Source organism: Urocampus carinirostris, chromosome 16 (assembly GCF_059441175.1).
Source record: "Urocampus carinirostris isolate Australia breed hairy pipefish chromosome 16, RoL_Ucar_1.0, whole genome shotgun sequence".
NCBI classification, from domain to species: Eukaryota; Metazoa; Chordata; class Actinopteri; order Syngnathiformes; family Syngnathidae; genus Urocampus; species Urocampus carinirostris.
Window position 1 is genome coordinate 36,107,607 of NC_142364.1, and position 72,089 is coordinate 36,179,695.

General features: G+C 41.4%; 1 protein-coding gene and 1 pseudogene across 1 annotated transcript; both read right to left on the minus strand.

The window, feature by feature from the left end:
* Nucleotides 1-16,192: 16,192 nt before the first annotated feature.
* Nucleotides 16,193-54,376, minus strand: il6st (interleukin 6 cytokine family signal transduce). The gene is made up of 16 exons (XM_088355532.1): nt 54,191-54,376; nt 51,405-51,483; nt 46,817-47,119; nt 41,785-41,932; nt 40,826-40,986; nt 38,852-39,006; nt 38,605-38,758; nt 38,308-38,390; nt 35,098-35,356; nt 32,998-33,168; nt 32,693-32,794; nt 32,382-32,522; nt 29,667-29,810; nt 27,072-27,168; nt 24,372-24,453; nt 16,193-21,779 (listed from the first exon to the last, which is right to left on the minus strand). The coding sequence occupies exons 2-16, from the start codon at nt 51,475-51,477 to the stop codon at nt 21,183-21,185; spliced, it is 2,670 nt and encodes an 889-aa protein (XP_088211658.1). The 5' UTR covers nt 51,478-51,483; nt 54,191-54,376; the 3' UTR covers nt 16,193-21,182.
* On the minus strand, nt 47,420-51,364 carry LOC148351215 (uncharacterized; annotated as a pseudogene).
* Nucleotides 54,377-72,089: the final 17,713 nt, after the last annotated feature.

Here is a 72,089-nt window from a genome sequence, read left to right on the forward strand (position 1 = left end):
GAATAGTTAATGCTATTCTTTATTGGCGCACTCGTGACTGAGCTTTTTTCTCGCTTGAGAATCTTAGATCGCAAACTGAGCATCCAAAAGGCGTCCCAACGACATGGGTTTTATGTGTGGGATTAAAAGATATTTTTCCACAGAAATTTTTCACCACGAACTTCACAGGTAAAAGGCTTCCAGCCAGTTTGGATTTTTGTGTGTGTTTTAGTATTCTTTCTTGCTGGTGTTTTATTTACTGCAAATTGAGCAGGTATAAGGCTTCTTGTGTGTTTTCTCAAGGTCCCAGGGCGCAGTGAATTTTCTCCCACAAACAGCAGGCAAAATGTTTCTCACCAGTGTAGATTCTCATGCGTGATTTTAAGCTCGCACTCTCAGTGAATTGTTTACCACAAATTGAGCAGGCAAAAGGCTTCTCCCCAGTGTGGGTCCCTGAGTGCTTTTTCATAGCCCCGCCTTAGGTAAATCTTTGACCACAAATTGAGCAGGCATAACATTTCTTACCAGTGTGGGTCTTTTATGTGTTTTTTTTAACTGAACACCTTCAGCAAATTCTCTACCGCAAACTGAGCACGCTTCTCACCAGTATGGTGGTCTTCTTGTGTGCATTTTCTAGTGTGTCTTCTCTGGATTTTTTACCACAAACTAAATATGTAAAATATTTCTCGCCAGTCTGGATTCTCGTGTAGGATATTAAGCTATTAGTAATAGTGATTTTTGTCTACGAATTGAGCAAACAAAATTCTTCTCACCAGTGTGGGTTTTTGTGTTGTTTTTTTTTAAGTTCCCTCTTATATTAAATCTTCAACCACAAAATAAACAACCAAAAGGCTTTCCACCAGTGTGGATTCTTGTATGTGGTTTTAAGCTCCCACTCTCAGTGAATTTTCGACCACAAACTGAGCAGGCGAAAGGCTTCTCGCCAGTGCAGATTTTTTGTGTGAGATTATGCTCCCACTATTAGTGAATATTTGTCAGTAAACTAAACAGACAAAAATTTTCTCGTCAGTGTGAGTTCTTGTGTTTCTTTTAAGCTCCATCTTACACCGAATATTCTATGACAAACTGAGTAGGCAAATGGCTTCTCGCCAGTGTGTGTTCCTGTGTGTTATTTTGATTTCCTACTCGCAGTGAATTTTTTACCACACACTGAGCAGGCAAACGGCTTCTCGCCTGTGTGTTTTGTGTGATCTTCGGCAATTGAACGGACCCAGGCCATTAGCAACTCTGTGAAATGTTCCCCCTTTTTAACATGAATAGGTAACACATATTTCTTGTCCTCTTTAACATTAAAAAAAAATCCTCCTTCTCGTCCCTTTTCGTGTGAACAGGCTTCACATCCTCATACTCCTCCGTTTTAATGTGGTCAGGCTTCAAATCCTCCTTCTACGCAGTAGAGCATCAACATATGTATTTCAAATAACTTTTTTCATCGAAAGCGAAAAACAGGGAAAATCTGAATGTAAAAGTATCTTGTAGTGGCTGTCGGCAGCCCAAAATTATTTGTCATGGAAGTTTTGGAAAATGGGTCAGGAACCTATGGCTTTTTATATGGTGTTTTCCTGAGGCATTGTGGAGATCTATTTGATTAAGATCAAATAGAACTTGTGTAATTATTAATAAATTGTTACATTCAGAGCTGATTTGCGCACGTGAAAAGATGAGACTTTACTTATGCGCAAGGGTTTGGTCCAGTAAACATGGGACACAATTTTAACTGCAGTTTACAGTCAAAGTGTCACACAAACAAACCCTATTTTGGCTGCGGCACTAAAAAAATCCTTAAATGGAAGTTCATTAAGCAATCTTTGTTTATTTTTGAGCCTCTTTAACTTGAAACAAACCCAAGAGCTCTAGCAAAGCACCAAGAAATATTTGTTTGGGTGAGCGGTAGAAATGGGCGGAGCTATGCACACAGGTAAATACGTTGGTATCATTTTTTGCAGTATTTTGCAACACTCTTAGAAAAGAACTTTGCTCTCACCTTGTTTTGAGAGCATTATTTAGGACAAAAATTAGCCTTAATACTTCAAAAGGGATTATAAATGACCTTTTTTTTTCAATTTGGCATAGAACATGTAGTTTCTCTCCCCACGTAGATATTTTCCAAAATATTCCATGCGCCATGGATCTTGAGAAATTAATATTCAAAGTAGACAGTCTAAACTAAACGGTGCGTCCAATTGAAAAACAGACTGATTGTATTAATCAGTGAATGCACACCGCTCATTTCAGCTTGGAGTAATTGTAACTTTATTCTATTTTGTCCGAGTTGATCATTAAAGGGTATGCTTACCTGCCGTAGTGTACAGCATGTGTTTCTTTTTTGACTTAGCCTCATTTTAGGTATTTTATTGTGACTTTTCCTCTCATAATTTTGCCACTTGATTTGCAATTAATATAATATTGTTTGGATAGCATCCCGTGAGTGTGCGGGCTCCCGACAGCTTCCAGGTTACTGTTTTAAGCCAAGTTTTGGTATTTTTTCAGGGTTCCTACAACTTAAGGCAAGTTCAATCCAAGACCTTTTAAGACTTTTTAATGCCTTTTTCATGTTAAGAGAACATACATATCAGTCCCCATAGCACTACATAATGAGGTCAAAGAATATCTTCAGGACTTGCTGAACCGTGGTTAAATTGTCCAGTCAATATCCCCTTACGCATCACCAATGGTGTGTGTGAGGAAGAAAGCTGGGACATTGTGACTTATAAGGAGCTGGACAGAAAACCGATCCCTAATTGTCATCCAATCCCTCGAATCCAAGATATGCTAGACTCACTCACAGGCAGCTCTTGGTTCTCAGTCTTGGATCAGGGGAAGGCTACAACCAGGGGTACCAGAGTGAGGAAAGTTAACACCTTACTACCTTCATAACGCCCTGGGGCCTTTATCAGTGGACCAGAATCCCCTCTGGTTTGAGTTCAGCCTCCGCTGAGTTTCAGCGTAAAATGGACGAGTGCCTTGTGGGTCAGGGATATTATATGTCAACCATACCTTGATGATAATCCCGTTCAGTTCTAGCTTCAAAGACCATGTCAACCACATTAGATCTGTGTTTAAGAGATGCCAGAAACATGGAGTTAAGCTCAGTCCACATAAGTGTGAGGTGTAAGGTTAGATTCTTGGGACGGATGGTGTCTGGTGAAGGCTATACTAGGGCCCCGCTGAAGTTGCCCCAGTGCAGGCTTTAAAGGAGAGATTGCATCCGATCGTTTCTGACCTGAGACAAACAATGGGCTTCTTATCATACTACCGGCATTGTATACCAAACTTCTCGAGACTTGCAAGACCCCTGTACCAGCTACTCCCTCCACGCCGTACAAGACAACACCAGAAGAGCCAAAGGTGAGCAGAAAACATGGGACCAAAAGAAATAAAGGTAACCTCCTTCCTAACACCCCCATACCCTGGACATCTACCCACCAAGAGACACTGAACTTCTTCATTGATAAGCTGATCAAGCCCCCCATTCTTGGGTACCTCGACTTCACCCGGCCATTCACTTTGCATTGTGATGCATCCCAAAAGGGACTGGGTGTAGTGCTTTATCAGAGGCAGACAGGCAAAATAGTCATTATTGGATACGGCTCCAGAACACTTACCCAACCGGAAAAGAATTATCACATGCACTCTGGGAAGCTAGATTTCTTAGCACTGTAGTGGGCAATTTGTGAGCGCTTCCGAGACTATTTGTATTATGCTCCTCTTTTCACAGTATATACAGATAACAACCCCCTAACACATGTCCTCTCAACAGCTAAGCAATGCTACAGGTCATAGGTGGGTCGCTGAGTTGTCAGATTTTAACTTCTGAATAAAGTACCGCCCTGGCAAACCTAACGCTGATGCAGATGGCCTATTGTGTATGTCTGTAGCCATAAACAAGCTCATAGAGCAGTGCACAGAGGTTTACCAACGGGTTATCAGTGCAACTGTGCAGAGAGTGATATACAAAGGGATACACCTTCCATTCGAGACATGCCAATGTCTATAGAGGCTGTAACAGCAGTCAGAGACTCATCTACCCTGAGCAAACCTCTAACAACAGAGCAAATCAGAAGAGTCAACTGACGTAAGAGGTTTATTGAGACAGTGGCATAAGTTGTATATTGATGAGAAAGGTGTCCTCTACAGAAAAGTCAGCTTATCCTGCCAAAAAGAGTATCACCCCACTGTATTTCAAGAACTCCACCGTGAGATAGGATATCCCGGTGTTGACCGAACACACATCTTGAACAGAGACCGGTTTCACTGGGCCCGTATGCAGAGTGACATATACCACTTTTTCACCAAGGTCTGTGAGTGTCTAAAGACTAAACGGCCCCACAAAACAACAAGGGCCCCTCTCATGCCCATTGTATCAACACGCCCTTTCAAAATAGTGTCTGTTGATTTCCTCCACTTCTTAGAGACATGCAAACAAGGGGTACCAGTATACCCTAGTAGTAATGGATCATTACACACGCTTTGCACAGGCCTATGCCACCAAGAACAAAAGTGCACGGTGGTTGACAAGTTGTTTAATGATTTTGCTCTGCATTGGGGTTTTGCTCAACGCATTCATCATGACATGGGTGGCGAGTTTCAGAACCGACTGAAGGACCAGCTGCAGAGGTGTAGTGGTGTGAGAGGCTCTCATACTACCTGCTATCATCCACAAGGCAACGGACAGGTAGAGCGTTTTAACGGGAGACTACTGTCACTACTCCGAACCCTCACAGCTACAGAAAAAGCAGATTGGAAAAATTCATTGGCCAAGATGGTTCATGCATACAACTGCACACGCAGCGAGGCCACCGGATTCTCACCCTATTAGCTCCTTTGTGGCCGCACACCCTTCCTGCCAATAGACCTGCTTTTCAACATACCACCCACAGAGGGACAAGAGAGCTATGCAACTTACATTGAAGATTGGCAAACCAGAAAGAGGCAAGCATATGCGATTGCCTCCAGTACAGTGGCCAAGGAAGCTGCTCGGGGTAAAGCTGGTTATGACAAAAGAGTTCATGGGGCTGCCATTGAACCTGGTGGACGGGTGCTCATTCTGCTAATCTGTTAGAAACAGTGGGCAAGCTACGATCCTATTGGGAGGACCAAGTCCATGTGGTGGTGAAAAGAAGAGGCAGTGACAGTCCTGTTTATGAGGTGCTACCGGAGGGAGGTGGTGATTGTCGAGTGCTGCACAGAAATCTCCTACTTCCATGTGACAGCTAACCCCGAAGTCACTCTGAAAGAGATGCAGAACAGAAAAGAGCAGGCTCCACACAGCTGATAAAAAGAGGACAGAAGACTGTTAAACAATTGGAATGGTCTGACAGTGACAGCAGTGATGAGGGTGAGTTGTGCTTCTTACCTCTGCTTCTCTCTTGTTAGGTGAGGAGGGAGAAGACATAACATTATTTTCTACCAATAGTCATCCTGCCACTCCACCTGTCAACAATATTCCTGTGGTATGGAATTCGGGCCGCATCTGCCGTCATGCAAGGCACAAGACCCGGGACCGGCAGTATAATCCTGTGGAGGTTACCACTAAGGTTGCCATTAAGGTTCAAAACTCGCGAAAGGTTTCAGCTCAGTCCACAGTGCTGAAGCTTGGCCTTCTGAATATTAGATCACAAGCCTCCAAGGCTTTACTTGTCAATGACCTTATTAATGAACACAATCTTAACCTGATTGGCCTTTGTGAGACCTGGTTAAAACCAAATGAATTTGTAGTGTTAAATGAGGCTTCTAACTTTGTGAGTTCGCACTTGGCACGACCATGCAAAAAAAGTGGCGGTGTTGCTCTTATATCGGAAGATAAGTAGAAATTTACTCCGAATATCCCTACTAGTTTTAAAATGTTTGAAGCACTTGTTATGAGGTCCTTAATGTCAACACCAATTTATTTAGTTGCTGTGCATCGCCCACCTGGACCATACTCAAATTTTTTGGAAGAATTTTCGGAACTGTTAACAGACTTAGTAACTTATGCGTACAATGTTGTAACTATTGGTGATTTTAATGTTCACATAAACTCCTTATCAAATTCTCTTGCAATTGCATTTAAGTCACTGATTGATACATTTGGTTTCAATCAAATAGTCAATGTGCCCACTCATATAGATGGGAAAACTCTAGATCTCGTCCTGACCCGTGGCGTAGTAGCCTCAAATGTTACAGTGTTACCGTATCCTAATGCCATCTCTGATCACTATCTTGTTAAATGTGAGGTGCTGTTTAATGTTCACTGTGATAAGGAAAATTTAGGCTTTAGCAGTCGCAATATCCGCCCTAAAACGGTATCAGCCTTAAAAGAATTATTACCTACGGTAACTGTAGCCTTCCCTTCGTACACTCACTTACAAACAACTTCAATACTGCTTTGGTCAATGTTCTTGATTCTGTGGCGCCCCTAAGGCATAAATTCCGACCCAAGAAGAATACACCGTGGTTTACTGAAGAAACTAGGTTACTCAAACAAAGTTGCAGAAAAATTGAACGAAAATGGCGCACTACTAAGCTGGAGGTTTTCCGACTGGCCTGGTGTGACAGTTTGCTGAAATATAAAGTATCTCTTGCCTCAGCGAAAGATTCAATTTTCTCCAAGATTAGTGTTAAACATAAGAATAATCCGGAATTATTGTTTGACACAGTGGCGAAACTTACCAGACAACAACTTAACTTCATTTATTCTGCTAACGACATTATGGAATTTTTTAATAAAAAGATTCAACTAATCAGGAATGAAATTTTAAAAGAACGCTCTGTATCCTCCTCCTATATCAAAGATGTGGAGGTGTTAGGTATGGACCGTGTCGACGGTTGTCCCTTGATAATCTAACACAGATGGTCAGTAGGGCCAAACAAACTACGTGCCTGCTTGATCCGTTTCCAGCTTCACTGGTGAAGGATCTGTTTGGGATCTTAGGACCATCAGTTTTAAATATTATTAATGTATCGCTATCCTCGGGTATTGTTCCTGTAGCCTTCAAGTCTGCCGTCATTAAACCCACGCTTAAGCGACCTAACCTTGACCCAGAAAGCCTAGGTAATTATAGGCCAGTGTTAAATCTGCCATTTTTTGCAAAATTACTTGAAAAGGTCATTGCACAGCAGCTAAATGACTTCATGTCAGAATAACCTCTTTGAAACTGTCCAGTCAGCATTTAGGGCAAATCACTCCACTGAGACAGCCCTGGCTAAAGTAACCAATGATCTAATTTTAACAATAGATTCCGGTGCCTCATCAATGTTACTGCTGCTGGATCTCAGCGCTGCTTTTGATACTGTCGACCACAACATATTATTGGTTCGTCTGTAACGCATTGGTATCTCAGGAACTGTACTCTCGTGGTTTGGTCCTACCTGTCAGACAGGATGCAATGTGTTAACTGTCCCCTGTGGTGTTCCACAAGGCTCTGTACTTGGCCCCCTTCTTTTTAGTATTTATATGATCCCGCTTGGTGACATTATCCGCAAGTATAATATTAGTTTCCATTGACACTCAACTGTATGTGCCACTGGGAATAACTGGACATTTAAGTTGTAGAAATCTGGAGGCTTGCCTTACTGAGATTCAAAGATGGATGTCACTTAATTTTTTACGCCTTAACCCAGAAAAAACTGAAATGTTGATTATTGGTCCAGCTCACTGTCGTCAGTTGTTTTCAAACACTACCTTGAACCTAGACAAATGTAATATCACCCATAGTGACTCGGTCAAAAATCTAGGTGTTATTTGATCCTAATCTGTCGTTTCAGTCACACGTGAAAGATATTACTAGAATAACTTTCTACCACCTCCGTAAAATTGCGAAGATTGGTTCGATGCTGTCCCAATCAGATGCAGAGGTTTTAATTCATGCGTTTATTACTTCTCGGCTTGATTACTGTAATGTATTGCTTTCTGGTCTCCCGATGTCTAACATTAAAAGTTTGCAGCTGGTTCAGAATGCGGCAGCTAGACTTTTGACTAAGACCAAAAAGTTTGAGCATATTGGCCAACTTACACTGGCTCCCAGTCCACTTAAGGTTAATGAAATGAAATGCATTTAAGGTTCTCTTATTAACATATAAATGTTTGCATGGGCTTGCACCCTCTTATCTCTCCGATTTGATTTCCCCCTATGTTCCTGCACGGAGTCTGCACTCGGAAAATTCAGATTCAGATTCAGATTCAGATCTACTTTATTGTCATTCTAGTACACGTGTATACAGAACGAAATGTCGGTGTTATGGAATGCCCTGCCTCTGGAGATAAGATCTGAAACCTCAACGGAAGTTTTTAAATCAAGGCTTAAGACACACTCCTATTCCAAAGCATATGATTGATGCCCACCTCATATTCTGTTTTGTCCTGTCTTTTTCCGACGCCTGCCTGGCTGATATGAAGGAGAAGGATGTTGCGTCTGACCTGCAGCATGTCAACCCCTGCATTTACCAGCTGGCAGAGATGGGAGGCAGCGTCGTGGCCGTCATAGACTTTCTGGACTGGTTTGCAGGCTGGGGGCGTCGTTGATGTCATGCACTTTCCGGACATTTTCAACATCTTACCTAATGTTTACTATTATGTGTACAGTGATGCTATTTGTAATTCACCCTGGTCAATCCTGGAAGGGGGATTACCACATGTGAGGTCCTTTCTCAAGGTTTCTCTTTTCTCCTCACACTGAGGTTTTTGAGTTGTTCCTTGCCCGCATGCTGGTTTAAGATCAGGTAATTGTGTGATTTTGTAATTGTAATCCTGTGCAGTCCTTTGAGACATTTTTGTGATTAAGGGCTATATAAATAAATTTGACTTGACTTGACTTGAGTTGGTGTGCCATTTCCCTACCCAACCGCAACAGAGCCAAAGGACTGTAAATCTAACCCCTGAGGTAGAGCCTTTTGTGTCAGAGATTGAATATCTACATGAGGAAACTGCACCACAGGACATAGGACAGGACATTGTTGACCACATGCCCACAGAGGACGGAGATGACAACACTTCAGAGCTGGGAGATGACCACACGCCAGCAGAGGAAAGCAATAACAGAGCCATCATTAGAGTATCCAACGTCAGAGAAAGATGAGCCTACACCACCAGTCGTGAGTGCCTACCCGCAGAGGAAGTGACGTTGCACACGGATGCTAACCTATGAGACCCTGAGTGAGCCATCAATGGTCGAGGTTGGAGTTGATGACCTGTTAAGTACGCCTTCAGCCTGCAAGAGAATGTGGAGACCTTGGGCCATGTTGGATCATGAGGTAAAATAGACAATCAGACAGACATTTGAAAAAATCGGTCTACCGTATTTTCCCGCTATAAGGCGCACCCCGAAAAATAGTTTTTGGTCTTATATTTGACAATCATAAGACGTACCGGATTATAAGGCGCTACAATGGGAACGTCGACAAAACAGTCAGATAGTTCAGTCAAACTTATTACCCCCTTAACATTCCCAAAGCTTGCAAAGAAGCAAATACGTGTCGTAGAAACGTGCGGATGCGGTGTCCGTACGATGTCACTCAAATGCATCGTTCCAAATATCATTCGGAAGGTTAAAGTCTTGGGGTTAAAGGAAAGCCAACCATTCCTTAGTTTCTATTTTCTTTTTCGCTCACAACTTTAGTGCATATGACAATAAACACTTGGAATTGAGTTTAATTTAATAATAGACACTCCATTCCATCCATTATCTGCATCGCTTATCACAGAAACATCGAGTTCAGTCTGAAACAAGATACAGGGAAAATATATAGCTGGAGTAGCTCACCGAAGTCGTTGTGTTCAATAATAATGTGCAACCATGGTCCTCTTATATCCGTGAGTGTAGTAAATCCAGGAGAGTAAAATATTTACAAATACAGTACAGAATAGTAAATTACTGTTTTCTCTATGCCGTCAACCCAACTTGCTATTCACATACATCTTTTTCGGCCAATTGCACGCTTTGTTTTGCCCCTTTAGCCTATGCCAGCCTGCAAATGATAAAAAGGATCCGCCCCCTTTACCTCCGAATAACTTTAACCAATAGTTATTGATTTAACTGATGATTGACACATCTTTTTCGGCCAATTGCAGGCTTTGTTTTGCGCCTTTAGCCTATGTGAGCCTTTAAATGATAAAAAGGATCTGCCCCCTTTATCTCTGAATAACTTTAGCCAATAGTGATCGATTCAAATGATGATTGACACATTGGGTAGCCAATGAAACGCCGGTAAATAAATCCCAGCATACACCGCGGACTACTTTGCGTTCGGGGGAAAATCTAGTCGGCGGCTGCTGCATTAATTGCAAGACTTGATCCATGAACAATTCCATGAATTGCAAGACTTGATCCATGAACAAGGCGCACTGTATTATAAGGCGCATGGTCAGCTTTTGAAAAAAATAAAGGCTTTTAGGTGCGCCTTATAGTGCAGAAAATACGGTAATCGTCTGCACCGGGGCTACACTGTGGGGGTACCGGCAGCAACGGCCTGGGTTGTGGAAAGTAGAAGTAAGAAGGGAGAGGACCCACAAGAGGACTGGAGGATGCTGATTGCAGGGTGGGATGAGCTATGCCCTTGCACAATAGTTTTGCCCTTTACACTTTGGTTAACTACTATTAAAAAATAATAACTCTGAAATTGTTTAATTGATGTTGAAAATGTCAGAAAAAAGTGTTAAAATGTCATATCGTCATGTCATATTGTCAGATATAAAAAAATTGTGAATATGCTTGATGGCTGTTGAGATTGTCATATTTGTTTTGCTGCTGTTGGTGTCGGTGGATTTGTTCAGAACAAAAACAATCAACTTTGGCCTGGACGGATCTATTGACACTAACAAAGATGTTATACAACGAAATTGTGAATACGCTTGATTGCTATTAAGATTTTCGAGAAGTTTTGTTCAAACCTCACATTGTGTTTGCTGTTAAACGTCATATTGAAATATAATATTGTGAATGTGCTTGATTGATGTTGAGATTGACAAGATTGTTTTCTGTTATTAGTGTCAATAAATTTGTTCAAACCATTAATTGCTGTTAAAAATGTTGAAAAAATTGTTAAAATGTCATATTGTCAGATATAACGAAATTGTGAATATGCTTAATTGCTGCTAAAATTGTCGAGAAAAATTGTTCAAACCTCACATTGTTTATTTGCTGTTAATAGTGTCAATAAAATTGTTCAAACCAAAAAACTTTCAAAAACACTGAGTACTGAGAATACAAGGTAAAGATGTTACCTAAGAAACCTATTGGATGGATCCTGTAAACTGACAACAATGGTAACAGACTAATGGAATTAAGTGGCCGAAAATGGAGTTCTGTCACACTGGGATAAGTAACTTTAAAGATAACTGGTTTATTGAAATTTGCAAAGTCTGCATGATGTAGGTGATCTAGTCAGGAGGTACAACATGATTTATGAATATTACTGTCGGAAGTACAGAATGTTAATTTACATGTCATATTACAGTCTAGAGCACTGGTGTCAAACAGGCGGCCCGCGGGCCGGATCAGACCCGCTTAGGGATTAAATCCGGCCCGCGAGACAACACTCAGAGAAGCGCAAGAGAAAAACAAGCTGCTGGTTGAAATATGTCAACTTGATGTTGCCAAGCCAGATGCCTCTCACAAAGACACTCTACTTGTATTTATTTCTCTCTCTCTCTCTCTCTCTCTCTCTCTCTCTCTTCCACCCCTTTTCTCCCACTCTGTCTCCGTCTCTTTCACTCTGTGTGTCTCTCTTTTTCCTCTTCCTTTGTTGCTCTTTGTCTCTTTCTCTCTCTGGGTCTTTCTAACTTCTTTTGCTCTAACTTCCTTATTTCCTTTTCTCTTTCTCTCTTCCTACCCTTCGCGCTTTCTTTTCTTTCCTTCTGTCTTTCCATTTCTCTTTGGATTTCTATCTTCCTCTCCCTTTCTTTTCCCCCTCTCTCATGACTTTTTATCTTTTGTTTCTCACGCTATCTCCACCTCTCTTTTTCTTTCTTTGTCCCGCCCACTCTCTTTTTCTTTCTCTTTTTCCCACTAGTCCGGCCCCTGACAGAATGTTTGTTCTATCGTGTGGCCCCTGAGTTAAAATGAGTTTGACACCCCTGGTCTAGAGCAACACCATGTGGGATCTTAGAGGGAGAAGTCAATGTGTGTAATTAAGTTGCCTTTTTAACAAAATGTCTGGAGACATTTAGGTTTGAGGGAGAGAGTGTGGCGCAGCAAGGGTTGCTTACTAGTTAAAATGTTATATTTTGGGATTTATGTTGTGTAATCTGTATTTGAATATTGGCGGAAGTTTATTATCATTTTTTCAGGGTATTGAGTTTTGTATAGCAGGAAGGGTAAGAGTAGTACCAATATATCACCGCTAGATGGCAAAGTCTCACAGGGTGCTTGGACCAAATCTCAGGGGACCTCACGTGAATTAGTGAGACTTGCTCAATAAATTATCCTTAATGTCAACAATTACATGGTGTTGTGTGAGATCATCATTATCATCTATTTTGCAGATGAGGTGGGACTTCAACCAAAAAAACAAAAATATATAAAAACAAATGTGTAACACCAGCTGGAGCTAGCCCATCCACCTGGTTAAATAAATAAAATATGTTTTTTGTAAGACTATTGATTTTTTTAATTTACTTTTAGACCTGTAAATGGCATTCACTATACCAGAACAGGCAATTTGGTTGCTTAAAGTTGAATGGATTGTTGATCAACGTGCATTTCAAGCAAATTTCGGAAAGGAGCCACCAGAAAGGAAATCCATAGAGAGATGGCATGGTAAATTCATAATGGGTGGGTGAATACGCCCATCTAAACAAAGCGGATGCCCCTCGACTTCAGAAGATCTTATGTCCTGGACACCCAGATCTCAAACCATGAGTTTTTTTTTTAGTAGGAACAAGCATAATAATGTTGCCAGGCCGGGCATTCTACTTGGGCAAAGTTTTGGTAGCCTTGGTCTGTTGAAAAAGCGCCAGGGAACCACTAAGGAGTGCCAAAGAGCCACATGCCCGCTTGTAGCTTTAGAGCTGCTCGTACACGAAAGCAGATGTTTATCGGTTAAGTTGTTATTTACGGGGCTGACTTGACACGAAACCTAGCTAAAAAAAAACTTTCAGAGGCCAAAAGTACAACAGTGATAGATATTCTAAATGTAAATGCAAGAAATGAAATCATATCAAGCAGAGTGACCAATGCTATTTTAACCAGCACACGTGTGAACCTGAGCTCTGGCCTGACTTGAGAATCTTAGCCCAGAGGTTTAGCAGACTAAAGGCTTCTCAAAAGTGTTGATTCTTGTGTGATTTTTATGTGTTCTTCATGCTGAATTATTTACCACAAAATGAGCAGGAAACATTTCTTGATCACCTTGGGTGGCTTTTGCTAAGACAGAAAGAATACCTTTAAAGCTGGAAACATCTGTATCATCCACTCACTACCTGGGAACAGAGACCTTGTCTTGCTGTGAGAAAGCATCCTTCAGTAATCAATGTCAACAAAGTTACAGTAATCCTTCAGGTTCTCGGTGCGCACTGTGTAAATCCGGAAGTGTTGGTAGATTTTGAACATGACATTCTCAAGATCAACATCTGTTGTGTCTGCCCCATGATGAACGCAATTATGCAGCATATGTGCTGGGGAACCCACACCAATCAGTCTTGTTGTGCAGCATCCTCTTCAAACATGCAAACACATTCTTTCCCCCTTCATCATGCCAGATTCCTCCAAAGTTTGTGTTACAATTGTCACCAGTAAATGCAATATATTTTTCAAAGAATTTGTTTTTTTGCCAATGTTTGAATGAGGTATTGTCCAATGGTTTCTGCTGTCACATTTGGTGAGTCCTTAACCTCAATCAATTTAGCTTGTACACCACCCTTCTTCCAGTCATAGTACTGGATTATAACAGGGAATATTTTCACTGCTCCATGGTTACTCCCGTCTGTAGAAACCACACAGTAAAGGATATCTTTGAAGGCTTCATGAACGACTTCAACTGAGTGGGGCGCTATAACAATTTGATCTTAGTGTGAGCACTGATGAACTTTTTGGCGGGGTTTGAGTCTGGAAATGCTGTTTTCACAAGGCATTCGTGCAATCCATGGACCTGCAACTTTTATGGTGTTTAAAAGTGTGAAACGCAAACACCTAGTGTGAGACCCAAGCAACTGCCTGATTTGTCTGTTGAATAAGGGAATATGTCACAGGCAAGCCAGTGCCGCTGGATTCCATGCAAAGCGTCAGTCAATTTCAACACACGCAAATTGGTCTTGTGAAAAATAATTAAAACCGGACATTTTCATGAATGGGCAGCACGGCGGCGCAGTGGTTAGCGCTTGTGCGGCACAGTTCATGTCATGGGAACCTGTCATGGGTTCAAATCCAGCTCCAGACTTCCTGTGCGAAGTTTGTATGTTCTCCCCGTGCTTGCGTGGGTTTCCTCCAGGCACTCCGGTTTCCTCCCACATTCCAAAAACATGCATTTCAGGTGAATTGGCCGGTCCAAATTGTCCCTAGGTGTGAATGAGCGAATGAGTTGTCTGTCCCTGTGTGCCCTGCGATTGGCTGGCAACCAGTTCAGGGTGTCCCCTGCCCACTGCCCAGAGATGGCTGGGATGGGCTCCCACTTTGCATCAACAACAAGGCTGTGGAGGTTGTCAGCAGTATCAAGTTCATAGGGGTGCACATTACAAACAAACTCACCTGGTCCGTGAACACTGCATCACTGGTTTAGAGGGCACAGCAGCGCCTGTACTTCCTGCGGAGGATGAGGAGAGCCCACCTGCCCCGACCCTCCCTCATCGCATTCTACAGGGGCACCATAGAGAGTATCCTGACCAGCTGTATCTCTGTGTGGTGTGGAGGCTGCAGCGCTACCAACTGGGGTAGTGTGAGGAGGGTGACGAGGACAGCAGAGAAAATAATCGGGACTTCACTTCCCTCCATTCAGGACATTGGCCAGAAGCGCTGCCTATCCCAAGCTAAGAACATTATCGGGGACCCCTCTCACCCCCATCATGGACTGTTCACTCTGCTAGCCTCTGGGAAGAGGTACTGCAGTGTGCGGTGCAGGACCACCAGGTTCCGCAATAGTCTTGTCCCCCTGGCCATTAGACTGTTAAATCGTCAATCTAACATATAGTAAACCTAAATCTAAACGGCTGCTAATCTGACTTTTTGCACTACTGGCAGTTCTTTATAGCTAGCCACTCCTTGCACATCTGCTCTCTGCACTATTGTACTTACAGCGTTATTGCTACAGTGTTAATGTTACTGTTTACCTGACTTGTTAACCTGACTGCCCATTTTGCACTTCTGGTTAGCTACTCCTCTTGCACTATCGGCACTATGGTAAAATACTATACGTAGCCATAATACAATACAACTTTTATTTATATCTGTACATTCAAGGAAACTGTTTGGGTCAGATGTATCGGCATTTCGTTCTGTATACACGTGTACTAGAATGACAATAAAGTAGATCTGAATCTGAATCTGAATTTATTTTCCTGGCTAGGATCAGGTTTGTTGCCATGGCCGTTTTTTTGTTGTAAGTTTCCGGGTAGTCTCCTTCTTGGTGGATGCATTTGACTGGCCAGCCTCCCGCTTATCTTTTAATTGGTCTCGGTTAGCCTTTTTTAAGCAGCTGGCTAGGCTGCCGTGTGCAGGCATGTTTAGACTCTATCAGCGCTATGTGTGTTTTTGCCAGTTAGCCTTATTTTGCTGGTTGCTGTTGTACCATTACTGCATCCACCTGCGACAACGCCTAGGCATTCTCCACAAAAACTAGTAAAACTTGAAAACACTCAAAACCTTTACGACTAATTAACATTTAAACCAATATGGTGACAGGCTTGCGAGATTGCTTTTGTTTTTTTACATGATGTCAGAGCTCAGGAAATCAAAGACCAGGCAAACTGTCTTCAACATTTGCATTATCTTGGAAAATAATATACCAATAACATTTATATAGATATATCATTTAAAAACATGTACTATTTCTTTCGCCTTTTGTATGTTTTAGAATATGGGTATCCTATATTCTAGGTGTGACCAATTTTTCCAAGTCTTTTGTATAAATCTAGGCTTTAAAGACACTTGTATTCTATAGCATATGAATAACCTATATTTTGTGTTCACAATATCTGTGTATTATTTGCCCTCATGTAGGTTTTAGATCAGGTGATATTCTGTGGTCTGTGCAGGCTAAACAAATAAACATGACTTGACTTAAATACTGTAGTGTTGATATATATTTATTCTTATTTTGAAAGACACTCAAAAGTACATTTTAATTAACACAGATGAGGATGTAAGTGCGAGTGTGTGACATTGAATTGACAGTATATACAGTAGTTCCCGAGTGAAAAATAGAATATGACCCTTTTTAAGATATGATTAAAAAAAGCAACATTGCACATAAGAGCCACACTTTTAGTGCACAGGATATGTTGAAATGCAAAATGAGTAATTTTTTTCAGCATACTTGTCATACTAAGTCTTAAGGCCTACATTGTAGACTGGTCACCCTTCGATTATAGAGCAAATAGAACAGGCAGGTCAATCATACGGCCTGCGGACCGGATGTGGTTCATTAAATTATTTAATCCAGCTCGCCAGAAATTTCCAAGTATGTCAAAAAGGAATCGAGTCTCTAGGTCTGGGATGTCAAACTAATCTTAGCTTCAGGGACACTCAGTAGAAAACAAAACTCACAGGGGCTGGACAAGTTGAAAAGGATATAACAAAGAGAGAAAGACAGAATGGGAGTGAAGGACATGTAGTGCAAGAATGAAATGAAGAGGGAGAAAAAGAAAAACAGAAAAAGGGAGACAGAGAGAAAAATAAAGAAATATAAACAGGGATCAGAATGGAGATTTTCATTTTCAGCTGAAATAGCCAGGTCCAGGGCGGAGCCCGGTGGGGGGCCCAGGAGGGCGAAGCCCCCCTGAAGCCAACAGCATTTATCTTATTTGCTATATGAAAATTGCACTACAATGAATTAAATCCAAGAAAACAGAAACCATGTATTTTTTTCAGTTTTAAGATGTTTAAAACGATTGGGGGATTAAAATGTTACAACCATCACCATTGTTCTTGTGTTTTGATGATGAAGATGGACCTTGTATTTAGCTACTAATCAACAATATATATGAAAATATATACATTAATAACCATTCATCATTAATTTGAAAATAGAATGCACAAACTGAACATGCTTTAAGAAAATACATGTCATACATTTTGTTTATCCTGTTCTAAATATTGTATAAACACAAAAGATAAAATAATTTCATAAATAGATTTATAAATACCTCAGATTGGGATTTTCTGTCACACAGGGGAACCAGTGGTTGACTGCTGCTAGTATTTGAAGTGGAAGGATTTGGAACGGCCAATAATGTTGAACCGGTGGTGTTACTGTTACTTTCACTGCCGATTTTAAATGCGGATCCGAGTGCATAATTTGATCGCCGGCAAGCTATTTTTGCTTTGTGCTTGTTCATTTTAGCATGATCGATCAGTGCCACACAACCTCGCGTACCATAATTGATCAGATCAACACAGTATAGACACTTTACTTTCCCTGGAAAATCACACTTTGCGATGAACAGGCTCAAAGTTTCTGTAACTTCCTCGATCTTTGCGCCGATTTTAACGTTTACTGTGACAGTCTTCTCCAGCCATGACCACTTAAATTTATTCTTGATTCCTTTATCAATCTCGGAGACAAAAGCCTCGTCTTCTTTTCTTAGTATTTTCATATTTACTTTTTCACTTTTTTTTTTGAAAAGACCGGAAGGAGCGCCATGTTTGAGAAAGCCAATGGTCTGAACAAAAGTTCCGCTGATTGGTTATCAGCGAACCTATCGACCAATGGTAGGAGTCGATCTATTTGTTTGCTAAACCCGATGTGTTATAGATCTAATGCGCTGCGCTTCTTTTTGCCCATTTTTCTTGCGATCTCTAACTGCTAACTTGGGGTGATGAAACAGTCACGTATCATACCTCACCCCCCCAAAATATTTTCTCATAGAATTTAGACGATTTACGGGAATGACCTTTGGGGTTCAAAAACAGTGGAAATCCGCGGATCCGCGGAAAATTCTGATACCTGTATAAAGAGAAGGAAAAAAGAAAGAAGGCTAAAGAGAAAGAGAGGGAAAAAAGACAGAAGGGAGAGAGAACTAAACAGAGTGAAATGAGGTAAAGAAAAAGAGAGGTTGAGAGTGAGAGTGAAATAGAGAGACAGAAAGAGAAAAGCGACAGAGACAGACAGAGAGGGAGAGAGAGAAAAGAGAGGAAAAAAAGATGGAGAGTGATAGAAATAGAGACAAGAGGGTGAGGGAGAAAGAGTGACAGAGAGAGAAAGCAAAAAGAAAGAAGAAAATACAGCTGGAGTTGCTTTGCTTTATTCAGAACTGCAGCACTCTAAGGCTTCTTTTAGGCTTGTCTCACAGGCCTCTTAATTGTCACTCATGCTTTAAGTCATTTCTATCAAAAGTTATGATTTTTGTAAATACATGCAAACCAAATGCTCTCTGGCCACTAGTAGTGTTGAGTTTGTAAAGCGCTGCGAGTTGGCTCAGGTGTAAAACTGCATTCACTCAACTGGTAAAATAAACCAGTGACATCACATTTCTTAGCCACACATGAAAATCTTTACCCCCTCATTGTTTAAGAATAAATGTGCTGTGTTTAGAAAAGATATCCATGAATATAATAAGTAGGGTAGGTTACACATGCAGTGTGAACACACTGCTTTTTTGCTCTTTCTCCCACTTAGGAATCATGGAGGGGTCTGAAATTTTCATTGTAGTTGCATGTCCACTGTGACAAAGATAAACTAAAAAGAAAAATCCAGAAATGCCACTCTTGGGGGCCCTCCAGTGGTTGCGGCATCTTTGTTGGCTTAGGCCTCAGGCAGGTTCTGTCAGTTATTTGCATCATTTATATATGTTGCCGTGCAAAAACAATGTTACACATCAAAATCTGCTTGAAGAATGACCCCAACGTTCCGTGTACATGGGGCAATTGCAAATGGTAGGGACAGGTCATTTCCAAAATTGGTTTTGCAAGTAGGTTAAGGTGGTTTTCAGTTGAACTAATGTATATGTTCCATTTTCTTTGAGGTTAAGAGTATATACAGAACTATAGTGAAATATTCAGGTGACCAGAGACTTGAAATGAACATGCCCAGACAAACGAATGTCACATAATCCTGTTACTCAACGTTTTACACTACTGTTCAAAAGTTTGGGGTCACTTAGAAATATCCTTACGAAGCATTGCTAATATGGTAAATGACTATTTTAGCAACACATACATTAATGCAATATCCACACAACTGTCTGAAGGTCTATTCCCAGCAACCAGCACTCCAATAGTACATTGTGTTTGTTAATTGCGTTAGAAGGCAAATGGGTGATGAGAAAACCCTCGTGGAATTATGTTAGCACAACTGAAAATCAAGCTGGTAAGAAAAGTTATAAAACTGACATTCCTGTGAGCTCGTCTAGAGCATCACATTTGTGGGTGTTATTACACTTTAAAAATGGCTAGAAAAAGACAGCTTTTGTGTGAAACTCAGCAGTATAAGAATTGAAGGCTATACCATGCAAGAAATTGCCAAAAAACTTGAGATCTCCTTCCTCCAGAAAACATCACAAAAAGGCTTTAACCAGACTTTAAAGAAAGATAGGAAGCCCCGCTGTACAAACAAGCAAAAAGATGAGTAGATTAGTCACTAGTTTGAGAAATAGGCGCCTTACAGGTCCCCTGAACAAGCAGCTTCACCGAGTACACTTTTTTCTTAGGGCGAATTCAAGCACTTTTTAAGGACTTCAAAGCCAAATTGCCAGTACAATTCAAAGAAAAAAATCCAGTGCCGATAAAAAGACGGGAACATAAACCCTACCTTCAAATCCTAACTCTAACCCCAACCTTATTTCGTAACCTTAGAATTGGTTTAAGACCCTAACTTACTGCCCAAACCCTAGCTCCTACCCCTAGCCCTCCACCTAGCCCTAGCTGTAACTCTAGCCCCAACCTCATTCCATAACCTTAGAATTGGTTTAAAACCCTAACTTACGACCCAAACCCCAGCTCCTAACCCTATCCCTCCACCTAACCCTAGCTGTAACACTAGCCCAACCTTATTTTTGACCATAAATTCAGTTAAATACCCTACTAAGAGACCTAAACCTTAGTCTCTAACTATAGCCTTAATCCTTTTTTGGAACCATAAAATACGTTTGGAACTCATATTTGAACACCTTACTTAAGAAACATGGCAACAATTTCAAGCACTTCATCTAAAGTTCAAGCACTTTTCAAACCTTGAAAACACAACATCAAATTTCAAGTGTTTACAAGGATTTCAAGCAACTGTACAAATCCTGTAAATAGCAACTGCAAAACATCAACATCAACATCTACAGTGAAGAGGCGACTCCAAGATGGAGGCCTTCGAGCCAGAGTGGCAAAGCGAAAGCTATACCAGAGACTGGCCAAAAAAAGGAGATGAATACGAAAAAAAGAACACTGACAAATTATTTGACAAATAAAAGTGAGTTTTTCATGGAAAACACAAAATTGTCTGGGTGACCCCAAACTTTTGCTTCAACCTTATGGATAGTGACAGCTGTTACACCTTCTCTGTTAATGACAAAACACACTGATACTTGACAAGTAGAACCTTTTTTTGAAAAAAAAAAACTATTTTTTTGTCCCTAGCTAAAAGAAATTGGACAATTTCCTGTAGTACACCAGACGGCACAGCACACGGTTTGAGAAACTGTTGGATTAGGCCCCTCGGATATTAAGTAGAAGACTTGAGCTGACCCTCTAGGTTGCTGTGACCTTATCCTCGCTTTGGCATCTTTCTATCTAAAAGCACTCTTGCACCCATCATTGAGTTTGAACCAGTTATTGGGTTTCAGATTGGCACAAGGATGAGGTTTAGTCATCCTTCCCTGTGTTTGTGGGCAGCTAAGACTCTGCTTTTCTTTGGATAAGAAATATTTCTTTTGCGTCATGCTGAAAAAAGATCCATAACTGTGTAATCAATCTTCATAGTAAATAGCTAAACGAAAATATGCTGTATCCTGGTTCTTTTTTTAGTATAGCAAGCATTTAAGATAAAAACACTTAGCTGAGGTTCAGGCCGAACCTTACAAAACACATACATAATTTAGAGACCACAATCTGCCCCTTTAAGTGTTCTTATTGTGGCCTATAGCCACCCAGCTGTGGCACATAACTGGAAAGAGCTTGACTATCAGTCATTTTTTTCTGCTCATCTTCTTCCGAGTCCAGCTGCAACAGCTCCTCCTGTGGTTCCATGTCGAGCTGGTTCGACTCAGAGAAGCTAGCATTGTTTTGGTTCCATGGAGAATGTGTGAAGCAGGGCAGCTGTGAGAACAGTTGTGGAGCTTTACTGCCTTCATGGACTAAAAGGTCTGGGTTCTCCTCAGAGTCTAGAAGAGGCTGTGTAGACTCGGAGCGGGCAAAAATGAGCTGGAGGGGTTGTGTGCTCGGGGTCTGGTCTTTGTAACCGTTGGAGGCAACCACTGAAGAGTACTGCACGGTACTAGCTGTGGTCTCGGCGGTATCGGCGCCTTCGTCACTATCAGACACACTTTGACGAGGTGAGGACATGCAGGACGATCCCCCGATGCCACTGCTGTGCTCTTCAGAGAGACATTTGTCCTTTTGAAGAGACAGGCTTGCTTTGTCGTCTTCTGACACAGACTTTCCATCGCATACATCCACATTAAGCACAGTGATGCCTGACAGACAGTTCTTTTTTGGTGTCTCAGGCTATGGACAAACAAGAAAAGGTAATATTGAAACCACAGTATTGAAAGTCGGGCAGCACGGCGGCGCAGTGGTTAGCGCTTGTGCGGCACAGTTCATGTCATGGGAACCTGTCGTGGGTTCAAATCCAGCTCCAGACTTCCTGTGCGGAGTTTGTATGTTCTCCCCGTGCTTGCGTGGGTTTCCTCCGGGCACTCCGGTTTCCTCCCACGTTCCAAAAACATGCATTTCAGGTGAATTGGCCGGTCCAAATTGTCCCTAGGTGTGAATGAGCGAATGAGTTGTCTGTCCCTGTGTGCCCTGCGATTGGCTGGCAACCAGTTCAGGGTGTCCCCTGCCCACTGCCCGGAGATGGGTGGGATGGGCTCCAGCTCCCCCGCGACCCTAATGAGGATAAGCGGTACGGCTGATGAGATGAGATGAGTATTGAAAGTCTTGTGTGAACTATCAAAATGTGTTAAATTGATACAAATTATACAGTACTAGAGGTAAGCTCTTAACCCTTTAACGTTCCTGTAAAATTTACCATAAATTCGAATCCAAGATTTAGTCAAAGTAAATTGAATGCTACTCTTCAACCGGACGGTTTTAGTCACGGTTTTAGGTAAATGACTAACGTTTTGTTGCAAACTGAGACAAAAATTTGTGAGTGCTACTATCATTGAGCAACACACGGAAAAAGAAGGTTTTCATTCTCGCCTGAACTTTTTTTGCGATCAAATTCCTGCAAAAGAGTGTAGCATGGCCATTTTAGCTGGAGAACGGGTGATAGCTTGAAGGCTTACCATTTGATCACAGTCTGAAAATTGTGTTTTTCCCATTTTTCGGAGGGTAGGTCTAGGTGTTTTCAAAAGTGGCCATTTGGAGATGACCACTTTGCAGCACCAAAACTTCTTCAACTGTTTATTTTACTTTGGGCAATTTTCTGGACATTTTGGAAGAGTTGTAAATGCAAATGGTCTGCACTTTATAGCACTTTTCAAGTCAATGAAGACCTCCCAAAACGCTTTAAAATGTGCTTCACACTTTTCCTTTTTACATAAGAACCAACCAATAGAAGCGTCAGCCATGCAAGACAACTACCTGCTATCAGGGGCATTAGGGATCCAGTGTCTTGCCCAAGGACATCTCAACAAAAAACATGGAAAGGCCGGGAATCGAACCTGCAACCTCTTGTTCCCAAGACGAGCGCTTTGCCTCCTGAGCCAATGCCGCCCCACAATTGTAAAAATGTTTGACTTCTCTGTCGTGATTGCTAACTCGAGTCACCTGGAGCAATCACGTGGACGCCCTCTGATTGGCTAATTTTCCCTTCTTAAGCATGCTACGCCCAGACCTCTTCGTCTGAGGATTACGTTTGTACCCCGTATGACTCTCCTGATTACCTGTTCCTTCTTGATCTGTTTACCTGATTCTGCCTGCTTCCGTCCCACGCTACGACCTTCTCCCCAGCCCCGGTAAACTTGACCTGCTAGACTTCCGCTACGTTTTCCGAAGCTACCATCCCGGCTGCGCTGCTGACGTCCGACAGCCATCGCGTCTCTCGCTAGCCCTGTACACGTCCCTAAATAAAGAACTGTAACGAACGCTCTGGGGTTTCCTGTTCTGTTCTGGTCCTTCTGACATTCTCTTTCCGCATATCTATCAATATTGTGCGCACTTGCGCATAATAATGGTGCGTTAAAATAATACTTTTGGGATCTAATTTGAATAAAATACTTACATCTGCTAATCGTTCTTCACAGAATTTCAGTAGCTAACAAATGTTTCAATCATCATTTAATTCGGTTACTACTTGCTTCAGATATTTGAAGCTAAGGGAGGCTATGTACGTTTTATCGATACAGTCCCCTTGGGCTGTTCTAACAGGGTCCCCCGGGATTTCTTAAATTCAAATTCAAGACTTTTAAAAACCTTTTCAAGACCAAATCCAATGTAATTTAAGACTTCACGCCTATTCTGGCATACATTTATGAGATAATGCAAAATAATCTGTCAAAATAACTAGAATAACTGCATAAAACGCTCCAATCCCAAAGTTAATCCGCCGATGACAACGAGTTAGAGACTGACTGTATGTAAAGCTCCAACTTAATGCTGTATTTTTTGGGATTTTCCGACCGACACAGTGGATATATCAGTCAAGGATCGAGTCAGAGAAAATTAAAAATAATATTATGACACAACGTTCCATACTTTTGTTAGTTTACCTGTTAAACAGTTATTAGCTCAATCGTGCAGATAACACAGGGAAAAAAATAAGACATTTGACAGTTAAATTTAAGACATGTAAAAATCGACCTTTTAAAGGCCTTGGTTTGTGGTTTTCAAATGTAAAACTTTTTCAAGACCCTGGGAAACCCTGTCTAATCGTTTAGTAAAATAATTAGTTTGAACTATGATACTGGGGCAACTACAAGTAACTTTTAAAACTGGAATATGCCAATTATTAAGGATTCCTATCTGCCATGGTACTTTCATGTTTGGTAACAAGCTTGACAAACCGTTATCATGGTTTATTTTAATGCTGAACAACAGCATTTAAAACTAATAGCAACAAAATAATGATACTGGTGATTTATTTAGTGTCCTTACCTTCAAAGGATAATCAGGCGACCAGTTTCCAATGCTGCTGTTTCTGGGGTTTGGGATCCAAGGCCACACGTTCTTTTTAATCCTGTATAAATGGAAACACATCGTAAAAGTAACACCAAGCTTATATAGTAGCAAGTCATAGTATTATTAAATTTTATTGTTGCATTTGTGTGTGTGTGTGTGTGTGTGTGTGTGTGTGAGTACTCTTGCTCTTCAGTATAGATATTCATAGGACTTTGTCCATCAACGTGTATTTTCGACAACTCACTGACTAAGTAGTCAGAAAATCAGCGAGGTGAATAGTAGATGTCTCAGTGTAATACCTGACTCTGTGAGTTAGAGTAAACATTTACTGTTTCTGGGTATTGTCCTGGACTAATGAAATAAACATTTCATTTTTGATTTCCTTAAATTTTGCTTCATTTTATTGTTAATCCTTATTTTTAAAGGAAAAGCACAGTTTTGCAGATAAAATTTAACTAATCAGAAATACAGCCCATATTTTTCAACGTGGTAAATTACTATTTTACCTTCAAATGTCTTATTTGTTGCAGATTTACATAGGTGTAGCGGCTTATTTTGAGAAACGACTAACAACAATTTAATTAAAAACGATAGAGCTGTTGCTATGTTTTTGTCATTTCTTTTCTTCAATACAAATTAAATATGGTCATTCAGCAAAACATTTAATGAGCAGTAAACAACTGGTAATGGAGGACTAATCCTGCCATATGTAGAAATAAATGTATACATAAATACATACAAACAGCCAACCATCAATTTTCTGTGGCGCTTCTCCTCATATTAAGGTTGCTAGAGTTGCCCAGCCAGGCCGTGGGCAGAGGAAATCCTGAACCAGCAGGGCACACAGACATACAATCCACTCGCACATTCACATCTAGTGACATTTTGGACTGGCCAATTAACCTGACATGCATGTCTTTGGAACGTGGGAGAAATCCGGAGCGCCCGGAGGAAACCCACACAGTCACAGGGAAAACATGCAAAATCTGCATAGGGAGGCTGCGGTTGCTGGAATAAAACCCCGGACATCCACACCATGGGGCTGTGCGCTAACGACTCATCCGCCGTGCCGCCTTCATACAAATGTATCCAATATAAATAAATTAACACATCATAAATACACAAGCCTCTCTGCACTTTCCTAGTGTTTGCTTTTACTTTATTTTTGTTATTACATTTCGTTCGTGAATATTTTTGGTGTGCAATCTTTGCACAACCTTTTTGAATGTTTTGTCTTTTACTTTAACAGCATTACGTTTGTTTGCAGCGTTTTTTGTTTCCAGTTTAACAAGCTTGTGTGTTTTCTACTTTGCGTTTATGTGTTCCATTTTCATGTAAGATATGATAAAATGTTTATATCATGATTTGTACACTTTAATCGTGGCCCACATTTAAACGCTTTTTAAGCCTGTTTAAGGTAAATTTTTCCAGTACCTTTAAATGAAGAAATCCAGTTGTTGAATTTGATGACAAAAGTAAAGTCGCTATCTTGCGGCTCCACATACTTTGCGCTATTTTGAGCTGTTCCAATCTATGATCTAGAATCTTTTTGTGTCAATAGGCTGCACAAGCAGCTTGGCTACGTATTACGATTACTAACACAGAAAAGGCTCTATAGGTGTTGGGTAATAATTGAGTTCAATACAGAAAACAAAAACAAGAAAGGACTGTATGTGTAAGAATATTGATTGCCCCTAAGCAGAATGCATTCAATCTTTCAATCTTAGAGACTGATGATCTTTGGCTTTTTGTTTTACCTATTTTCATTTATATTTTTTGTGCGTTTTTCAAAAGAGCTGTGTGTTAATTGGTTAAAATATAATTGTAAATAGCTGTTTTTTCTCCATTTTATTATTTATTTATAGCACTGAAGAATTATTTTTTATAATTTATATTTCATATTTTTGCATTTACAGGGACTTTGTGTTTTTATTCGACTTTATATCTCTTTAGTGTGTAAGAAGCTAAAATTGTTTTGAATTTTACATTTTTTGTAGATCTAGGATCCCCTACAAAACATATGGAATTACTACATACTAAATAATTTGGTGCATAATGTTTTTATTTTTTTAAAATATATCATTAAAAAAGAAAAAAAAATTCAGGAGCCAAAAGAGCCGAATTTCTAAATAGAGCTGTCTTCTTAGATGCGACCAATAGGGGGCTGTGACATCCCCATAATGACGCACCAGAACAGGCTCTCAGCATCATTTTCACACACTTTTAAAAATAAATAATTTTCCATTTATTGTTTTGTCTATATATAGAGCAGCACTTAAAACATAAAAATTCAAGCGTTTTCCTACCCTTGAAAACAAAACATAAAAATTTAAGCATTTTTCAAATTTAGAGCACCCCTGTGAATCCTGTATCTTTTTGATGAAAGAAGCATCCAAAATTATTTGGGAATGGGTCTGCCTTTTGCTTCAACCGTTCATCCATTTTTTTTTTCCGGGTCATTTGTTCACTTTGTGATAGGATATTTGTTGCAACGCGATTAAAATGAAGAAATAACCAACAAATACAAATGTTTTCAGCATTCCTGTATTTCGGCTTCCGTCTAACAATGGTATCTGAGAAGATTTTATAAAATATAACTGTTTTAAGATGTCGGCACCAACATGAAAAATAACTTATTTGTCAAAAAGACAAGGAAAAAAATTATTCTGTACTTACATGTCTTTTTTGTAGATGCATAGAGATATGAATAAGAGAACTATAAAAAGAAAGCCAAGACTAACTCCCACCACAACCATCTCCACCTCGCCTGGTGCTGGGGGGGAGAGAAAAAAAAACCTTTCAGAGCAATTCTACGAAAAAATATCTACAACCACAAAGAAGCACTGCCCTTTTAATAGAAAGAGAGAGAAAAGAGAAAAAAGGGAGAAGCAGAGAGAAAAAAGGGACAAAGAAAGCATGAGAATGAAAGGGAGAAATAGAGAGAAAGACGGAGACAGAGGAAATGACAATAGAGAGAATAAGAAAGAAAGGGAAAGTAAGACGGAAAGAAAGAAAAAGGGAGCGAGGGAGAAAGAACGAGAATAAAAGACATAAGTATGAATTAGGGTTAATTTGACTCAAGTCAACTACAAAAAACAATTTTCCTAGAAAATCACAATGACCCAGCACTGGCGGGCTGTTTTCAGAACAGGTCCGCTGGCATATCAGCCATTCTCATAGGGCACACGGGTGCCAGCGGAAACCAGGTTGAAGACCCCTGCTATTGTACCACTAAAAGAAAACGACACATTATCATATTTTTAATAACAAAATATTATTGGTTAATTGCCGTAATCATTATCATCATTGATCTCATCAACACTAACGATGTATTTAAGCTGGGTGCAAGCCAAGAAAAGTCAAAGGTCCTCGGTTTGAGACCAGGTGGAAAAATTTGTTGGCTTGGAGAGGGAATCGCGACACCAGGATGTATTTGCCCAAAACACACCACAGGGAATGGTGCTCCAACGACCCTTGTGATTAAGGGATAAAAACCACAAACCACCATCGAGAGAAAATGCAGAGAAACGTGGCAACAGTTTCAAACATTTACGAGCGCTTCACCCAAAATTCAAGCACTTTAAAAACCTTGAAAACACCACAGTAAAAATTCAAGTATTTTCAAGGTTTTCGAGTACCTGTAAGAACCCTGTTACTCTGGATTAGACAAGAGGAATCATGACTATTGAGGGTTAAAAGTTTGCGGTGCAAAGAAGGAGCTGTGATTGGGAGGAGAACCCTACTTTGACAATATCTTTTAGTGAGCAGTTGCAATTTATTGTCAAAAACTCATAAACCTCAATTAAGAACAATACCCTTTAAATAAATGTTATACCTAAAATACAGTATATATAGAGATATATATATAGAGATATATATATAGAGATATATATAGAGAGATATAGAAAGAGATATAGAAAGAGATAGAAAAAGAAAAAGAGAAAGAGAAAGAGAAAGAGAAAGAGAGAGAGAGAGAGAGAGAGAGAGAGATATTTCTTTTTTCCTGACACAAAGTTTGAAATGACAACAAGATTATTAGGTAATCCCCTGATAAGTTTATACTGTTTTCAATACCTGTAAATGTGATTGCATTGGATGCCAGTTCGTTATTTTGACAATACTAATGCCTGTTGCTCGTTGTTTTAGTTATTATGCACAGTTTACATCTTTGTCACTATCGGCCAATCAGGTTGCTGTTCTTTGATTTTCAGGAAAGCCTTTGAAATGTAGGACGTTTCATAAAAAATAAAGGGATCAAGGGAGGGCTTCTAGAACAGGTTGAAATTTCTTTGTTGAGGTTTGGGCTCTCACCTGTTCTCCCTGCCCTTAAAAAAATCAATTAGTGTCTTCTCTCCTTGTTTTGAGTAACTATTAAACTATAAACCTAACAACACCAAAATTGATACATGGCAGATTGATGATTAGAACGTGTAAAGTCCCATGTCTGTTGTACCATATATCCTTACTTATGAAGTGGGCTCGGGCATAATGAAATTGCGAGGTTGGAGTTTACAATAATACTAAGTTTTCGACAAATTACATATTTGAAGTTAGAAAATTTGCCATGACAAAGAAATTATCTCATCACATTGAAAAGCATCTGAAAGCAGGTTTCTTTACATTTTCATGGTTTGACAACCCTAAAACAATAAATACAGTTTAGAATAGTTAGTAATCAATAATCAAATACCATGAGTCACAGCAGATGATAAGAATTCTTGGAAATGGCACCACCTGACAAAGTCTCCTGATACACTTCGTTTCTGCACATGAGCCATCGAGATGTTTTTTTTTTATCTCTACTTCCTCCACGCAAAATATTTGGATATTGTTGCTAAACATAGACCGTGGGTGTCTAGTGGGTCAAGAAATGTAGTTGTATTCAATGTTTTGTGATTATGATCAGCAATTTCTTTGACTGATAATTGCACAAATAATAAACTAATACATTGAAACATGTTGTTCGTGAGACTGTAACAATTATAATAATAACAATAATAATAACAAGGTCAAGTGAACTGTATTGAACTTCTGCGAGTGAGACATGACATAACACACTATAACACTGCCGCTGGAACATACCATTGCACAGCTAACGCATGTTACCCCAGCCCTCGTTTATAACATGCACCCAAACTTAGTTCTTTTTTAGGTAAAAAAAATTGCGCGTAATACTCGAATAAAAATGGTATATGCCTTGAAGTTCTGACACCAAATTTAAAAGACTTTTACTACAACCTGACATTTATAATCAAATGTTAGTTTACTTACCATATTTCTTGGTCGTAAATGAAAGGTTTGTGCCATCGGTTGATCCTCCAACGGTTGATGCTCTGATCCAAGCATTATACTGGGTGTTGGCTGATAGTGAAGTCAAGAAACAAGACGTGACAGACCCTGGTACTGTCATCGATGCTGAGAAAAGCAGATTGACAAGATTTTGTAAATAAAAAAAAACATGTACCTTCCCAGGGTTCCCTAGGATTTTTTTCCATTCAAATTTAAGACTTTTGAATATATTTTTGAGATATCTATTTTCAGTTATCGAATTTGGGAGTGCGGCACAGCAGATGAGTGGTTAGCGCATCTCCGGCACAGTTCTGAGGTTATGGGATCGAATCCTCCTGTGCGGAGTTTGCATGTTGTCCTGTGCTTGCGTGTGTTTCTTCCGGACACTCTGGTTTCCTTCCACATTCCAAAAACATGCATGTCAGGTTAATTGGCCGGTCTGAATGAGCGAGCGAGTTGTCCGTCTGTGTGTGCCCTGTGATTTGCTGGCAACCAGTTGAGGGTGTCCCCTGCCCACTGCCTAAAGATAGCTGGGATGGGCTCCAGCACACCGGCAACCGTACTGAGGATAAGCGGTGCACATAATGGATGGATGGATTTGAATGAGTCTTTCGAGTGTTTAAGACTCCAGGTCAACCCTGCCTTCCATTACTAAAGAAGAGGAAGATAAAAACTTGGATTTAACATCAAAGTGAGAATATGAGATACGAAAAAAATCATGCCTGTTTCATGCATTGATTTCCATAGCATTGGGAGATGCAGTCTCACTCAAATACAGTGCATCCGGAAAGTATTCACAGTGCTTCACACAAAATACTCAATTATGACAATGTGAAAAAGTGTTTTTTTTTACTTTTTTTGAATTTATTAAAAATAGAAAACTAAGAAATCACATATACATAAGTATTCACAGCCTTTGCTTAATACTTTGTTGATTCACCTTTGGCAGCAAATACAGCCTCAAGTCTTTTTTAATATGATCCCACAAGTTTAGCACACCTATCTTTAGGCAGTTTTGCCCATTCTTCTTTGCAATAAGTCTCAAGCTCAATCAGGTTGGATGGGAGACGTTTGTGCACAGCCATTTTCATATCTCTCCAGAGATGTTCAATCGGATTCAAGTCTGGACCCTGGCTGGGCCACTCCAGGACATTCACGGATTGGTTCTGAAGCCAATCTTTTGAGATCTTGGCTGTGTGCTTTGGGTCGTTGTCCTGGTGAAAAATGAACCTTCGCCCCAGCCTGAGGTCAAGAGCGCTCTGGAGCAGGTTTTCATCCAGGATATCTCTATATATTGCTGCATTAGTTTTTCATTCTATCCTGACAAGTCTGCCAATTCCTGCTGCTGAAAAACATCCCCACAGCTGCAGATCGCCACCAACAACGCCCGGAATTGGAGGACTTTTTTTGGCCATCACGGAGTCTTGGCTTTCCCGACGCCGCATTACATCACCGGCTCGAACGAGACGAAGACTCCGGTAAAAACAGGGGATGGAGACTACGCGCTACAATAATAGCGGAACCATTGATACACAATGCTCACTCGATATGGAGTTCTAGCTATGTACCGGGAGAGTTAACTGTGGTCTTTGTGTTTGCTGTATAATTTCCACCGCTAACAGTTTCACCAGATGCTAACGTTAGCATAGCGCTATATCTCCTGCCCGCTGCTAAATATCAGCTTGCACTACCCCAACGGAGCTTTATCGTCGACGGCGACTTTAATCGGGAATGTTTAATGACTGTACTCCCAAATCCTTTCAATTGTGGACTCCCAAATCTACTAATTGTGGACTGAGCAATTCGGAAAAACGCTGGACTGTGTCATGTAAGATCAAACATTTGGTTGGGTCCGGGAACTCTGTTTGACCCTCACAACACCTGACTAAGGCCCTTCTTCCCCGATCGCTCAGTTTAGAAGGCCGGCCAGCTCTAGGAAGAGTCCTAGTGGTTCCAAATGTCTTCCATTTACGAATAATGGAGGCCACAGTGCTCATTGTGACCTTCAAAGCAGCAGAATTTTTTCTGTATCCTTCCCCAGATTTGTGCCTCAAGACAATCCTGTCTCGCAGGTCTACAGACAGTTCTTTTGACTTCATGCTTGGTGTTTGTGCTCTGACATGCACACTCAACTGCGGGAGTTTATATAGACAGGTGTGTGCCTTTCCAAATCATGTCCAATCAACTGAATTTCCTGCAAGTGGGCTCCAATTAAGCTGTAGAAAGATCTCAAGGATGATCAGTGGAAAAAAGATGCACCTAAGCTCAATTTTGAGCTTCATGGCAAAGGCTGAAGAATACTTATGTAAATGTGATTTCTTAGTTTTCTATTTTTAATAAATTCAAAAAAAGTAAAAAAAAAAATCTTTTTCACATTGTCATAATGGAGTATTTTGTGTAGAATTTTGAGATAAGAGATTAAATTAATACAATTTGGAATGAGGCTGTAACATAACAAAATGTGGAAAAAGTGAAGCGCTGTGAATACTTTCCGGATGCACTGTAAATATTTGTTCAACCTTTGACATGTTAAATTTGAGGCCCCAAATTCCAATCCATTTTGAAATCCTAAATAAATGTCAGTATGAATTAAATTAAATCTTAAAACCCAAAAACCTTTAGTGGGAAATACTGTAAAAAATGTGCAATACTGAACCGAATTGGGGTTATGAAATAAAGCCATCAAAATATACATACAGTGTTCAGTCCCACTTGAATAGAAAATGGTATAGTTTGTGATGAAGCCTTGTCGTTTGTGTTTGGGAATTTCATTCCACACAAGTTCGGCTTCATTTCGTCCTTTACTTTTCAGTCGAACAGAGGGGCCTACCAAAGGCGCTATAAAAAAAGAGAAAGAAAAACATATTTCTAAAGTTCTCTAACATTTAAAACAGACATGAATAAGAGTTTCTGTCAGTAAAGGCATTTTACTGTGTCACATTTAATGTCTGAGTTAAATGGAAATTCAAATCTTAACATTTAAAGACAGAGGGTGCATGCAGCCTTACCCTGTTGCTCAAGAAAAGCTTCTACACTTCTTGGTTTCCCTGTCCATCCAGAGTATATGGAATACACAGAGATGTTGTAGCAAACAAACCTCTCTATTTTGCCTATGTGTAAAAGAGATTAAATGAAGCATCATTTAAATAATCAATTGATACATGGTGATGGGTGAACAGAAATGTTTACATTTTGACAAAGTTTGGTTAATGCTCTCAGAATACTTTTGCAAAGACTTTGCCAGGAGATAATGAGCAAGTAAATTAAATGTGCCTTGAGTAAAAGACCCAGTCATTAAAGTAAAATAAGTTACCTTTTATAGTAGTTTGGTGGGTGCTTCTGTTGACCCTCAGCCAATCAAAATCATTAGCACCAATCCACTCCACAACATATTGTGTAACACGTTTATTATTGGGGGGGTTCCATTTTACCAAAAATATATTCCCCTTTGGGTCCACTGTAAGCTCCTCCACTGGGTCGAGACCTAAAATTGATATATAAAAAATAAGTACCTTTTGACAATTTAGATATTTTAGGCATTATAACATAAAATGAATACTAATAACAATAAAATATTGTACAATTTCAACAAAAACCGACAGCTATCTTTTAGCGGCTTGTTACTTTGAAAATAAATTCATCAATTAAATAGGACTTTGAGGGGGTTAAGAAGAGCATAAAGAAATGGTGATCACCAGTGGGTTCTCCGTGGATTTTTATTGGGTTCGGGAAGTGACTGAGGCGACGTTGAGAGAGAACCAAATAGGGAGGCTGCAGGTCTAGCCTACTGCTACAGCTAGGCTTTATCTCACCAACACCAGTTCCATTATCCATGAAACACATGACCTGGAGCTACAACCCTTGGGAAAACGCAGCATTCGGGCCGGTTGTATTTTAATCATCACAGAGACCTGGCTCAACATGATACCTGAGACTAGCGTGCAGCCAGCCACTTTCTAAATAGTTTTCTTCAAATGAAAGGAGAAACCCTCCAATTTTGTTGCATTTTTGTTTTCTGACAATAGAGAGTATTCATTCAACTATGTTCTGTGTTTTTATAAGTAGATCCATAGTTGTTATTTTGTTACAGTTGTATACTTTCTGTCTGTAAAGACGTCACCTCGAGGTAAGTCTGACCCTTGAGGGCTTTTATGGAGGTGCGATGCCAGTTTGCGGATTTTTACTTTTTGCTGGGGTTCCTGGTCCCCGTTAACTCAGACAACTGAGGGATCACTGTGTACAAAACATGACTGCAGATAAAGAAGTGGCAGCCGATAGACAAATAGGATGAACTAACTGAACATCTCACACAAATTGTTTAAGAATAAGAAGCTACAAATTGAAGGGCTGTTAGTGTAGGCATGTAAATGTAGCCATTGTGGAAACCAGAAATACCACAGCCCTATAATTAAGCATACATATATGCATTATTGAATTCACATTACGCGTTATAAATTGGGTCAGGAGTAAATCCATAACAGTTGATTCTTAAAAAACACGAACACAAAAATACAGAACCCAGACTATACACAAGTTAACCATCTGAGTGGATAGAAACAACTTCTTTGTTTAAATCGGTTTTAACGCTCCACTTGTTTTTGCCAAATAGTATGTCAAACAAGGGAATGGTACACCTGTGGTGATTTCATCAGAAACCCTTAGATTCTAGGATATCTTGTGACAGAAATTTAACGTGCAGCAGAAGGTGTCAGCTTAACAGATCATATTACAAGAATAAGAATTCCGCGCATTAAAAAAGCAACTCAACCCGCCCAATCAGTATATTACAAACCCAAATGAGCATTTTTTTCCCAGCAGGTAAACATGGCCTTAAAAAATTTAGATATTGGCTAAGTTTTGGTCTTCCAAAATCCATCCATCCATCCATCCATTGTCTTCCGCTTATCCGAGGTCGGGTCGCGGGGGCAGCAGCGTTAAAAGGGAAGCCCAGACGTCCCTATCCCCAGCCACTTCCTCCAGCTCATCCGACAGGACCCCGAGGCGTTCCCAAGCCAGCCGAGAGACATAGTCTCTCCAACGTGTCCTGGGCCGCCCCCGGGGCCTCCTGCCGGTGGGACATGCCCGGAACACCTCCCGAGGGAGGCGTCCAGGAGGCATCCTTATTAGATGCCCGAGCCACCTCAACTGGCTCCTCTCAACGCGGAGGAGCAGTGGCTCTACTCCGAGTCCCTCCCGGATAACTGAGCTTCTCACCCTATCTCTAAGGGAGAACCCAGCCACCCTGCGGAGGGGTCCTTGGCGCGACGATCCCCGGCTACAGAAACTGGCTTTTGGGTCTTCCAAAATATTGGCTAAAATTAAACATTTAATGTACTGTATTTATTTGGCAATGCATTTGTCCACCTAAGAAATCAGCACAGAAATTTGCTGAAACAAAATGTGGAGCACTTACCAAGTGATTTTGATAAAGGGATGCCAAGGGATGTGTGAGGAGACTCCCCCACAGAATTGTTGGCAGTGACATTTACTCGGGCAGCCATGTCTCCTGGAAGGCTCATTTCTTTCAAGAGAGTGAACTTCTGGCTAGGCAAACTGTATGTCATTGCCCTTTTGACGGAAATATTTTCCCAGGATGTATCGATTGTATTTTCCTTGCGGGTTTCGATCTTTATCAAGAAGCTTGTTATCCTCCCATTTGAAAGCACAGGATTCTGTCATGGGAGAGTAACATAGGATAGTTTTTATTGAGAATGTTATTTACTGTAACACACAGAGGGCAATGGAAGATGAGTTAATCACAATCAATTAATAAAACCAATCAGGCCAGTGAATCCCATAAATAGGAAGATTCTGGCGGGGTGCAATGATGTTAATGGTCCCGCCAGAGTCTCATAAACTTCTATTATTAACAAATATAACAATATTTTCAAATATATACTGGACTGTCTCAGAAAATTAAAATATTGTGATAAAGTTCTTTATTTTCTGTAATGCAATTAAAAAAACAAAAATGTCATACATTCTGGATTCATTACACATCAACTGAACTATTTCAAGCCTTTTATTATTTGAATATTGCTGAATTTGGCTTACAGCTTAAGAAAACTCAAAAATCCTATCTCAAAATATTAGAATATCATGAAAAAGTATACAAGTAGGCTATTCAACTAATCACCTGAATCATGTAATTAACTCGAAACACCTTGCGAGGGTTTCCTGAGCCTTAAAAACACTCAGCTTGGTTCAGTAAACTAAATCACAAGTATGGGGAAGACTGCTGATCTGTCTGCTGTCCAGAGGACCATCATTGATACCCTCCATCAGGAGGGTAAGACACAAGAGGAAAATTCTCAAAGAGCAGGCTGTTCACAGAGTGCAGTTTCAAAGCATATCCACAAAAAGTCTGTTGGAAGGGAAAAATGTGGCCGGAAACGCTGCACAACCAAGAGAGATGACCGCAGCCTTAACAAAATTGTGAAGAAGAGCCGCTTCCAGAATTTGAGGGAGCTTCAAAGACAGTGGGCTGAAGCTGGAGTCCAGGTATCAAAAGCCACAGTTCACAGACGTGTCCGGGAAATGGGCTACAATAGCCGTATTCCCGTGGTCAAGCCACTTCTGAACTCAAGACAACGGAAGAAGCGTCTGACTTGGGCTATAGAGAAGAAGCACTGGACAGTTGCAGAGTGGTCCAAAGTCCTCTTTTCAGACGAAAGCAAGTTTTGCATTTCATTTGAAAGTCAAGGCGCCAGAGTCTGGAGAAAGGCTGGAGAGGAGCAAAATCCAAGTTGCTTGGAATCAAGTGTGAAGTTCCCACAGTCAGCAATGGTTTGGGGAGCCATGTCAGCTGCTGGTGTTGGTCCAATGTGTTTCATCAAGTCCAGAGTAAATGCAACTGTGTACCAAGAGATTTTAGAGCACTACATGCTTCCATCTGCTGAAAAGCTCTATGGAGATGAGTATTTTATTTTCCAGCATGATCTGGCACCTGCCCACAGTGCCAAAACCACCAGTAACTGGTGCACTGACCATGGCATCACTGTCCTTGATTGGCCTGCTAATTCCCCTGACCTGAACCCCATCGAGAATTTGTGGGGTATAGTTAAGAAGAAGATGAAAGACACCAGACCTACAAATGCAAATGAGCTGAAGGCCGCTATCGAAGCATCCTGGGCATCAAAAACACCTCAGCAATGCCACAGGCTGATTGCCTCCATGCCACGCCGGATTGATGCAGTAATCCGTGCAAAAGGATTCCCAACCAAGTACTGAGTGCATCAATAGACATTTTCAAATGTTTGATTTAGTTTTGCTGTTATAAAATTATTTTTTTACTTGGTCTGAGGAAGTATTCTAATATTTTGAGATAGGATTTTTGAGTTTTTTTCAGCTGTAAGCCAAAATCAGCAATATTCAAATAATAAAAGGCTTGAAATAGTTCAGTTGATGTGTAATGAATCCAGAATATATGACATTTTTGTTTTTTTAATTGCATTACAGAAAATAAAGAACTTTATCACAATATTCTAATTTTCTGAGACAGTCCAGTATACTGTAGATGTGAAGTTAAAGAAAATAGCTTTTAGAGTTCTCATTATAAAAATGATCGCAAATGCCAAGTATGTGTGTATTCGGTGGTTACGGTCTTTGTCCCGCCCCACAGGCACTGTGTTTAGACAGCTGGGTAAAATGTGATATAGACGAACATAGCGTTTTTTCCAAGATGAACATTTTTCAACTCTTTGCGACCACATAAATGGCTTAGTGCTAAGCGATCCTCTCAGATTTCGACCTGAGGACAACATGACTGTTAAGTACTCACAAAAGACAAAAGTAGCACAGAAAATGCATTGTTATTTTGAAAATCGAAAATCGCATAAATTGCAATACTGGTCTGAAAGGCAGCAATTAAGTGTTTTCCAAAATCATGCTGCTTAGTTGTATCTTGTAAGTTGTGCATTACAATAACCTACAGTAAAACATCAAATGAGAATCAGCATTCTGTCATAGCAGCAATTACTGAAGCAGAGGTCCTGATATTTAATACTGTAATTAACCATCTATCCATCATCTGCACTGATTATCCACAGTAGGGCCACGAGGGAGCTGGAGCCAATCCTAGTTGTCATCAGGCAGTGGGCAGGGGGACACCCTAAACTTGTTGCCAGCCAGTCGCAAGGCACGCAGAGACAGAAAACCACTCGCCCATCCACACCTAAGGACAATTTGGACAACCCTATTAACCTGACATGCATGTTTTTGGAATGTGGGAGGGAACCAGAGTGCCCAGAGGAAACCCAGACTTGTTTACATGGATTATAATTGCACTGTGTGTGAAATTTTGCCTCTGTTGATGGATCGTGGACTAGCAAACTGGTAGTAGACCACATTATGCATGCCACAGATTTTTTTTACTTTGGGTTTTTTTTTTTTTTTTCCCAGAATATTGAGTATATTGGGATGGAGTCTGGAAGTATCACTCTGCCACATCTGCCTTTCACCTCTGCTGGTTTCCTGTCTACTTGAGTCAGTTAGGAGTCAAAATATGCAGACATAGCCAAAGTTATATGAATATTTCAAATCAAGAGCACAAATACACACACTCACACATACAATCCCATCCCAATAAATAAATCAAATAACTGCATTGTATTACGATTCATACCTTACAAAAAAATTTCACTTGACGCTCATGACTCTTTTCACCCTGTGTAATTACACTCCATAAATCCGGTTTACTTGTTGGTTCTACAACAAAGAACAAAAACAGGTTGCTGCGTGAAGACTCCAAATGCAAAATGCTCACTATCATGTAACAATATGTTGTGCTTTATTTGAGGTAACCAAGGTCATTGCCAGTATAGTCCTACATTAAATATTTCGGTCTGCACAGAACTTCAAGCTGCCAGTGCAAGAAATGGGTAAACATGTCATACTCCAAACGAAAATTCCCGATACTCACTGTATTCAGGCGTTTTCTTGGTAACGTTAGCACTCCAATTGCTCCAATACCCGTATTCGTCATAGTGATGTTTACAGCGCACTTGTGTAGTATAAACTGTGTCTGGTTGTAGGTTTTGAAGTCTGAAAGACTTTGTACCAACAACAATAGGTACCTTATTGAAAAAGACAAGAACAGATTTTCAATCTTTGAAACTTGACATTTTGTTACATAAATCTTTTTGGGCTATGTAACTAAAAACACTTACATCAGACCAACTGTGTGATCCATTTATGCAATACCTGATTTGGTATTTTAATACGAACATTTGTTTTGGAATTGGATGTTTCCAAGTCATTAGAAGGGATGTGGGAAATGTCTTCTCTGAATAGACTTCAATATTTTTTGGTGGGTTTGTTTTAGCTGCAACAAAAGAAAAAAATATATTCATTATCTTCAACATTGTCTGCTATGCCGGGAATACCGATGTAGTTTATACGATTCAGATACACTTATTAGATCATATCATTAGTAAATATGTATTTATTACAAGACATCCTGGAAGGGGGGTTACCTTTTGTGTGACCCCTTTCAATTTTTCTCAATTAACTTCATTTTGAGGTTTTTTGAACTTTTTTTGCCCTCATATAAGTTTTAGATCAGCAAATGTTGTAATCGTGGCCTGTGCAGCCCTTTGAGACTCTTTGTGATTAATAGCTATAGAAAGGAATGTTTTTAGACTTAAAAAATGATTGGATATTGGCATTAGCTATCAGTTATCAAATCAGATAAGAGTCTTTATATCTTGAATCGCTATTGCCTGACTACGTAGTGAGTGAGGAATTAATAAACGAGGTAGCACATTCTGACATAGTCAATGGCATAATCTCTTGAATAAAACTCTCAAAATGGCTATCTCCGAAGATTAACAAAAACAAGACGTGTGTAGGCTCGTATGTACCCATAAAACATAACATTGTTAGTAGAGGTTGACCAATTATTGGCATCAATATTTGGGAATTTGACGGATATTGGTATTTCATTGAGCCAATTAAGCAGATTATCAATTACACCACCGGAGCTGAACGTTTCTCTTCCTCTCCTGCTTTCCGTCTCGGACCCAGATCGCGACCGTGGGCGGAGTCACTGAAGCAGGAAGCTCACTCCGACTGTCGCTATTATTTTTTATATTCGTAAATATTTTCTTTTTTCTCTCTAACCCCCTTTGAGAATACCTTTGACGAAAATTTCGAGGAAATGTCTTCAAAATGCAGGGACGCACACACAGAAGCAGACAAAACCAGTGTCTCACTTCCCTTCACGCAAACTCGAACTACGATTTTCTTATGCTACTCAGCTCTGCTCTTCCAATAGAAAGAGTGTCACGATCGTATTCTGTATAATGAGTTTATTACAATGTATTGATTAACGTGATTAAAACAAAAAGTACAATGAGTTTATTAAGACATATTCCTGCGAACGTCGCCAACACTGGAGGTGACCCAATGTAGCTAAATACTATAACATTTATGACCACGGCTAGTTGTACACATGCAGGCTATATATAGCGTGCTATAGTCGCCTTATAGTGATGCATGTTTATAGTGTGCTAGAGTAGCCCCATTGTAAATGCATTTTTTATTGTATGATGTTGTTCAGGGATCTCTGTAACCAGAGAACCCTTGTGAAGGACATCGTGGTTTTATTGGATTTTCTTGTGTAGACAAATGTTTGGATTTAATTTTAAAAGTGACTAATGTTTGCAGAGGAACACACATTTCAAACATATTGTGGTGTGTGGCTTCAGGAGACTACTGAAGAATACCACAATTATTAGTTACGTTAGTTGTGTTAAAATTCTAAATTATTTACTGTAAAAGCTTTCAGAGCACCAGTAAAGTTTTATTTGAATTTAAAACAAATATTCATTCTTTCTTAGTGCAATGTAAAAATTTATCACGCCAATCTTTTAGATTTTACAGCAAAAGAGTATTTGCTCCTTATATTGGTTATCGGCCACCTCTTAATACTAAAAATAGGTATCATTATCGGCCCTGAAAAACCCATATTGGTCTATCCTTAATTGTTAGGGCACGTTTTTACTTCAAATGTCAACAAAATGGGAGTCGCTCATTGAAGAGCAAACTGTAAATTCTGGTCGGCATGCCCCCTATGCTCAAAACATCATTTATCCAAAAGGCTAAAGCACAACTTTGCTGACCATAATTATGTAAGGTCTTACCAAACCAGTTAGCTTCTTTTTTCAGATGTTCGGATTCCACAGATCCCAGTTCATTGTGAGCAACTACCCAAATTTCCAGGTCCATATGAAACGGGAAGGATTCCATCGTCAGTGTGGCAGTATTATCCTCTGTTGACACATTGTAGGCTGCCTGATTGTTGCTGAAAAGCAAAGACACGTTTACTTTTGTGTTGGATGATTTTAATAAGAGTTAGACCTACAATCATAACTTTCATACTGTAGTACCGGTAAGTTCCCTGTTTTTCATATTGGACGCCTGCAATATAGGATAATTGTGCACTGTTGTTTTGACAATTACATCACTGGCGACAATCATGTTGCTATAGTTTCATTTCCAAACCCTTTTGGGCTGATCTATTTTTTTGTAACATTGAAGATTCAATCAAAAGAGGGATTTCGGGGAAGAGCTTTGGGACGGGATGGAATTCTCTTATCTTACAGCCCCTCTACCGGTTTGCCTATAGATGTTTTCTCTGTCTACTGAAGTTTATACTTAAGAACATAATTACTGGTTGGTTTTCCGTAGTTCAGTGGTTGACACATTCGCCTAACACACGAAAGGTCCCCGGTTCAAGACTGGGTGAAAACATCTGTTGGCCTAGGGAGGGATGGGTACCACCAGGCTGTACTTGCCAAAGACATAACACAGGAAATGGTGCACATACGACCCTATTGGCTAAGGGATATAACTAACCACAACCACCACATTATTAATACAGAACAGGGCTAAAATCAGACAGCCCAAATTAACAGAGAAACAGCATGAAGTCAAAAGGACTTTAGGGATATGGGGATGATTCATATGTTGGGTGCACCAAAATGAAAAATGTTTTTGGTTTGAATTTGTTTTCAGCCCACAAAGAAGATATATTTTGAGGTCATTTTCTGAAGAAATATTTTAAGTTCTGAAAATTCCTGAGGTCCAAATTGATACTCACTGGATGACATCCACATATACTGTATATGTTGTTGGCATTTCTTTGGTGTTGTGTTCTGCTGGATCCCATGAACACTTTAAGTTGTTTGATATATAATCTATCTCCTGAATTGCTATACAGGTCAAATTCTTGGGTTTCTCTGGAGAATCTAAAATTGGATAAAAGAAAACAAGTGCAGAAGTATTATATATTGTCTTGAGCAATTCAAACAATTAAAATACCCAAAAAAGGACAGTGTAGTTAAGACACATATTAGGATATTTGCAACAATCCCTCTTAGAAATGTCCAAGGAGTGATTGGCGTTATGACTGGTCTGTATAGCCCTTTGAGACTCCTTGTGATTGAGGGCTATACAAATAAACATGACTTAACTTTAATGTTAAAAATAAATGTTACTGTTTTATATAGATATATATATATATATATATATATATATATATATATATATTCAGTGGGACCTCGCTACTTCGCGGTTTGACGTTTGCGGCTTCAGAGCTTCGCGGTCTGTAATGGTAAAAAAAAATTATATATATATATATTTATTTATTTTGAAGGGGCGTCGCTACTTCCTAGATTTTCATGATCGGGTACGTGATCGGGCTACCCCGGTAACTGGGGGGAGCCCGCTCGTCCGACGACCCCAGTAGCGCGGCGCGACGACAGGCGGCCGTCCGCGCGCGGCGGGTGAAAGGCGGCGGACGTGCGTGGGACCCCGTAACTTGGGAATCCCCCTCGGCCGATGACCCTAGCACGGCACGCCGTTCTTGTTTCCCGGCGCGCAGTTTCGGTGCAGCTTCCGCTTCACCGCCCCTCCCTAACCCCACAGTTCAGTGGTGACACATTCGCCTAACACACGAAAGGTCCGGTTCCAGACTGGGTGAAAACATCTGTTGGCCTAGGGAGGGATGGGTGCCACCAGGCTGTACTTGCCAAAGACATAACACAGGAAATGGTGCACATACTACCCTATTGGCTAAGGGAACCCCACAGACCCGCTCGGCTTGTCGCGGTGTGGTGCGTATCGCGCCCGGAAGTACCCGCGCCGCTGATTAGGGGCTCGCTCGTGAGAGCGACCAAACGGCACCCACGGTGCGGCGCAAGTATAAACCCTGTCGCGAATGTCTCCGATCGTCACGGGCGGACAGAAAATCGCCCACCTGTACGACCCTTAGCGGTGGATCACTCGGCTCGTGCGTCGATGAAGAACGCAGCTAGCTGCGAACTAATGTGATTTGCAGCTGCGATTGGCTGGCAACCAGTTCAGGGTGTCCCCTGCCCACTGATGGCTGGGATGGGCACCAGCCCTCCTGCGACCCTAATAAGGATAAGCGGTGCAGAAAATGAGATGAGATTTTTTTTTTTTTTTTTTTGAAGGGGCGTTGCTACTTCGCAGATTTTCACTTTTTGCGGGTGGTTTTGGTCCCCATTAACCGGGTCTAAAAAAATAATTAAAAAAAAAAAAAGTTTGTTTTTTTTGAAGGTGCGCCGCTACTTCGCGGATTTTCACTTATCGCGGGTGGTTTTGGTCCCCATTAACCGCGATAACCGAGGTCCCACTGTGTGTGTGTGTGTATATATATATATATATATATATATATATATATATATATTTATTTATTTTTTTTAATCAAGGAATATAACATTTAATCTACTTTTTAAATATTTTTTTAAAAAGTGGAAGTTGATCAAAGAACTGACAAGAGATATTTTCAAAAAGTGGCGAAAAGAAATATTGCCCTCGCAACTTTTACTCACTAGTGCCAGACACTCTATCTCTAACATTTGAGTTTATTGGAACTCATTTAGTTTAGTTTGAACCCTTTTAACTTCAAAGAGACTCTGTCAAGCATTTATCAAATAGACTTTATCCATTTTTTTAATCCCACAAAGGTCATTTAACTTTGTTATAGTTCAAATCATTTATCTCAACCAAGTTTGATTTTTTTTAACTGTTTGAAAAGTGATAATTTAACTCACAAAAGTTTGAGGAATTTGAACTATAGTATTTAAACTCTGAAAAACTGCATATATACAGTGTACGGTGTTTGTTGGTTTCTAGTTGGACCATGTTACCAGAGATCAGGGGTATTTAATCTTTTCAAGCTGAGAGCTACTATTTGTAACTAATAAGCGGAAAGGGCACCCAGTTTGATATGCATTCCTTAAATAACAACATTTGTTATTCCATGTTGTTGTTATGTTATTACAAGGTTTACTAATGGAAGTGGGGTTAAATAGATAACCACAATGACCAGCACTAGTGAGCTACTTTCACAAAAGGTACTCGGAAACCCTAGCCATAGATTAAGAAACACCATCTTTGACTGGTCAACTTTAAAGTAAGGTTGGCAAACTTCTGCTTCAACTTCACAAAACTCAAGGATCACCAGACTTTCCCCAACAGATCAATGAGCTAAGAAATGTCATGTGTCATGCCTGTTTGACGTGACAAAACTCAATGTGTTTAATTCTGTACATGTAGACCCTATCATAGCCTACACAATACATGACAGTCAAAGATGGAGGCAAAATGAACAACACTGAATAAACCAAGCAAAAATCTGAAAAAAAAAAAAAAAAAAAAAAAAAAAAAAAAAAAAAAAAAAACCTTAGTGGTCATATTCACAAAATCTCAGCAGACACTCCTGATCAAAGAAAAAGAAGACCTGTGGCAGCATTAAAGCGAAAACTTTAAACCTAGACACTCCTCAAAAATTTTCGGGTTTGCAGCACACACATCATACCAAGTAAAAGGAATTAAATGTTTTAAATGTTTGCGATTGTTTCTATCAAGTAGTTATCATTTATTATATCAGGAAAGTATGTTGTTATTTTCTGACGCTAAGAAAATAACTAAATATTTTCCTGGAATAAGAATTAGTATGTTGTTATTTTCTCAACTTTAGAGAATGACAAAATATTTTGCCAATTTAGGGTAATATAGGAGTTGATAGCAACAACCGTAAACGTTCTCTTATTTGATATAAAGTGTCCGCAAAAACCAGAGTATTTTTGATGAGGACCTCAGCCCAATTTTTTTTAGCTCAAATGCATCAACAACATTCTTCTTTTTCTCTGATCTGGAGTGTCTGCAGGATTCTGTAAAACTTCAATTTACAATCACTAATGTTTTTCTCGATTCTGGCTTACAAACACACATCATGACAGTATTTTAACACTTAACGAAATCTTTTGCCTTCAACCCCCCCTTCCCTCAAACCAATGTTGACAAACAAAAAAAAAGGGCCACTGACCTTTGTTTTGAAAAATGTAGCCAAGTAACTGATCTTCTTTTGCAAATGTTAATCCTCAATCAGGCTTCATTGATTGAAAATGAAACATTTTTGATGTACCGTATTTTCCGCACTATAAGGCGCACATAAAATCTGATTTTTTTTTAAAACTTACTATGCGCCTTATAATCCGGTGGCGCCTTATATATGGATCAATATTGAATTACAAGGTCTCGCATATACGGTAAGCAGCCGACTCCATTTTTCGCGTAGAAAAAGAAGAAGTGCGCTGTGCATACTGGGAAATATTAAACAACGATTCTCTTTTATTTGTGCGTTTGTATAAAGACCCTGAAATGGCTCCTATTAAGAGACACGCTTACAACGCACAGTTTAAACGCAAGGTCATCAGTCACAAAGTAGAGCACGGGAATAGAGCAGCAGCGAGTTCAACTTTAATGAATCGATGGCCAAGTAAGGAAGACTAAACAAAGTTTCCGTGGCAATAAAGCGAGATGTCCACAGTTAGAGGACACACTTCAACAGTGGGTTGTTGAACAAAGAGCAGCAAGTAGAAGTGTCAGGACAATAACTATTCGAATGAAGGCTGCAGCGCTGGCACGGGAACTTAACATTAAAGAATTCAGAGGTGGTCCTACTTGGTGTGTGTTTACGTTTAACATTTTAAAGTTATTAAGTTATTGCTTTATTGTTATTGTTTTGCACTTGTTGTTTTTGCACATTACGAGTGTCTCTATATTGCGATTGCACTGACGTTTAATTTACCATAACAGTATCAGACGTTTTTTTGCGTGTTGACTAAATGGAGGAAAAGTAAAATGTTATGTCTTGCTGTTGTTCAAAGATGTTAAAGATGTGTCACGAAAATGCTTTACCTCAGAGAAAATAATAAAACGGCTGTTTATTCATTTTGGGAGTGAATGGAGTTGTGGAACGCTTGTTTGTTATCTATTAATAAAGTTTGACTGACCTATCTGACTGTTTTGTTGACATTCCCTTTACCGCGGCACCATCTAATGGTTGCATAACGTAACTACATCCTCTACTGTAGCCAAGTCAAGTCATGTTTATTTATGACGCCCTTCATCACAAAAATGTCTCGAAGGACTGCACAGGATTACAATTACAAAATTGCACAATTACCTGATCTTAAACCAGCATGCACTTATAGCGCCTTATAGTGGGGTGCGCCTTATGTATGGAAAAAGTTTAAAAATATATCATTCATTGAAGGTACGCCTTATAACACGGTGCGCCTTATAGTGCAGAAAATACGGTAGATCTTTTTCAGATTTTAAGTCTATTTTGAAAGGTGGGTGAAGTTAATTGCACCACTCGTAATTCTTATGGAATAGCAATTGAAATTACTTTGCAAAACATGTCGCTTTAATTTAGTTTGCTTTAAAGTATTTTATTTTTAAATGCAATAGATAACTGCCACAAGTTGTGGTACATTTTTTTAATATATATTACACAAATTTGGCTGGGATGGTCTCCAGGCCCATCAACAGTATTGCATCCGTCTGACATTAACATTACATGAAGATTTTTTTTAAATATAGTGATAGGCAAACTCGATCCTCAGAGGCCTCAATCCGGCATGTTTTTACACTACAGTGGATCTATACCTGGCTCCGGCAGAATTTACTGATGAAGTCATTAATCTATTTAGTTGCGTATGGAAAAAGGACAAATTGACTACACATTGAAACAAAGACACTCATTCCTGCTGTACATATATATGCCATGATTTATAATATTTTAGCGAGAAACTTACAAGATTTTCTTAGGAGGATCCCATGAACAAATTTGCCCTCGTTGATGAAAACATAAGAGGATTTGATCTTGCAGTGGCAAAATAACCACTCTGATTCCTCATTGATGACAGGGATAGTGACACTGAGTGCTGACTCATTGATCTTCATGTACTGATTTTTTGGGATAATCGTCTTGGAAAGATTCCAATAGAGGTCATCTGATGTGGCTTCAGTTGTATTAAGAATCACACAAGTAGCTGTGAAGTTTGTCCCCATCTGCAGCACTGGAGACTGTGGTGTAATCACTAAATGGCTTTCAGCTCCTGAAGGGGGGGAGGTGCAGAGAGTTCCAGCTTCAGTCAATTGTCATCAAATGGATTTAAACAGGCGGAGACAAATCAACCTTTCTCAATGGCTACGGCATACTTAAGGTTTGTACACCTTTTTCATGGTAAAAAATTCAATGACTTTTTAACAACTTTCAAAGCCAACTTTCGAATTTCTCTAGTACCATCGAAAGAAAAAATCTGGTGTGAAACATGTATTTTGCAGATTCATTAATATCTGTGATTTACATATGCAATTTTAAATCCTGTGTGTGCATTTATCAATACATCAGATTTTTAGATCTTGAGGGAATGGCATATATACCGTATGCCTGGATCCGAACAATACATCAGTAAATATTTTTTAGATCAATCTCTCCACATTAAGGTGTGAGGTAAATGTGACCGTAATATGTAGCTTTCATTTTTAGCAGCAGGAAGTTCTTCCCATTACAATTTACCAATGGGAAACATTTTTAATTTTTTACACGGCCCAAAATAAATGTCAATAATTGATATGTAATCTTTGCACTAATACACATTTCATTTCATAGTGCCCAGTTTAGATGTAGCATACGTCTGTCGTCATGAGTGTTACACGTAAGGGGGCGATGATGCTTGATGGGACATTTCATCCATCCATCCATCCATCCATCCATTATCTTCCGCTTATCCGGGGTCGGGTCACAGGGGCAGCAGCCTTAAAAGGGAAGCCCACAGCACCACGTCATCTTCAAAAAGCAGTGACGCAATCCTGATGCCCCTAAACCGGACTCCATCCCCACCAAGGCTGCGCCTAGAAATTCTGTCCATAAAAGTTATGAACAGAATTGGTGACAAGGGCAGCCCTGGCGGAGTCCAACCCTCACCGGGAACGAATCCGAATTACTGCCGGCAATGCGGACCAGACTCTGGCATACAGGGACCACACAGCCCGGATAAGACTGTGCAAGTACCCCATACTCCTGAAGCACCCCCCACAGGGCCTCCTGAGGAACACGGTCGAATGGCTTATCCAAGTCCACAAAACACATGTATACCGGACAGGCAAACTTCCATGCACCCTGCAGAGTGTGTAGAGCTGGTCCAGTGTTCCACGGCCAGGACAAAAACCACACTGTTCCTCCTGATTCCGAGATTCGACCCCCTGGAGGACCCTCCTCTCCAGTACCCCTTAATTGACCTTACTAGGGACGCTGAGAAGTGTGATTCCCCTGTAGTTGGAACACACTCTCCAGTCCCCTTCTTAAAGGGGGGAACCACCGCCCCAGTCTGCCAGTCCAGGCGCACTGTGCCCAATGTCCACGCGATGATGCAGAGGTGTGTCAACCATGACCATGAGCCTTAATAAACTCCGGGCGGATCTCATCGACCCCCGGGGCCCTGCCACCGAGGAGCTTTTTGACCACCTTGGTGACTTCAACCCCAGAAATACAAGAGCCCAACGCAGAGTCTTCCGGCTCTACCTCCCCATAGGAAGACGTGTCGGTGGGATTGAGGAGGTCTTTGAAGTACTGCGCCCACCGATTCACAAGGTCCCGGGTTGAGGTCAGCAGTGCCCCATGACCACTATACACAGTGTCGATGACACACCGCTTCCCCCCCTAAAGGCCGAATGGTGGACCAAAATTTCCTCGAAGCAGTTCGGAAGTCAGCTTCCATGGCCTCGCCAAACTCCTCCCATGCCCGAGTTTTTGCCTTGGCAACCGCCGAAGCCACATTCCGCTTGGCCAACCGATACCTGCCAGCTGCTTCCAGAGTCCCACAGGCCAGGAAGGCCAGATAAGACTCCTTCTTAACGGCATCCCTCACTGACAGTGACCACCAACGAGCCTGAGGGTTGCCGCCGCAGCAGGCACTGACTGCCTTACGGCCACAGCTCCAATCAGCCGCCTCGACAATGGAGGCGCAGAACAGGTCCACTCTGACTCAATGTCCCCCGCCTCCCTCGGGACATGGGCAAAGGTCTGCAGGAGGTGTTAATTGAAACTTATTCTGACAGGAGATTCTGCAAGCTGTTCCCAACAGAACCTCACAACATGCTTGGGTCTGCCGGGTCGGACCGGCATCTTCCCCTACTATCGGAGCCAACTCACCACCAGGTGGTGATCAGTTGACAGCTCAGCCTCTCTCTTCACCCGAGTGTCCAGAACATGCGGCCGCAGGTCCAACGAAACGACGACAAAGTCGATCATAGAACTACGGCCTAGGGGTTCCTGGTGCCAAATGCACATATGGACACCTTTATGTCTGAACATGGTGTTCGTTATGGACAAACCATGACAGGCATAGAAGTCCAATAACGAAACACCACACGGGTTTAGGTCAGGGGGGCCGTTCTTCCCAATCACGCCCCTCCAGGTCTCACTGTTATTGCCCACGTGAGCGTTGAAGTCTCCCAGCAGTACGAGGGAGTCCCCAGGGGGCGCGCTCTAAAGCACACCCTCCAAGGACTCCAAGAATGGTGGGTACTCTGAACTGCTATTTGGTGCTTAAGCACAAACAACAGTCAGGACCCGTCCCCTCACCCAAATGTGGAGGGAGGCTACCATCTCGTCTACCGGGGTGAACCCCAACGTACAGGTGCTGAGCCGTGGAGCAACTAATATGCTCTGCGCCTCTCACCACAGGCAACTCCAGAGTGGAAGCGAGTCCAACCCCTCTCGAGAGGACTGGTACCAGAGCCCAAGCCGTGCATGGAGGTAAGTCTAACTATATCTCGTCGGAACTTCTCAACCTCACACACCAACTCGTGCTCCTTCCCTACCAGAGAGGTAACATTCCATGACCCAAAAGCCAGTTTCTGTAGCTGGGGATCGTCGCGCCAAGGACCCCTCCCTTGGCCGCTACCCAGCTCTCTACGCACCCGACCCATTTGGCCCCTCCTACAGGTGGTGAGCCCATGGGAAGAGGGACCCACGTCGTCCCTTTGGGCTGTGCCCGGCCGGACCCCGAGAGCCATGGCCCGGCCAACAGGCGCTCGCCAGCAGTCCCCACCTCCAGGTCTGGCTCCAGAAGGGGGCCCCGGTAACCCCCGTCTGAGCGAGGGAAATTGTGGACCAATGTTTTTATTCTTCATAGAGGTCTTCCGATCGGCGTTTTTCCTGGCCTATCACCTAGAACCTGTTTGCGATGGGTGACCCTACCAGGGGCTTAAAGCCCCCGACAACATAGCTCCTAGGATCATTGGGACACACAAACTCCTCTACCACGATAAGGTAGCAGATCATGGAGAAGGACAATTCCATACAAACTAATACCAGCTGCCGTTAATCAAAAGGGAAGAAGAACCGCAATGGCAAAGCAAAGCCACAAGAAAGCAATGTGGGTGTCATTTTTAAGCAGACTTGTTGAGAAACATGGCAATAATTTAAAGCATTTCAAGCAATTTACCAAAACTTAAGCACTTTTCTTTTTTTTTGGGGCTTTTGGTCCTTCCAAAATAAATTTTCCTCAATAACAACACAGTCATTGTGGTGTTTTACTTTGATCAACTGTTGATTAGAATTTCTGGCACGTTCTTCGCTCCAATCAGGGCCCCTTGCTGTCCTTGAAAAAAGGCAAGGTTTGTTTTTTCAGTCATGCTTGTGAATGTGATACAATAAGTGTTTATCAAGAAAAACTCATTTCACAAACATATTCATAAAGAAATACACAGACCTGAAACCTTAAGAATATGAATTCAATTTCTTAATCGCTTATCTTCACTAGGGGTTGTGGGGAAGCTTGAGGCCAACCCGAACGACACCCTCGACTGGTTGCCAGACAATTACAGGGCACACATGGACATGCAACCATTCACACACATTCATTCCGAGGAATAATTTTGAGTCACTGATCAAGCTACAATGCATGTTTTTTGGAATGTTGGAGAACAGGGAGAACATGCAAACGTTGCCTGAATTGAACCCATGACCTCCGAACTGTGCAGTGTTGTGCCAATCAGTTATCTAGCGTGCCACCCTATTTAGAATACGACTGAGAAAAGATATCCAGACCTCAGGGCTTCTTCTTTGAATGTATCAAATTTTTGACTACAAGTGTCTCTCCAAGCATCGTCAGTGCAGCAAAAGAATGCAACTTGATGCTGTAAATGGGAGAAGCATGGTTTTTGTCTGATAGTTGCTGTTTTTCAGTACCATGCCCAAAGTTAATTGTGATATTGATATTAAGGAACCAAGAAGAGATCAGAGAATTTATTTTTGACAAAAGTAAAACACCTGGCCACAACCAAAACTTCATCGTATGCACACTGGATTTTAAAAACTTTATTCATACAAACCTGCTGAAGTCAAGGCAGAAGCCAAACACACTAGCATAAGCAATTGGAGTCTTCTCACTGACGCCATGGTCATAATGAGCTGTCAAAAGAAAAATAATTGTCAAGAAATGGATATTTGAATAACATGAATTTCAATTATCCGGTTGCTGAGGGATTCCAGCAAATTTGTAGACCATCGGTGGATACTTCTATGAATGGAAAATACGCTTAACCAGGAATCAGTGTCAAAACGGATCACTGTGTAGAAAGAAAAATGTATCCGTCCCATAGAAGAAGTATGTTCAATCGATTGACTGGAAAAAAATTCAGGTTGTTGCCCAGTTGTGATTTATTAAGAAAGATAGTTCATAGGATGGGATAGTTCAAAGTAGTGTGTATTGCAAAAAGTTTAATAAAGATATTGATGTTAAATCTTCATTTTGTTACGCTGACCATGAATCTGTAATGCAATAATTTGGGCACATCCCCATGGTGAAAAAAACTAGCTGATAATCATTGCCATAGGTTCAAACTATTTCTGACAGATATTGTACTCAGAATATATGACTCGGAGACATATAACCTAAAGCCAAAAGAAACCTTTGTTGTCAGTCTTATTATCTCATCTCATCTCATTAGCTACACCGCTTATCCTCAGTAGGGTCGCGGGGGTGCTGGAGCCTATCCCAGCAGTCATCGGGCAGTGGGCAGGGGACACCCTGAACTGGTTGCCAGCCAATTGCAGGGCACACAGGGACAGAAAACTCACTCGCTCATTCACACCTAGGGACAATTTGGTCCGGCCAATTCACCTGAAATGCATGTTTTTGGAATGTGGGAGGAAACTTGAGTGCCCGGAGGAAACCATTGTAGTTAAATTCTACAGTCACAAGTGCAAATTTATATGTAGAAAGATTTCATTGGCTACCAATCAAGGGCGATTTTAGGTTCAGAGCTTTAAGGTTGCTGAGCACCCAGAGCAGGGGCAAGCAGACAAGGATCCGCGGGCCACATGCAGGCTTTTTCACCCGGCCCGCCAAAACAAAACGCTCAAAATACAAAGACAATATGAATCATAGTAAATATAGTAGTACTAAGAAAAAGTGTTTTTTGGTGCCAACTCTGTCCCCATAGTCCCTTCGTGTGTCCGCTACAAACGTACTACTTACAGAAATACTACAAAAATACTACAAAAGCACAACTAAACTAAATATCAAGTGCTTAAAAACAGGGAATTAATATATTATTTTGTCTTCATTCTGATAATAATAAATACTAAAATTGAATAAATAAATAAATGCAGATCATTTCATTTCATTTAGAAAAATACTAGTACAGTAACACTACAAAAACACTACAGTATTACTATGAGACAAAAATACTGCGACGTAAATATGACAAAAATACTTCTACAGAAGTATTACGACAGAAATACTACAAAAACATGACTATAGTAATACTACAAAAATACTGAAGGTATACAGTACTACAAAAAAATTACTATGAAAATACTAAAAATACTACTGTAGAAAAGTTATAAAATACTACAAAATAAAAGAATATTTAAACTATAAGAATACTACAAATATAGTGAAAAATATAACTATGGTAATACTACCAAAATACTATAGATATACTAGATTCTATTATGGAAATACTTAAAAATACAACTGCAGAAATAATACAGAAAATCTCCAAAAATAAAACGACAGATATACTACGAAATTTCTACTACTACAAAAATACTATTGCAGAAACTGTAAAAATATAACTACAGTAATACTACAAACATACATAAATGGTGCAAAAATACTACAAAAACTACAGCAACACCACAAAACTATATTTAAGCTGATCATGTCCTTTATTAAGGGAAAGAGAGTTTTACAAATGCTATCATTTTCAGGGCTGGTTACACCCTCGCTCCCATTATGAAATAACAATACATAAAGCTTTCGCCACAACCTGAAGACAATTAAAACTAATATTTGTAAATATTTTTATGTAACTGATCTGTGTTCCCTCTGGCATGTTTATTTAATTTTATTTTCTGGTATCTTGATTGATTGTACAGTTTGGTTAAAAAATGGACGGGACAAAGAAATCGATTGCCATGGTCATTCGAGAGGCTTCTTCTCAATGCTTCTTATATTCCTCATGTTGAGGTTTTTAAGTTTTTCCTTGCCCACGTGTTGGTTTGAGATCAGGGGATGGTGTGATTGTAACCTGCGCAGTCCTTTGCCGAGAAGAGGAGAAATCAAAAACGTGTTTCTTAAAAATCAAATTAACGACATTAATCAAAAGAATAATCGACCAATTCATTCCCTAAATGAAATCGCAACTGTCAGTTAGTTTGTATTTATCTCTCTTTCTTCTCATTTTCGATTCCTTACTCTCTTTCCTTCTCAGTTTCTTTCTTTCTGTCTGTCTTTTTGTCTTCTCTAATATTTTTTCTCTTTTCTGTTATTCTTTTTTTCCCCTTTCTATCTCACATTTTTTATATCTATTATCTCTCCCTGTGTCCCTCTCTCCTCACTTTCTTGCTCTCTCTTTTTCCGTCGATTTCTTTCGTTTATCTTGCTCTTATATTCTGACTCTCTCTCTCTTTATTACAAAGTCTTACTTTCTATTTTTTTCTCGCTCCTGTGATATCATTTTATAGAATCTGCCCGACAGCCCCGGCTAAAATGAGTTTGACACTCCTGATATAGATACGAAACGTGTTAGGTTTGTGTAATCGCGTCAACAACAGACCCGAAAACGCCATGTTGTTTTCCCACACTGAAAAGAAAATTACTATTACTTACCTAAATTCTGTCAGTGTCAATCGTGTAAGATCTTATCCCTGCGTATAAATTACGTAATTTTATGTCAAATACTAAATAATAAAAACAATATGTGTGCGTTCCATTTTAGAGTGAAAGTCTGTGCTGCGGTGCCTCGTTTGGGACCACCCATTTCCCGCAAGGGCGCTTGTGTCGTAAGAGCTAGCCGCGTTGATTAGCAGATCTCACAAAATAAGGATGCAACATACCCATTTGATCACACATCTTTACACATAGTATATAGATTTGTATGGATCCTGTTATGTCTGTTTTTGATTGGTCATCAACAGTGTCGTTCAATTATATTTGACCAATTGAATGTAGGGGATTTTGTTCGCTTCCAGTAAGTCTCCGCCTTGTGTTCCATTAGAAAAAAAGCCAACAAATGAGTGCAAGGAAAATGTGTCAACAATTGTTTTTTTTTGAATCTTTAAAAATAATAAGCATTCACATTGCACAAATTGTCTAAAATCTAAGATTGGATATCCCCTTTTGTGTTGAATTAAACACTACATAATTATTCTTATTTATTTTTAGTTCAATAAAGGGACAGTGTTTAATATTTCATTCATTAGTGATTACTGATAGTTATTCATAATTTCTTCCTAAAATTAACTGAGTTAGTAACAGAATTACCCTATAGTAAAACTAACTAGTTAGCAGGGAATGTAACTACTTCCATTACTTAAAAAAAGTTGTTGTATATCAAATAATTTGACATTTTCTAAGCAGAATTCCAGTCATTTGAATAGAAAAGAACAGGTAGTTGCGTAATAGAGCGTTATTTACTGCACCTTACCAGCAACAGATTAATCCTACACTTGAAGTGCAAGAATAATGAGCAGTATCATAATACCAACCAGTATGTACTTAAACACACTCAAAAACGTGTAAAAACATACGTAAAAGTGTACAAAAATGTACGTAAGCACACAAAACATACGTATATAGATACAAATAAAAATAAATAATAAAAATGAGAGCTTGTGGACTCAGTTCGAAAGCCCACAGTTGCTGGGGGCGGAGGGTCAGAGTGGGTACCCACGGAGCCGGAGGGTCGTGCCGCAGGAGGACGGCCGCGCCGTGGGGCTTGGGCCAGTTCCAATGGCTTGGACATATCCATGTGGGCAGGCTTAACCCTGTCCACGGAGACAGTCTCTGGCCTACCACCAATGTCCACGACCATGGTCTTGTCACCATGCTGCAGGACCTTAAACGGTCTATCATAAGGAGGGCGCAATGGTCTGCGGTGGCATCGTGGCGAATGAAAACAAAACCAGCCGAGCGTAGGTTGGAGGGAACCCGTGAAACTGGCCTGCCGTGTCGCAATGTGGGGATAGGCACAAACGCTCCCGCAATGCCCTGCAAGATGGACTTCTCCCTGGATGCAGCCCAGGGTGTCGTTGGGTCTGGGATGAAATCACCTGGCACCTGCAGCACTTGACCGTAAACCAACTCAGCTGAAGAGCACTGAAGGTCCTCTTTGGGAGCGGTCCTCAGTCCCAGCATGACCCAGGGTAGCTTATCGACCCAGTCCCCATCGGTCAGGCTGGCGCGCAGGGCCGCTTTCATCGAGCGGTGGAACCGCTCGCACAACCCGTTAGCCTGGTGCGGTGAAGTTTGACTCCAAGGCTCTCGGCAACCGTATTCCACATCTCGGAGGTGAACTGTGCGCCCCTGTCAGATGAGAGATCTGCAGGGGGTCCAAAACGACCACATCCCATGTGCCGATGAACGCCCGGGCCACATCGACAGCTGAGGTGGAAGTCAGCGGAACTGCTGGCCAACGGGTCGTCCTGTCCACCATCGCCAGGAGGTAAGTGAAACCGTGTGAAGGGGGCAGTGGGCCCACCAGGTCAATGTTAACGTGGTCAAACTTCCGTTCGGGGATGGCAAATGGTACCAATGGGGCCTTGATGTGACGGTGCACTTTGGCGCGTTGACATGCCACGCATGAGTCGACCCAGTCCTGGACGTCCTTTCTCATCCCTTTCCACACAAACTACTGGGCCACTAGCTTAATGGATGCTTTCCTGCCAGGATGAGACAGGCCATGTATTGCCTCAAAAACAGCCCGACGCCAGCCACCAGGGACAAGCGGCCTAGGCCAACCCATGGAGACGTCACAACAAAGCTTTGCCCCTGAGTTTCCGACCGCAACCTCCTCCAGCCGCAAACCAGTGTCTGAGCTCTTGAGCGTTTGGATGCCCTTATCAGAAGCCTGGTCCACACTCATACTGGAATAATCAAGCCCCAATTGCACAGCGCTGATGGTTGCTCTGGACAGGCAATCCGCAACCACGTTGGACTTCCCAGCAATGTGCCTGATGTCAGTCGTGTATTCCGATATGAATGACAGCTGGCGCTGCTGGCGGGCGGACCACGGTTCGGACGTCTTGGACATGGAGAACGTAAGAGGCTTATGATCAACAAAGACGATGAACTCACGGCCCTCCAAGATGAAACGGAAGTGGCGAATCGCCAACCAGATGGCAAGTAGTTCTCTGTTGAATGCACTGTATTTACGTTCTCGGGGGACCAGCTGGCGACTAAAAAAGGGGAGTGGCTGCCAAGCATTGTCAACCCACTGCTCGAACATGGCACCCACTGCAAGGTCTGATGCGTCTGTAGTCAGTGCGACTGGGGCTCCGGAGGCTGGGTGAGCCAGCATGGCTGCCTGGCACAGCGCGGTTTTTGTGTCCTCGAATGCCTTGATCCTCTCAGCGGTCCATTCAACAGCTTGATTGGGTGGCCTACCCTTGAGGGCCTCGTAGAGTGGGCACATGACATCAGCGGCTCGGCGAATAAAACTATGGTAGAATGTCACCATGCCGAGAAACTCCCTGAGGCCCCGTGCTGTTGGCGACTGAGGAAAGGTGGGGACGACCTCTACCTTAGACGGTAGGGGGGAAGCCCCATCCTTGGTGATGAGATGCCCAAGGAAATGGATGGAGGGTACGCCAAAAACACATTTCGCGGGATTTATAATCAGGCCATGCTGACTGAGCTTGGTGAAGAGGTCTCTGAGGTGCTCCAAGTGTTCCTCTTCTGAGGAGCTGGCAACAAGGACGTCGTCCAGGTAGACGAACACAAAAGGCATGTCCCTGAGCACTGAATCCATCAACCTTTGGAAGGACTGAGCGGCATTTTTCAGTCCGAACGGCATCCTGAGAAATTCGAACAACCCAAATGGAGTTATCACGGCCGTCTACGGTATATCTGAGGGATGCACTGGCAGTTGGTGGTATCCCCGCACTAGGTCCACCTTGGAAAAGAGAAGTTTGCCCGCCAGGTGTGCAGAGAAGTCTTGAATATGCGGGACTAGGTAACGGTCGGGCGTGGTAGCCTCGTTAAGGCGGCGATAGTCCCCGCATGGGCGCCAGCCACCGCCTGGTTTCGGGACCATGTGTAGTGGAGAGGCCCAGGGGCTGTCTGATCGGCGAGTGATGCCGAGACGTTCCATGTTAGCAAATTCGGATTTAGCAGCTGCCAGTCTGTCTGGATTGAGTCGTCGGGCCCTGGCATGAACCGGGGGCCCCTTGGTTTCAATGTGGTGCTCAACCCCATGTCTGGTCGTGGAGGCTGAGAAGGTGAGCTTCGCCAGACTGGGGAACTCGGCGAGGAGCCGGTGGTAAATATCACCGTCCAAGAGAGAGCTGGACAGACCCTCAAAAATCCCTTTGTCACGGACACACGCGAGAGAGGAGAAATTCAATGCGTCAACGAGGCGGCCATTTTTCACATCGACGAGTAATCCATTGGCACACAGAAAATCTGCACCAAGAAGAGGAAAAGCAATATCCGCAGTGACAAAGTCCCATGTAAACTGCTGACCTCCAAAACACACGTCCACTGTCCGTGTCCCGTATGTGCGGATGGGGGTGTCATTGGCAGAAGTTAATGGAGGTCCATGTGTTCCCCCCCCACATCGTCCACAGTGGCAGGGAGGACGCTCCTCTGGGCGCCGGTGTCACACAAGAACTTTTGGCCGGAGATGGCGTCCCGGATGAACAGTAGCCGGCTTCTTGCGCCTGCACTCACGGCCGCTACAGAGTGCAGGCCTTGAAGTTTCCCGTCGCGTTTGAGGTGCAAGGGGGACGGCACTTCTTGGCCCTGGGCCCAAAACGTGCATGGTAGTAACACAGACCTGACACATTCTGATCGTCAGTGGCCACGCGTGCCTTGCTGGCTGGGGGCGTCGCACTTGATGGTGTGTAGGTGCGTGTAGGGGCCAGCACCTCATGTGTGTATCTATGTGTGGCCAGGAAAAACCGGTCCGCTTCCTCTGCCAGTGCACGCGGATCTGTAATGGTTGTATTCGCAAGCGCCGTCTGGACATGCGGCGGCATGTGACGCAGAAAAAGTTCAGTGAAAAGAAAATTTGGCTCTTCGGTGCCAAGCAAGTTTAACATCATTTCCATGTGATCCGATGGCTTACTGTCTCCTAAGCCCTGAATAGCAAGCAGGCGTCGAGCACGCCCAGAACGCGAAAGTTTAAAGATTCTGAGGAGATATGCCTTCAGTCCCTTATATTTATCCAGTTCAGGAGGGGATGTGATGAAACTCACCGCTCTGGCTGCAGTTGAGCTCCCCAGAGCAGACACCACGTGGTAATAGCGAGAGTCATCATTAGTCATTCCGTGCAGGGCGAATTGAGCCTCTGCTTGTGCGAACCATGTTAACGCCGATGACTCCCAGAACTCGGGGAGCTTGAGAACGGGCGCGTATGCCATGTCAGTATGCTCAGTATTATGCACAGCCTCGGAAACTTCCACGAGACTAATGTCGGGGTCACCAATGTAGTGAGCAGAGACGGGAGTCGTAGGCGGAGTGTCAAACAAAGGGGCCAACGAAAGCTGCTTTAATGACATTTAAACTTGCAATAACAAAAGAGACAACGCACTTGCTCATTCATTTTCCGGTTCCGGGTTATCGAGTGGCGGGAATTTTTTGTGTTGCTCACGTCGTCGCGTCTACGAGATTGTTTCAGATTCCTACTATAGCAGAATTTGGATTGAGACTTTTTATCTTAAAAGTTTCGGGTAAGTATCTCGGACGATTGGCGCAAGGTAAGTGCCGCGCACAATTGTTTTACAGTCGGAAGCTGCTGCCGATCGTTGTTGAAGGATATCCCCTCCCACGGCTACTAGGACGCTCTTTGGCATCCGACGCTTACAAGTGAGTATGGGTTGCTGTAAAGGTTGCTCCCGTGTCCGTAGGCAGGTTGCCCTTCTAGAGGGACGTGTCTGTGAGCTAGAGCAGTTTAAACGGAAAATGTTAGGTGCCTCGGACACCACTGTTAGCGTGGGTTGTAGCGAACCTGCTAGTCCGGTTAGCACTAGCCCTAAACGGCATGCTAATCGCGGTGAGCCAATTCAGACGCATAACAAGTTCAGCCCCCTAGCTAGTCCCACTCCACCCCGGTCTACTGGCTCCCGCACCCTAGTTATAGGTGACTCCATCACCCGTAACATAAAGCTTAGCACCCCAGCCAAGGTTATGTGTATTTCTGGGGCCAGAGCATTGAGGCTAATTTGAGGGAGCTGACGGGCAAACCTAGACACCAGGACAGGGCTAGCTACACCGATATAGTCATTCACATCGGCTCCAATGATACTAGAATGAGACAATCTGAGATTACAAAGAAAAATATTGCTAGGACCTGTAATCTCGCCAGAAAGATGAGTCGGCATCGAGTAATTGTCTCTGGCCCCTTGCCTGCGAGAGGCAATGATGAGAGGTTTAGCAGACTAGTCTCGCTAAACCGATGGCTGGCAAGTTTTTGCAATCAGAAGGGATTTAGGTTTGTGGATAACTGGCCTGTTTTCTGGGGCCGACCTGACCTGCTGAGGAGAGACGGCCTCCACCCTAACTGGGAAGGTGCTCTCACTCTTTCTAAAAATATAGATTACTGTTTAAGCCTTCCATGACAGGATACACTAGTGCAGGCCAGGTCACAGGTGATTAGTGAACCTGTTACCATGGGTGTGGAGTCTGTAACGCTAGAGCTAACTAGCGCTATGCTAGACTCATGCAATTCACATAGTTTTTGTAGTTTAGAGCGTTCTACTGACTGCACCATACACCCTGATTTATACTCTTCTATAGCATCTTACCTCTGTTCTCCCTTGTTAGGTGAGGAGGGAGAAGAAATAACATTAATTTCTACCAATAGTCATCCTGCTACTCCACCTGTCAACAATATTCCTGTGGTATGGATTTCGGGCCGCATCTGCCGTCATGCAAGGCACAAGACCCGGGACCGGCAGTCGGATCCAGTGGTGGTTACCACTAAGGTGCAAAACTCGCGAAAGGTTTCAGCTCAGTCCACAGTGCTGAAGCTTGGCCTTCTTAATATTAGATCACTAGCCTCCAAAGCTTTACTTGTCAATGACCTTATTAATGAACACAATCTTAACCTTATTGGCCTTTGTGAGACCTGGTTGAAACCAAATGAGTTTGTAGTGTTAAATGAGGCTTCTCCCCCTAACTTTGTGAGTGCGCACTTGGCACGACCATGCAAAAAAGGTGGAGGCGTTGCTCTTATATCGGAAGATAGGTTGAAATTTACTTCTAATACCCCTACTAGTTTTAAAACGTTTGAAGCACTTGTTATGAGGTCCTTAATGTCAACACCAATTTATGTAGTTGTTGTGTATCGCCCACCTGGACCATACTCAAATTTTTTGGAAGAATTTTCGGATTTGTTAACAGACTTAGTTACTTATGCGGACAATGTTGTAATTATTGGTGATTTTAATGTTCACATAAACTCCCCATCAAATTCACTTGCAATTGCATTTAAGTCACTGATGGATAGATTTGGTTTCAATCAAATAGTTGATGTGCCCACTCATAAAGATGGGAACACTCTAGATCTTGTCCTGACCCGTGGCGTAGTAGCCTCAAATGTTACAGTGTTACCGTATCCTAATGCCATCTCTGATCACTATTTTGTTAAATGTGAGGTGCTGTTTAATGTTTACTCTGATAAGGAAAATATAGGCTTTAGCAGTCGCAATATCCGCCCTAAAACAGTGTTAGCCTTAAAAGAATTATTACCTACGGTAACTGCAGCCTTCCCTTCGTACACTGGGTCTGTTGACTCACTTACAAACAACTTCAATACTGCTTTGGTAAATGTTCTTGATTCTGTGGCGCCCCTAAAGTATAAATTCCGACCTAAGAAGAATACACCTTGGTTTACTGAAGAAACTAGGTTACTCAAACAAAGTTGCAGAAAAATTGAACGAAAATGGCGCGCTACTAAGCTGGAGGTTTTTCGACTGGCCTGGTGTGACAGTTTGCTGAAATATAAAGTAGCTCTTGCCTCAGCTAAAGCTTCGTATTTCTCTAAGATTATTGTTGAACATAAGAACAATCCAAAATTTTTATTTGACACAGTGGCGAAACTTACCAGACAACAACTTAACCCAAATGGTTGCACTCATTCTGCTAATGACATTATGGATTTTTTAATAAAAAGATTCAACTAATCAGGAATGAAACTTTAAAAGAACGCTCTGTTTCCTCCTCCTTTATCAAAGATGTAGAGGTGCTAGGTATGGACTGTGTCAGCGGTTGTTCAGAAACATTCTCCAGTTTCAATGATTTGTCCCTTGATAATCTAACACAGATGGTCAGTAGGGCCAAACAAACTACGTGCCTGCTTGATCCGTTTCCAGCTTCACTGGTGAAGGATCTGTTTGGGATCTTAGGACCATCAGTTTTAAATATTATTAATATATCGCTATCCTCGGGTATTGTTCCTGTAGCCTTCAAGTCTGCCGTCATTAAACCCACGCTTAAGCGACCTAACCTTGACCCAGAAAGCCTAGGTAATTATAGGCCAGTGTCAAATCTGCCATTTCTTGGGAAATTACTTGAAAAGGTTGTTGCACAGCAGCTAAATGACTTCATGTCAGAAAATAACCTTTTTGAAACTGTCCAGTCAACATTTAGGGCAAATCATTCTACTGAGACAGCCCTTGCAAAAGTAACCAATGATCTCCTTTTAACAGTAGATTCTGGTGCCTCATCAATGTTACTGCTGCTGGATCTCAGCGCTGCTTTTGATACGGTCGACCACAACATATTATTGATTCGTCTAGAACGCATTGGTATCTCAGGAACTGTACTCTCGTGGTTTAGGTCCTACCTGTCAGACAGGATGCAATGTGTTAACTATGGCAATCTGACCTCTAAACAATCTAATGTCCCTTGTGGTGTTCCTCAAGGCTCTGTACTTGGCCCCCTTCTTTTTAGTATTTATATGATCCCGCTTGGTGACATTATCCGCAAGTATAATATTAGTTTCCATTGCTATGCAGATGACACTCAACTGTATGTGCCACTGGAAAAAACTGGACATTTAAGTTTTAGAAATCTGGAGGATTGCCTTACTGAGATTCAAAGATGGATGTCAAATAATTTTTTACGCCTTAACCCAGAAAAAACTGAAATGTTGATTATTGGTCCAGCTCACTGTCGTCATTTGTTTTCAAACGCTACCCTGAACCTAGACAAATGTAATATCACCCATAGTGACTCGGTCAAAAATAGGTGTTATATTTGATCCTAATCTGTCGTTTCAGTTACATGTGAGAAAATATTACTAGAATAGCTTTCTACCACCTCCGTAATATTGCGAAGATTCGTTCAATGCTGTCCCAATCAGATGCAGAGATTTTAATTCATGCGTTTATTACTTCTCGGCTTGATTACTGTAATGTATTGCTTTCTGGTCTCCCGATGTCTAGCATTAAAAGTTTGCAGCTGGTTCAGAATGCGGCAGCTAGACTTTTGACCAAGACTAAAAAGTTTGAGCATATTACTCCTGTATTGGCCAACTTGCACTGGCTCCCAGTCCACTTACGATGTGACTTTAAGGTTCTCTTATTAACATATAAATGTTTGCATGGGCTTGCACCCTCTTATCTCTCCGATTTGATTTCCCCCTATGTTCCTGCACGGAGTCTGCGCTCGGAAAATGCCGGTCTACTTGTGACTCCGAGAGCCAAGAAGTCTGCAGGCTCGAGAGCGTACTCCATCCGGGCCCCGGTGTTGTGGAACGCCCTGCCTCTGGAGATAAGATCTGCAACCTCAACGGAAGTTTTTAAATTGAGGCTTAAGACACACTTCTATTCCAAAGCATATGATTGATGCCCACCTTGTATTCTGTTTTGTCCTGTCTTTTTCTGTGGCCTGCCTGGCTGATACGAAGGAGAAAGATGATTTGGGATAGGTCAGCGGACCGGGGTCTGACCTGCAGCATGTCAACCCCTGCATTTACCAGCTGGCGTCGTCGTTGATGTCATGCACTTTCCGGACATTTTCAACATCTTACCTAATGTCCACTATTATGTGTACAGTAATGCTAATTGTAATTCACCCTGGTCAATCCTGGAAGGGGGATTACCACATGTGAGGTCCTTTCTCAAGGTTCTCTTTTCTCCTCACACTGAGGTTTTTGAGTCGTTCCTTGCCCGCATGCTGGGTTAAGATCAGGTAATTGTGTAATTTTGTAACCGTAATCCTGTGCAGTCCTTTGAGACATTTTTGCAATTAAGGGCTATATAAATAAATTTGACTTGACTTGACTTGACTTGACTTGACTTGACTTGACTTGACAAAACAAACACGAGAGTGGCTAGAACCGGCCGAATTAAGAGTCCCCCTAGGAACTCGCTAACTAAACAATGGTTCCGTCGGTGAATTATGTAAAACCCACTACACATTTGTCTTTTATTAACATATTTGATATTGGAGTAATCCAAAAGTAATTGAAAGTAATCCAGATAAAGTAACCATACCCAACCCTGCCCACAAAACCTTTGTAAACACGCACAAACCGCTTTTGACTGTCAGTAACTGTAGGCGTTGTAATGGCAGACAAAATAATTTGTTAGATTACCCGTTCCTGAAAAAATTAACACCGTTACATAATGGCATTATTTACAACAGTGTTTTTCCCAATTCTGTCTTTCAGTAAAAAAAACTTTTTGAATATTAGGCAAAAATACATGAATGATTGTACCAATGTTATTTAAAAAACATCGGTCGAAAAATCTGTATTTCTTTTACGTAGTGGAATCTATACCTCAGGACCTAAGGCTTAGGTGTTTGTCTGCGTTCTTGTTGGTTGCTGTGCATCTGGTTTTGGTTTGCATTAGACAACAGTGTCATCTAGTGCTCAAATGTTAAACACTGTGGCTTCAAAGGGACAGTGTGTAATATTTAATGGTTCCAAACTTTTATCCTGTAAAAATAAAACACAGTGATTCGAATACCAATCATAAATACATGGACTATCATACCAAAGGTAATTTTGATTAAAAAAAGTTCTTATTACTTTTACACCGTGGAATCCCTACTTAGAGCGGCGCCATCTTTCCGCCACGTTGTGACATGTATCCCGGAGGCGTGTTCAGGAGAGTGAGTGATTGCTATCGCGAGCTATCGCTAGCTTCTGAACGGCCAGTGATTATTGAGCGCTCGCGTGCCCGAGTAATCACGGGAGAAAGACCGCTTACTTTGATTTCCAACATGGCGTCGACAGTGCAGAAGATGGAGGATCTCACCCTGACGAGTGCTGTTGGCGATATAATATATCGTCTTACATTGCCTGGTAATGTTTGTGAACAATGCAAGACAGGTATGACCCGTCCACTGCGTTTAGGATAACCTTAACTGTGTCAATATGCGAACTGTCGCTCATATCAGCCAACTCGCTCAAAGCAAGCTGTAGAACGAAATCCATTGTACTGTCGTCGGCCATTTTGGATCAGTAAGGCAATCACAGTGAGCGATTACAAAACGTTCAGCAGTGCGCGACAAGCGATTATCAAGAGACTACATGTCTGATCACTCTCCTGAACACGCCTCTGGCTCTCGCTCCTACCAGATTACACCGTTCCATCTAGTGGCCGAATAATACACATTAGGGCTTTAACTGTATTTTCTGCACTGGATTATAAGGCTCACCTGGCAGTATTTTATGTTTTTACATAATTCTGTATCACGTATCGTCCCTTAAAAATTGTTCATTTGTATCGGTGTTTGTCTGTTGCATCCAGCTACCGGACTTACTGTGCTGATGTTCTCCCAGTGCCTGCGTGGGTTTCCTCCGGGCACTCCGGTTTCCTCCCACATTCTAAAGACATGCATTTCAGGTGGATTGGCCGGTCCAAATTGTCCCTAGGTGTGACTGAGCGAGTGAGTTGTCTGTTCCTGTGTGCCCTGCGATTGGCTGGCAACCAGTTCAGGGTGTCCCCTGCTCACTGCCCGATGATTGCTGGGATGGGCTCCAGCACCCCCGCGACCCTACTGAAGATAAGCGGTGCAGCTAATGAGATGAGATATAACAATTGCAACAATAACAACAAAGTTAACCATAGTTCTAGACGTACCATTCACTCATACCCCATTTTCTTCATCTCTGTGTTCCGTCAAGTTAAGTCAAGTCAAATTTATTTATATAGCCCTTAATCACCAAAATGTCTCAAAGGACTGCACAGGATTACAATTACAAAAATACACAATTATCTGATCTTAAACCAGCATGCGGGCAAGGAACAACTCAAAAACCTCAGTATGAGGAGAAAAGAGAAACCTTAAGAAAGGACCTCACATGTGGTAATCCCCCTTCCAGGATTGACCAGGGTGAATTACAATTAGCATTACTGTACACATAATAGTAAACATTAGGTAAGATGTTGAAAATGTCCGGAAAGTGCATGACATCAACGACGCCCCCAGCCTGCAAACCAGTCCAGAAAGTCTATGACGGCCACGACGCTGCCACCCGTCTCTGCCAGCTGGTAAATGCAGGGGTTGACATGCTGCAGGTCAGACGCTGGTCCGCTGACCCATCCCAAATCATCCTTCTCCTTCGTATCAGCCAGGCAGGCGTCAGAAAAAGACAGAACAAAACAGAATATGAGGTGGGCATCAATCATATGCTTTGGAATAGAAGTGTGTCTGTCAGTAATGTTTTTTTGTATTTAAATTTGAACAAGTGTTGACAAATTGCTCCCTGTTTGATCTCGTGGAGAAAATTGTTCCAAAATTGGACTCCACACGGTCCCCCCCAATCCGTGCTTGTGTGAGCTGGATACTCCCCACACTCTGCTGCGGTTGCACCGGACAGAGCGCGCAGTCTGGCGATTGTCCAGTGACGTCACCGCCCTTCAACTGCTGTTCCAGCGAAACCTACGGAGCATGCTGCGCCAGCTGGAGCAATTAGCTCAGCTGAATGAGCTCCTGTCGTGTCAGCTGTCGGCAACGGCCCCGCCTCCCGGGGGCTCTCCTCCTACCGTGCTGTCGCCTTTCCCTCCCATTCGGCCCACGGACTCGTCCGGCATGGGAATTGCCGTTCCTCGAATGGGGTTTCCGTGAGGATTTGGCGCTGATCTGTCCGAGGTCCCCGTCGGCCTCAACACTGCGCCCGTCGGCCTCAACGCCACGCCCGTCGGCCTCAAAGCCACGCACGTCGGCCTCAACGGCGTGCCCATTGGCCGGCCTTCCACATAGACCTAAGATTTATGGCCCGAGCCCAAGCCCGAACCCGAACCCGAGGCAATTTCGGGCCGGGTCGGGCCTGAAATGTCAGTCATACGGTCGGGTCGGGTCCGGTCCTGCTTTTTTTTTTTTTTTTTTTTTTTTTTTTTTTTTAAATTAATTAATAATTATAAATGTATGTTCATTAAAAATATATACTTAAACTATGTATGGATACTAGACCAAGGAATACTTGTTATAAAATAAATAATTTGGATAAAACGGAGAAGGAGCTGTAATTGCTATTTAACGGAGCCAGAGCATGCTCTGTGCACGTGACGTGAATGCTGTCCTCTTAATAATCTTCCCCTCCGCAAATTCGCATGATTTTGGCCTGGTATCCCCGATACGGAGTCGGACCAACAAGAAGTGAAGGATAAACTAAAGAGAGGAGAACTGACAAGGAAAACACACTCTGGTAAGAGTGAAGTGTGGAGCACTTTCAAATTGATAGAATGATACAGAGACTTGCGTTGGCTTCGCTGAGTGTCAATTTGACACTCAGCGAAGCCAACGCTAGAATCTTAAGGACGTACTGCTGCTGTGGATTATGGCCCAATGATCAAGTCGTCAAAATGACGGACGCCCTTAAATGTTTATGCCGCCTCTAAAAAAAAACCGTCAATGACAGATTGTCGCTTGCAGTGCAGACACAGAAATGTAAAAGATGTAAATGTTTATACAGTTTTATTTAACTTAGGCCTAGATGTTGTAACAAAAGGCAGAGTTTAATTTGTTATCATAAATCACCCCTCCTTATAAATAAAATATGTAATTCCGGGCTCCTTTCGGGCCGGGCCAGCAAATCCAGTTAATTAGTCGGGCTCGGTCTGGGTCGGGTTTAATACCCCTTGGGCCTGCGTCGGGCTCGGGTGCTTTTTTTTGGCCCGTTCTTACCTCTACTTCCACACCCGTCTGCTTGCCTGTTTCGCCAGTTCACCTGCAGGTTACAAAAGCTACCCTCCAAAACGAAATAAATTCGTAAGTAGGGGTTCCACTGTTCTAATTGACTGAGAACTAGCGCTGTTGGAACTATTAATTATTTTGTGGCTTCTTTCTTTCAAACAACACAAATTATTCATAACTTTGAAAATACAGGCCAACTCCTGCGCAATTTTCTGAACTGGATCAAATGTGTGCTACAAAATTGGTTATGAGGTGACTGGCCTTGCTGTAAACAGGAAATAGGGGAGCAGATTGCTCATGATAATATTATCCATGATTTTGCATCAAGGAAAGCCAGAAAATTAAGGTTTTAGTTTGTGTTTTCTTTTCATTATACATACATACAGGTATAGTGTTTCCAGTTTGTGTGATTGTGTGATTGTGATTTGCAGTGGAAGATATGTAAATTGTATTTATTTTATATTATTGTTCTCTTCACAATTTTTGAAAAATATTTGTAATCTTTAATGTATGTAGGGTATTTTTATTTATTATCTAAGCTTTTTTGATAGATATTTGCCCTTTTATACATGCAGTGTATTTGTATTTATTGTTTATGCATTTTTGACAAATATTTGCCATTTTATGTATATCACTCCAATATTAGCTAAATTGCACTGGCTTCCAGTCCGCTTAATATGTGGTTTCAAGGTTCTGTTACTAACATACAAATGTTTTCATGGAATTGCGCCCTCTTATCCCTCGGATTTGATTTCCCCCTTTATCACTGCATGGAGCCTGCACTCAGGAAATTGTGACTTGAGCAAAGAAGTCAAGTCAAGTCAACATGAGAGATCTCTCTTGGGACCAAGGACCGGATCGTCAAACTTTTTGAAGAAGTTTACTCTGCTTATATGGTTGCTAACGATGTGGGCTGTTTACAGTCAGCTGTATCCAAGATTTGTACCAAGTACAAACAACATGGGAAGGTTGTTAAAGTCAAGAGTACTGGTAGGCCAAGGAAGACATGTAGGCGTCAAGACAAACAACTAAAGGCCATATGTCTTGAAAACAGAAAATGGACAACAAGACAAATGAAGAGGAAATGGGTGGAAGTTGGAAGAATGTAGACAAAACTGTGCAAAAACGCCTAAAGGAAATAGAATTTTCATATAGGAAAGATCAGAGGAAACAATCATTGACGCCCTACTTACGAACGTTCGTAAGTTGAATATGTTCGTAAATTGCTTCAGTGCTATATTTTGTATGGAATGTACATTTAAGGTTTTATATAAGTATGTTTAAGGCTTGTATAAGTAACCTGTGTTGTTTTGTACTAAAAATAATCATTTCATAAAATAATATGCTCTATAAAGATAAATAAAGTAAAGTTTAACTTACTTTTGGAAGATGAGCTTCAAGGATTAGCCGACTTCCTCCTCCTTGGTAGAAAGTGGCCAAAAAAAAGCGATCCAACTATTTTCTCAACAGCATCAAGCTTTCTTATTCCACTTTAATTTCAAATGAAACGCCTTGCCTCTTCCTTACACTTTCACCAACCATATTAAATGGATGAACGAGATATTAAACAATAAAATGTTGAAGTACTTAGCGCGCTGGAGATACAGTATAGAACATTTACACACAAACTAGGAAGAGGAAGCCGGATTTCTTCTTTGGTGTGGATGCGGGGTGACCTCACACAGTGCCACACACTGGTAGCGGCGGAAAGAAGCACTACAGTAATGTCCTATACTCGGAAAAAAAGTCCACACAATACAAATTCTAACATACAGCAATGTCCGGATATTAGTCGACATTTCGAAAAAAAAATGTTCGTATCTACCGTTTTTTTGTCAGTTGAATGGTCATAAGTAGGGGAGCGTCTGTATACTGGACCGAACCTTTCGAGCAGTTAGTATTGTTTTGGCTTCGCATGTGTGACAATATTCTCCACATGCAGCAATACATCAAATAATTGTGCATGTTCCATTTTATCTCTGAGCCATATGTACTCATCGAAAGAGCAGTATATGGCTTGCCAGCCATAGGTTCCCAATCCCTTTTGTAGACCCTTTATCGTACGTGCCAACTTGAACTCCTCAGTGAGCTCACAGAGGGGTAGCTGGACGGTGTTGCTTGTACCGTAGAGGGCAGCGCTGGTGAGTGCCAGCCATTTCAGAAGAAAGCCACTTATCTTTCTATGAAAAGACTCTACAGTTGTTAGCGGGACTACAGACACAAGGAGATGCCACCAGACTCTGGGAAGAATAGAGTGCTGATAGATCCAGGCTTTAAATCTATCAGGCAGGCCGTACTTGGTAAGCCACGCTCACAGTTGTTAACCTGGCTCCTGTACAGGTATGTCTCTAACTGGATGTTCAGATATTATTTGGATCTCGGTTCCAGAAAAAATTGGAACTTGTCCATCACCTTCCCCCTTTTCAAAATCATTGTTCTTGAGTTTAAAAGGGTGGTCTTGTTTGAGGTTTCCTCTAAAAGATTAAAGTTTAAAAAAATCTCTTATGTGTTAACAGTGCCCAACTGAGTTCAAAGAGCAATTGACTGTAGATGAACGGATCAATGTGGGGGAAGCAAGATAATTTGGCACAGCTGGGTAGTGATTGGACACACCTGTGCCCAGTTCAAACCTCGGTTGGAGGCCTCTGGTCATAGGAGGTGTGTCAGGGCGTAACAGAACCTCCCCCTCAAGGGCTCGGTACCACACTGCCCCAATAACAGACAAACATACAAACAAAAACAAACAAAAAATCACAGAGGTTGCATTAATTGGAGCTGAAGGTCTTTGCCCCTGGCCGGCAACCTGGACAATTAATTTATTCCAATATTTGCTACACACACAATTCAAAATGTTCATGCGTTATACAAAAATAACATCTAATTTTTACAAGGGACAGTGTGTATTATTTGACCACTAGATGTTACTGTGTCCCATTGTGTTGTCCAGCCAATAATGAAAGATAAAAGCGCAAGGAAAATACAAACAACATTGAATCAAAGTGACTAAACTGCACCATTTATCTTCATATTTTTTTGTCTTTCACAAGATTTATGTTTTTTGTGGCACCCGTAGCAACAAGATGGCGGTAAAATATGTCAGATGCCCCTAGGTGATCACTATGTTATTTAAAATAGAAATGTATTGACCTACAAATATTTTTAAAAATGTTATGTGTCCTGCAGTCCCTCTTTTCCACAACAGAAAGCATGTTTTTTTTTTTATTCAATGAAAAGATGGCGGATAAATTTGTAACTCATGTGATGTAAAATAAATGAAAAATACATAAATAATTGTAATATATATATATATATATATATATATATATATATATGTATATGTATATATATATATATATATATATATATATATATATATATATATATATATATATATATATATATATACAGGACTGTCTCAGAAAATTAGAATATTGTGATAAAGTTCTTTATTTTCTGTAATGCAATTAAAAAAACAAAAATGTCATACATTCTGGATTCATTACAAATCAACTGAACTATTTTAAGCCTTTTATTATTTTAATATTGCTGAATTTGGCTTACAGCTTAAGAAAACTCAAAAATCCTATCTCAAAATATTAGAATATCATGAAAAAGTATACAAGTAGGCTATTCAACTAATCACCTGAATCATCTAATTAACTCGAAACACCTTGCGAGGGTTTCCTGAGCCTTAAAAACACTCAGCTTGGTTCAGTAAACTAAATCACAAGTATGGGGAAGACTGCTGATCTGACTGCTGTCCAGAGGACCATCATTGATACCCTCCATCAGGAGGGTAAGACACAAAAAGAAATTTCTCAAAGAGCAGGCTGTTCACAGAGTGCAGTTTCAAAGCATATCCACAAAAAGTCTTTTGGAAGGGAAAAATGTGGCCGGAAACGCTGCACAACCAACAGAGATGGCCGCAGCCTTAACAAAATTGTGAAGAAGACCCGCTTACAGAATTTGGGGGAGCTTCAAAGACAGTGGGCTGAAGCTGGAGTCCAGGTATCAAAAGCCACAGTTCACAGACGTGTCCGGGAAATGGGCTACAATAGCCGTATTCCCATGGTCAAGCCACTTCTGAACTCAAGACAACGGAAGAAGCGTCTGACTTGGGCTATGGAGAAGAAGCACTGGACAGTTGCAGAGTGGTCCAAAGTCCTCTTTTCAGATGAAAGCAAGTTTTGCATTTCATTTGGAAGTCAAGGCGCCAGAGTCTGGAGAAAGGCTGGGGAGGAGCAAAATCCAAGTTGCTTGAAATCCAGTGTGAAGTTCCCACAGTCAGCAATGGTTTGGGGAGCCATTCAGCTGCTGGTGTTGGTCCACTGTGTTTCATCAAGTCCAGAGTAAATGCAACTGTGTACCAAGAGATTTTAGAGCACTACATGCTTCCATCTGCTGAAAAGCTCTATGG

Excerpts from the sequence above, each read along its gene's own strand:
- il6st (XM_088355532.1), bottom strand. The coding sequence starts at position 51,477 with ATGACCATGGCGTCAGTGAGAAGACTCCAATTGCTTATGCTAGTGTGT. Across the intron at positions 32,795-32,997 it reads CCACCAAACTACTATAAAAG|GCAAAATAGAGAGGTTTGTT; the intron begins GTAACTTATTTT and ends TTTTACACATAG. Across the intron at positions 21,780-24,371 it reads CGCCTGATTATCCTTTGAAG|CCTGAGACACCAAAAAAGAA; the intron begins GTAAGGACACTA and ends GTTTGTCCATAG.